At 45.1% G+C, this 72,089-nt stretch overlaps 1 long non-coding RNA gene across 1 annotated transcript; it reads right to left on the reverse strand.

Moving 5' to 3' along the window:
- Window positions 1–7,034: 7,034 nt before the first annotated feature.
- LOC137154059 (uncharacterized) lies at window positions 7,035–46,823 on the reverse strand. The gene is made up of 4 exons (XR_010920053.1): window positions 46,358–46,823; window positions 14,809–14,883; window positions 13,508–13,829; window positions 7,035–7,346 (listed from the first exon to the last, which is right to left on the reverse strand). It is a non-coding gene; the product is annotated as an uncharacterized lncRNA (long non-coding RNA).
- Between the last annotated feature and the right edge of the window lie 25,266 nt (window positions 46,824–72,089).

Raw genomic sequence — 72,089 nt, forward strand, 5'->3', positions numbered from 1 at the left:
ATTGGGTTGTTCCTATTGGTTTTTGTAATCCAGAGGAGATCAAACTCGACAGTTTTGCGTGGCCATGTCAGAATTTCAGCTTCGGCTTTCCTGTTTGGACAAACCCAAAGCTGAAGGTGAAATTCAGAAAGCTCAAAGCTACAGACCAGATCCATACAAAAATGTACCAAAACGCATTTGAAGTTAAATAAATGATTTCCTGTTGCCAGCTTGCTCCAGACTCATTGTAGGATCCTCATCAAGGATCTCATCTCTGCACCTCAATCTCTTGTCATAGGGGGAGAACTCTTACCTACTGCACCTAGTAAACTGTTGTGAGGTGTAACTAGTCATGGTGTCATGTGCTATGGAGATCATGGCATAAAAATGTGCTGTGTGCTCTACCTAAAAGTCAAATGCAAATCAGAATGGAAATTCTCTTTTGAGACTTCCTAGATCTAAGCCTCTTCTAGAGCAGCCAGTGGGCAGAGAGGGATCAGTCTTGCACACCAGATTTCCCCTCAAACAAATTATAGTCATTGTTTAAGACAGACTAGGAACACATAGCCCCATTGGCAGCTATGTTACTTATGTTACCCGTCACCCGGGCCTGGAGCAGAGAATTTCCCCTTTCAAGTGCTTTATTTGGCAACCAGGAGACTTTGTAATACTAGAGATAGGCAGTCTGGGGTTAAATGTATTTTTAATTATGTCCCACTTTCTCTGGGATGCCCAGCCTGGGAGAATGTGCCATCACCAATAAGAAGGGGCAAATGTATCAGAGATTTAGCAGCTAAAAGAGACAGAGATAAAGACACAGCCTGCCACTGGCCAGTGTAAAATGCCACTTAAGGCTGCTGCTGTTGGTTCTGCTAGATTTAAAGAGCTAATGTCAACCTTCTCAAACGTCATGAGATATTTGTCACGAGATATTTGTAACAGTTTAACGTATCATATACACGCATCTATGTTAAAAAACATATTATTCAGGTTGTAAAGTCAAGTAGTCAAAAGTTAGGAAATGCCAGAAGTTATAGTTGCTAGTGCCGCCATAATTCAGCCCCCTGGTGCATGTGCACTATGACAGTCTTTCACTACATGGTCACATACAATTTTTCCACAGGAGCCTTTGCCCAGCTAGTCCTCGTTCTGACCCTCAGTTTCTAGCCCCAGTTGCAGCCTCTTTGTCCAGCCAGTCCTGGTCTCCACTGTGCCCCAACTCCCAGTATCCCCTCAACAGCCTTTAGGCCCACTTTCCTCCCCTCCCAGGCGCCCTGTCCCAATCTATTCCCCCATCCACCTTCACCAGCAGATCTGACACTTGCCCTCTGTGCTTTTGAATCAAGCAGTCCAGGAGGAGTTTCACAGACCACAGGAGAGACAGGTTCCCTGCTCTCCGTTCAGATCCAACATGGTCTATAGCAGCCCAGAGCTGCAGTTGCAAGGAAAGTCATGCTCAGCCTCAGGCGGAAGCATGTTCAGGGCAGATAGAATTGTTGTGGAATTTAGCTGCTAAAATCTAAGAAGTTTCTACTGAGAATGTGCAAACTGTTATTTTTCTGAGGCTTATCGCTTGGCCAAATTTGGTCAGTTTTCCACATAGACTGAAGTGGCTGAGCTGTTCTGGCAGAAATAAACAAATATATCACTCTGAGGCAGATGCCCGGCATGGAAAATTTTAGCCCAAACAGTTAAAGTTTGGCTCAGTTATAAGCAACTGAAAACAGGTCTGATAATGAAAAAGTCAAGCGACCTCTATAATAGGTGGTGCTACCAGCCCCACCCATAATAATCAGCAATCCTGTGTTTCTCTAGTTAGTACCAAGCATTTGTTGAAAAACTCTTGTTATTAATGAAATGGCAGAAGACTCTTGTTAGTCAAGTGCCACATAAATACTTATTTCTCTTATTTTGACCAGTCTGAAAACACTCTTTGCATTATCTTTGGGGTTCTCTGCTGAGAATTATTGATTAATTATTGCTCTTAGTACTCATGTACATCTTTCAGGCAGATTGCAATATGGGAAGAGCATCAATGAAGAGAGCAGAATTAAGACTGCAGATCAGCAGGGCTAAGGGTAGAACAAAAGCGGGTTGAGTTAATTCCTCTGAGTCTCCTAATAAAATCTCCTCCTCCACCTTCCCCCTTTCTGGAGGCCCTTTTTTCTCTCTTTCTCTGCTTTGCTGAGGATGAACTATAATCCATTTGGACCAAACAAGAATCTAACTTGGTATTATTTGATTTGTTGTAGGACATGAGTCATAGTCCAGTGAGAGGCAGGTAAAGGACTCTGCTTGTTCCTTGGGAGTAAATCTTTACTAAACACCTTATTGAGTCTAAATAGGCTGTAGTTGCTCCCATGGAGACAGATTTTCAAGAGAACCCAGCAATTAACAACTCCCACATAGGCACCTCGATAAAGTGTTCAGATTTTTCTAAGAACTGAGCTCCCAGCCGCTCCCATTGAGCTGGTTCTTATTTCAGTGCCTAACTCAGAGCGAAGCTCCTGAAAAGCTGGTCTGAGCCAGGATCATCTCTCCAGTCCGCGTAAGCCTCGGCCTCTTCACGCTAACAGTCCTGTCAAATCACCATACAGGTAGGTGAAATAATGTGCAGCAGCTCGTTACTTGTAACCTGGCAAAAACTGCCCTCCAACTTTATCCCACGTTACACATGCCGAGAGAACGCTGGCAGTATTCCTGGCTCAGCAGCAGTGGACTGTATATTGCTCCTTTTGGAGCATGCATGGTCTTCTTGGACGCCCTTCTCCAGTGCTCTCATCAAAGCCTGTGGAGTCACGGCACGTGTTTTCCTTAATGTAAGACAGAGAACAATGGTGGAGGCTGCTCCCAGGTGGCACCGGAGGAGGCTGCTGCTGCTGGGAAGAGATGCCCCAAGTTCCCTAGCAGTTATGGGGACAAGAGACGATCCCAGTGCAGTGAGAGGCTGACAAACGGACCAACACGACTCACACAGGGTGCCTAAGCAAGAGCCTTTAGGCCAGCAGCCGGGCCCAGAGAAAGCACCTGCAGTTCAGAGGCACCACACTAGAATGATGGGCAGATTTGCTCTTAAAAAGCATGAGCGCAGCCCTTGGAGACTGAATTCTTCTGTCCATGGCCCGCATGGCAGCACTGCTGAGGCTCCTGTTATGCTCTCTGCCGCTGAGCCTCACATCTGACTGGAGGGGTTCACGCCTAGGAGGGAGACTCTGGCTGGTGCCTCTTCATATGTTCAAAGGGGCGGGAGGAGTCCAAGGAGTTATGGCCTTGTGTGCTGCTGAGCTGATGGACTGCCCCAGTCTGCTGCTGGCAATTGTCCTAGCTACTGCAAAAGAGGCAGGGAAGAGAAGGGTCTATGCTCCGCTCACGATAGGCAGATGCAGCTGGGAGTGCACATGGCACTCCATGGAGAAGAGGAGAAGTGGGCACACCACTTCCCATGGGGACAGAGGCTCCTCACCGCACCCAGGGCAGGCCAGGGCTCAGAAAGCACCATGCAGCTCAGATTTATTCCTCCAGATTCATGGTATATGTTCTCGGTGCAGCAAAATTTGAATGAAGTTCCCTGCATTTCTCAACTGTCACCCGCTGCAGCCGGCCAAGGCTATGGCCTCTCATGAACTTTCAGTCCCAGGGAAAGGCTGTTTCTGTACTTTCTGAGTTTGAAAATATTTAAATAATGATAACTCTTTCTCACATTGCACTTTTCTCAATAGAGCTCAAAGCACATCCCTGTCCTCACACCCTCATGTGGGAGGGCTGTTATCCCCAGGTGGCAGGTGGGCAACCCAGGCAGACAGAGAGACTAAGTGATTCACTGAAGGCCTCATGAGAAGTCTGTGTCAGATCAGGGAATTGAAGCCAGGTCTCCCACCTAGACTGGTACCTGAGCCACTGGACCATCCTTCCTCTCCTAGTTCTGCTATCAGTGCAGAGAAAGGATGGCAAGGACTCCCCCTAGCTTGTCTGGTTCATAGATCCCTGAACTATTTGGCAGACTTACTGGACATTCCAAAGGGTCCTTCTAGATTCTATGATGTCCCCCGATGACAACGGAATTCAACTCCCAGCAGTCACAGGCTTTGCCCACAGAGTTTCAATTAATTTGTTTAAACACTCATCATAGAAATGTAGGATTGGAAGACTCCTACATAGGTCATCTAGTCCAGTGCTCTTCATTGAGAGGCTAAGTATTATCTAGCCTGTCCCTGACAGGAATTTGTCTAGCTTGTTCTTAAAAACCTCCAGCAATGGAGATTCCACAACTGCCCTAGGTAATTTGTTCCAGAGTTTAAATTACCCTTTTGGTTAAGAATTTCTCTCAGTGTCTAACCTAAATCTCCTTGGCTGCAATTTAAGCCCATTACTTCTTGTTCTGTCCTTGGTGGTTAGGGAGAACAATTTCTCACCCCACCTCTTTACAACAACCTTTTATGCACTTAAAGACCAGTATCATGCCCGCGCCCCCCCGCCAGCTCAGCCTTCTCTTCTCCCTACTAAACACTCCCATTTCTTTCAATCTTTCCTCATACAGCATGGTTTTCTAGACCTCCCACTTTGGGCACAAGCACCTCCTGCTTACTGCTCTAGCGTAACTGCAACTGGAATACTATGCTCAGTTCCAGGCACTGCGTCACTGGGGAGATATTGACAGCTGTAGGGACAGAGAGAGGAGCGCACAACTGCTGAAGGAAGTGGCTGTGTAGGGAGCAATCTGAGGTGTCAGGTAGATCCTGGGGTGGAAGAGTGTTATTCTGCACCCTTGTTATTCCTGGTGTTGCAAGGTCTACGTGGAGCCTCAGGCTACTGAGTACAAATTAGAGCAGTCCTCAGGGACTGAACTGGCCTCCAATGACCCCAGGAACATTGTGTGAAGCCTCCACATCTGCACCAGCAGGGCTGAGTTTAGCACTGGGAGAGCCTGTTCTCAGAGCTGCAGAGGACAAGGGCAGGTGGGAGGACAAACCCATTCAAGACAGGGAAGTTTCATACACTAGGGGAGGTACCCTGCATGGAGAAGGAAGGTGGGATGACATGGACCCTATGCATGCACTAAAAGGTTGTCAGAGGCAGCCTAAGCATGCTGGTGTCTGTGCAGAGTCAGCTACTCACCAGCTAAGAGCACCCCTTGATAGGGGGGAAGCATTTTATCATTCACAATTAGCTTCACTGCTGCTTGTGAAACTTCATTGGCTTTGACAGCTTCCATGCTGAAAACTCCAAAGTATCAATATTTGATAAGGTGGATGATGTTTTGCAGCAAAAGTATGTCACTTTCTGGCAGTTCGTCACACAAATTGCTACACAAAGTTGGGAAAAATGCTGAACACTCAGCACTGCCTAAGGGGAGGGAAATGGCATGATGCAGGGAATACAATAAACCCATTAATCAATGGGGGAAGGCGCGGAGCCCAAACATTGAAAGGGCCAGTTCATACAAAAGGAAATGGACGGATAAGCAGTGGTACAAGATTTTAATACACACACATTCCTGTTGAAACCCATAATTCTGGATAAATAAGATTCTTAGCACGTGGGATCAGCAAAGGGCTTTCTGGAGTCTGGCACAAGACGGTGCAGGGAATACATACTGAAGAAACTTGCAAAAGTCACATGTTTTGCTTGACATATTAAAGCCTGAAAAGGAAGCAGAGCTGTACCGTAAAAAGCCTAACAGTATTTGCCATTCCAAAGCGGATCCGGGTCCATTTAGTCGGATGTCCTGCATTTAGTAGTGGTTGACACAGGATACATCTGAGGAAGGCAGAACATGCTATCTAATGCTCCTGAGGGACTGTGCACAGGCACAGAGTACTGCAGTTATTTACTACCATACAGCAGGATTTGCACCCCACCCTTGAGCCCTGCTAAAAGTCACACTGCAGAAGCATGTTCCTTAAGAGACATCGTGCACCAGGAGATTTCCAGCTAACCGTCTGAGACAGTCTGCATTCAAAGAGGCCTGCAGGTGGAGCGAGCACTCCAGTAGGGCAGCAGTGGTACCCCTTCCTGTTATAGCATGTTCCTTTCACACACCTCCCTGATTCCTTTGGAGAGAGATTAGTCCAGGTCTGGAATTGACTGTCGGTGGCAGTAGCCTTGGTTTCCCAGACTCACGTGCAGGCTTCAAACCAGGAACGCAGTGCCCCTCGCTGCACTGGACAAGAGCTAGAGCTACAAGCCATAAATTGATTTTCTCAGAGGAAAGTAGGGAAGCGGGGGAGGAGAGGGAGAAATTGGGAGGGCTTCTGCTCAAACCCCCAGGTAAGTGTGGGGAGTGGCTACTCATAGCACTCTTCCTCTCCCCCGCTGCACAGCGGCTGCAGGAAACAAACCAGCACGGCTAATTGCCCAGAATGACACAGCATTGCTGAGAGAATTGATCCACAGGGGGTGCCTCATGCTGACCAAATGGACTTGATGGATGCTTGTGGCTCCTCTGTTCATACCGTCTGTCAGAAGATACCAGGGGGCTCACGAAAGTTGCTTTGGACGACATGTATTTGGATGGGATCTGTAAAGATGACTGGTTTGTTACCAGCACAAATGCGAGTGATCGCACCTTTTCCTCTTTGTTGTTTTATAGATTCTTTTTAACACACCTTTTTTAGTTGCAAGTTTGGGAGTGATCCAGCCTCGATCTTAGCCCTTCCCTCCCCCGACAGGGAGCAGACAGGAGCGCGGTGCAAGTGAGGTTCTCAGACACAGGTGGGGACAGACGTGTGACTTACTAACAAGGGCTGCTACTAGCCCAGCTGAGTGGGAAATGTACAGTGTGTGCATGCACAGGGAGGCACGCAAACACGCACATCGAGGCATGCACACAATGCAGCCCTTTAGTGGAAGGATCTATAAAGATGATCTGTATAAAGCTCACATTACTAAGAATTGAGAGCCCTGTTTTCTCCAGATCAGAGGAACCCTGCAGTTTACCCCCTAAGCTGCACGTGTGAGATTTTGATGAGAAATTTGAAATCTCTCACCTTCAATTTGATACACACGGCGCTTTCTCAGGGGGAGACCCCCCATGTTTTTGCCCTTGACTAGCAGGAGGGATGAGGCCAGCTCTGAAGAAGGGCCAGGAATGAGCAGGTCACACGAGAGCGTGGGAGGGTTCAACAAGAGATAATGGCTACCTGCAATGAAGCCGGATGGTTATAGCGCCTTCCCCCTCCATCCGTTATGGATTCTTAAAGTCCCACTGCATGGTGGGATGGGGAACATCAGAAGAGGGCCAGACCCTGAGCTGGAGCAAAGGACTTCAGTGGAGTTATGGCTTCGTACAGCAGCTGCAGATCCAGCCCCAGGTGTCCACTGTGTAGGTTGGGGAAGGGCTCACAGTATAGGAGGGGTAATTCCCTTCCCTGCCAAAAGAATGTAGCACTCAATGTGAGTATTTAATGTTTGTTCTTTCCAAAGCACCAATGTCCAATGCAATAGATCTCACAGGGAGAGGAAAAGAATCCAGCAGACATTTTCTTCCTGGTCACAATGACCTCTATGGATAGTTTAAATCATAGTGTTTAACGTCTTTATTTTTTAAAAAAGCTTTCAGTGGCTTTCAAAGCCCTGCTCTGGAGTTTGATCATGTTTCTTTTTCATGTAACTTGATAAAAGTCAGCTAATTATAAAAAACCCATCATCTTGTAAGTGTTACGTTGGTCTCTGCATTCTAAGTTGCTTCCCTCCATAAAGGGCTGTTGCTTTAGCCACTTGGGTGAAATACAAAAAGGACAGCAAGTTGAGATGCAAAGTCAGAACATGAGGCACTCAAACAAGCCTTAAAACAGAGCAGTTCAGCTGGTCGAAAGCTAGGATTTCTGTTGCACTGGAAATTCCAACATTTCAAAATTTCCTTTTGTCCTGAACTGGAACGAAAAAGCAGAAATTCTGAAATTTCCTATGAAATGAAAGTTCTGAAAAATTTAATGTAGGAAATCTTGAAATGATTTTATGGAAACGTTTCATTTCAATGAGGCAAAAGCGCTTCATTTGGTCTTTATTGTTTTGACTATATTGTGTTATTTATGTCAAAAAGAAGTGCTACAACCTTATAGAAATGAAGCATTTTGATCATTTTCCATCAAAAAATTTCAACTAAACTGATCTGTTCCCACAAAACATTTTGATTGTGTGGAATCAACAAAAGGGGCCAACCAGCTCTACCAGACACATGCTAAGGGCCTGATTTTACCATCCTTTGTCACTCTGTTAATAATTCTGCAAATACCCCATGGAAGCAGGCCCTGGGCTAAGAACCGTGTCTCTTGTCACCTGCTGAAGTCAATGGGATCACTTGCTGTGATACTAGGTGGCAGGATCAGACCCTAATTCATGAAACTGAGTCCCCCCTTCAGATCTGTATTTCTCTTTAAATCGGTACACGTGATAAACCTCTCTCCACTCCAAAGCTGGCTGCCGACATCTCTCTGCATGCGGTAGGCCTACTGGAGTTTTGCCTTTGCAGTACTGTCAACCCCCAAGGCTCAAAAATAATGAATCAAGCCCCTCCCTCCCCAAAGCATGAGAGTTTGACAACTAATGAATGGTGGGTTCTTTTTATTCACCATCCAGCTTCAGGGGTCACGTTTTCTCCACACCACTGGAGACTATTCAGATCTCTTGTAAATCGCTGGATTCCAGGAGCTGTGGCTTTAAGCAAAACACCTACTATTGCAAGACTTGCAATAAAATCTTGCAGACTGTGCCCTCAACTCCCACTGGCTGCAGTGAGCACTGAGGGGCAGAAGGCTGCAAGGAACTGACCCTGCACCATTGCATCAGTGGGTATGCCTGCATTGCGATACAAGACCTGCAGCATGGCCACGGCTGACCCAGGTCAGCTGACTTGGGCTGCAGGGCTATAAAATTGCAGTGTAGATGTTCAAGCTCAGAAGGTGGGTCTGAGATCCCAGGCTCCAGCCTGAGTCTGAATGCCTACACTGCAATTTTATATCCCCACGGCTGGAGCCCCATGAATCTGAGTCAGCTGACATGGGCTCTGAGACTTCGTGCTGTGGGTTTTTTAATCGCAGTGTAGACGTACCTAGTGAGTCTTGCTATTGACTTAACTGGGTACATGATCAAGCCCACACATGGTCAGACATGGACATGATCTCATGGGTTGGCTGAAGGAATAGCTCCTTGTTAACCACCTCAGTTTCTATTGCAGAAAGATTTGCTGTTTCACAGTCAATGTCCCCATTTTCATCTTGAAACTCCTCTTTATAATTGCAGATAGGAGGTTTTTGCTGGGCTGACACTTAATTATCTTTTTCCCATCTGCATTTAATACCCCAGGTTCTATCAGAGGCCAAAACATGCTCCTTGTATCCAGAAGGAGCAAAGTTCTCTTAAACAGCTGCTATATTTAACCAAAAAGTATGCTGAGTTGTCATGGCAACCTAGATTCTAAACATAGAAATGCCATATACAGCACAGTCAATATCACAGGAAGAACTGAGGGGAGCTGCTTTAATAAAGTATTGGGAAATGGAGCTAGACATTTTTTCAAGAAAGTCACACCAGAGACGCATGCAATCTTTTACTAATTTAGACCTTGATCCAGTACAGTACAGCCAGCCTCTGATTCCCATTGACTCAGCCTTCCTCTCTGTGATAGCTAGTGCCTTTGTATGAGGGGCCCTTTCCAACTGATCGTGGGTAGCAATGCACACCACACCAGCGCAGTGGCAGAGAACACACAGGGCTAGTCACACCCAAGGATCTGGCCAACTGTTTTGCTTGCTGTTATGGCTGAAGATACCAGACAGCCATAGGGCTGCTGAAGTCCCCAGGTTGAGTGGCTAAGCAGATACGCCTCCGTGCCCATTCATGGAGGACAGGTTGTGATCGCAGAAGAGGTTCCAGCTCCATGAGGAGCTGGAGAGGATGGGGAGACTGCTGAATTTCAGATTCTCTTCTCCTTTTCTCCCCAAATCTGAAAGCCCCAAAAGAGTGGAATGTAAGTTAGTCTGAACCTGGGAAGCCCTAGCACCCATCTCTCTAGGCTGAGGGCCAGAAGATCTTCAGGACCTGCCCTATTCCCCTAGCACCACATGCATAGTTGGAATCTGAATCATGTACAGGACCTGCGTGCTTCCAGAAATCTTATCTCCCCTTGTGCAATGGAGCCCAGGTCTCCTGAGTCCGCAGCCAGTGCATTAATCATGAGGCCATCCTCCCTCTCTGTAAAACATATCTTTAGGCACAAGCTTCATTATCAAAAACACCCAAAGGCCATCAGCTTGAACAATCCAGATGAGCATCTTTTGAAGCCTGATAAGCAAGGCTGAACCATCACAGGTTACTTAAGAGCAATAGTTGCTTCTACCATGAATCAGTCTCCAGGCATATCATTAATCTTCCTTGATACCCTGCTGCTAAAAGTAGAGATTGTGGTGCCAACTGCTTGTAGGCCTACTTCTTTTTTCCAACTCTGTGTTCATGTGGATGGGAGAATCAGCCTTCTCAGTACCAACGTGCACCTTTTTCTAGCTTTCACCATTTGCTGCGCTGCTTGGTAGGAAGCCTCAAGTACCTTTGTTGATTGTCTGTGCGCTTGTTGATAAACATACAGCTCTTCTTGACTTCTGTACCTTTCTTTAAAAGAACATGTTGGTTTATGTGAAGGCATCTTTGAGGATGAAAAGATTTTATACTGTTCATACATCATAGTATCACAAAGAGGAGGCGATTGTTCATTTCTTTTCTTCCTAGGAAGTTAGGAATTAGAGCTGGCTAGAAATGTTTGACGGAATTTCTTCTGTCTGAAAATGCTGATTCATTGAAGATGAAACGTTTACTAGAAACATGTCACCTTTGCTGAAAAATGTTTCAAAATGAAAAAATAAAATGGAAAAAAGCATTTTGTTTTGATTTTGGAAAATGAATTTTAGGCTTTTTTTTATTTATAAGAGCAAATGTAATATGAAGTGAAAAAAGTCAAAATCAGAACAAAACGTTTTAATTCATAGGGCGACTCAACTGCAGCCCCTCTTCCAGTGAGCTGTGATATGATACACACCTGCCACAGTTTCCTGCCTTCTGAGACCTCAGTAACTCCATGCAGGCTCTCTTGCCTAAATAATACCCTTCCTTGGGGCCAGTTTATTAAGAAAACGTAGTACAGCTATTCTGTAACAAGAGTCCCAAACATTTATCACTCCAGTGTAAGTAGTCCTTAAAATCCCAAGACATCTCATCTGTTGCCATAGCACATATCCCATTCCACCACACATAGGCTCTTCTTCGCTCCCCTTCTATCCTTCTGCCAGGATAACCAGCCCTGTCCTTCCAGCTGGAGAGCAACCTCACTCATTTTAGCAGAAATCCTATCTGCTGGGAGTCCTTCAGCCCTGGCCCCAGCTCTCCAGAGCAGAGACATCAGCAAGGTAAGTAAGAAAGAATAAGCAATAACAGTATAAAATCTTTTCATAAGTAAGCCCCTCTGCTGCTCTCCTGTCTTCATCCTGCTGGGTCTGGCTCTGGGGCTTGGGAGATATGGGGCTATCCTTGCCATCAGGAAACATCTTCTGGCTTTGGCAGCTCTCATTTCCTACCAATCTTCTACTCCCAAACAGCTCTCACCTGCCCATCTCCTGACTGACTCATCAGATCTCCCCCTCTAGGGCCCAAGTGCTCTCTTTTAAGCCCAGCTGGGGTCAGAGGACCCATCAGAGGCATACTGGCCTTGTTCATTCTTAAAGGGACAGTTTCACCCTGTGATGGACCTAAAACACTTTCCCTCCATCCCCAGAATTTCAATTTGCAGGAAATTTTAATTTTTTTCATTTTGTTCTGTTCCAGAACAGAAGAAATTTTGAAAGGACAAAGATTCCTCTAAACCAAAAAAAGTCTGGCTCCAGAACAGCTCCAGATAGAGGAACTGCCAGATCAGATCATCCATGTGGTCCAATATCTTGTCTCCGTCAATGACCATTACCAGCTGCTTCAGAGAAGTGCACAAACACTGCAGTCAGCAATTATGGACTAACTTGCAACAACTCCATTTGGCAAATACAATCTATAACATTGTCAGCACTTTCTGGTCACTTTGTCAGTGTGTTTCAATCCCAGTTTTCCACCTTTCTTTCCGTTTGTGTATTTTTGTTGGACTGTACTATTCAGCACTTTTCTAGCACCTTTCAAGGCACAAAAGACAAAATGTTACCATAGACACACAGATTTGAACTAGTTCTTATACCCATATTTAGCCACCTGAATGGAAATGACTTCTCTTACAAAGGCACTGAGTATCTGGGAGTTCCTACTGATTTCACTGGGAGCTGGCTCTGCTCAGCCTCTCTGAAAACTGCTTGAATTTAGGATCCTAACTTTAGGTACCCAGTTATGAAGTGTTGGCCAAAGATCTGCCCTCAACATGAAGTTACACCTGGTTAACACAAGACGTACATTTTTAATGACACAAGTAATTTACCATTGGAATGATTTACCAAGAGTTGGGATGGATTATCTCTGGTCATTTAAAAATCAAGATTATTTTTCTTAAGGGATGCTGTAGTTCAAAAGGATTTACTTTGGGGGTAGTTCTCTTGCCCGTGTGAAACAGAAGGTCTGGCTAAGGGATCACAGTGGCCCCTACTGGCCTTGGAATCTATGAATCTGTTAGAACAGTAACTGTGTGTAGACTGCCTTACATGGTTAAGCAAAAGCAATATGATCCAGGTTTAACTCCCGGAGTTTTCCTGACCCATCACTGGAAGATGTGAATTTTCCAACATGCCTTATTCCCCGTTAGAAAGTGTCTGTTTGCATCAGTACAGCTCCAATGGTGGCAGCACTAGGCTGTGCAGACTACAGAGCTCGGGAATGAGTCCATCTTATATCAGGAAAATCACAAAATTATAACCCCCAAGAATGTTGGCAGCCAACTTTGTGGGAAAACAGCTTGTACAACACATTTTGCCCTTCTCTGTTTTAACTCAAAAGGCTTTTTTAGTCCCATCTATATTTAACTCCCTTCCAACCCCCACCTCACGTGTCACACAATGAGCATGGAGTTCAGATACATCTTGTTCCCTTCACTAGGGAGCGGAGAGCTATTGGAGACAGTAAATCATTAACCCTGTCAGGTCATCCAGCATCTTTGCATGAATGTGGCAGTGCATCGCTTATATTGATAAGGGCAGGAAACATACCGGCTCTGTAGGGTGCACATGTAAATCCATGGTTGTATGATGCTTAAAAGTTATTTGTTCTGGCTAAAAATTGTTAGAAGGTAGAGGAATGGGGGGGGGGGGGGGAGGGGGGGGGTGGGGAGGATTTAAAGTTAGTTTTTAAAACAATAAAAGATGCCTTAGTTCCTTAGGCCACACATAACTGTTACAGAATGAATCAGAGCAAGTGAATAAGCTTTAGAGTACTTGACTCTGGGGGCTGAGGCTTTCAGTGTAGTGCAAGGAGTTAAGTGCACAAATCCTGTTATTGCTAATGGTATTTGTGTTCAGAACTCCCTATGCGTTGCTTTAGAGACATCCACGCCCAGACAGTTAACCCATCTCACCTGCTGTTTAGCTTTTGATGCTCAGATGCAAAATTGCATTGTACTACGTTTCATGGGACACATAGTGAAGTGCCTGGTAGAAGAGCAACAATTTGTCTTCTGCAGTCAGACCGTCCAGGTCTGAGCAAGGACAGTGAGACTGATCTATATTTTCTCAAGCAGAGTAGGTCTAGGTGTGCCATGGTTCCCTCATCCGACCCACTGGAGGTGAATGGGTGACACGCCCACCGCTCGCCAAATGAAGTTGATAAGTGGATTTCTGCAGACCTGACACTTGTGGAAGGCAGGTGTATCACTCTGAAAACTGTTAAAGTCCTTTTTCCTAGAAACAGAGAGAGGGTGACTGCAGGTTAATTAGGGACACCTGAATGTAAAGGCCACAAGCTACTCTTAAAAAAACCTCTTCCAGTGAGACAGAGAGAGGGATGAAAAGCGAACAGCAGAGGGATTGTGTGTAGTGAGGGAGGAGGAAAGCGGGGGGAGAGGGGAAGTTGATTTCTGGAGATTTTTTCCAAAGGATTTCTTTAATTTCATCTGCCCTATAGGAGTATGTCCATTTGCACAAGCAGATCATTAGTTGCTCACCTAACTGTCATGCACACAATTGTGAAAGAGGCACTTGAATATGGATGGCATATTTGAAAAGATGCTTTGAAAAGTAGGCTTCTGACATCACAAGCTGCTCCCAGAGACATTCAAAAGTGCATGTCTGTCAGAGTGGAGCATCTAATAATAGTCAATCTTGGGCCCAAAAGAAGTTTAGTCTATACACGCTCATGAAGCATCTGATCAGCATGTGGTCGGCACTGCTAGCATATTTTGAGTGCTGAGTGCCAGACTCTGAAGAGGAAACCAATTATTAGTGCTCATGAAGTCATGAGATGAAGATGATTTCCAGGTTTCTGATGTACTATATGTCATAAGTACAGATCCAGTTAAGTTCTGCTGGGTTTTTTAAAGTAAGCATGCTTTGAGTTTTCAAGGTCCAGCCAGGACTAGAAGCACAAGTCATCTTGCAAGAAAGTCTGTTTGCAATGTATTTCTAGCTCAGATGAAAACTGGGAGGAGTACAAATATCATAAGAGCCAGTAATTGCAGGAATTCCAGCTGAGACTTGGCTGCTGCTTATCCAAGCAAAGCAAAACCGAGAGCTGTGCTGTTCACCTATCACACTTTTTTCCCCTTCTCCATTACTAACTCTTTGCCCTTCTCCTGGAACCTCAACATCTCCTATTGACATCACTCACATTGAGTAGGGCCACAGGGAATTCCCACAGCGGCCCCCCCATCAAGGCACATACCTTATGAGGTTGTGGGTATTTCCTTTCTTCCCCCATGGTGAAATGCACTGCTTCTGTTCTCAGTGTTTCCAGTACCTGTCCAACCAGGGAGTGAAAGACCAGGACAATGAATTAACCTTGGATTTCCTGCATGAGAATTCACATCACTACCAAATGCTCAGCCACCACACTTTTGAAGAGTCCCAGAGGCATATGTAGGAGGCGCCTCCTGATTGGTAAATTGTCCTTAAGTACCAACAGTGCTTCCTACAGACAGAAGGAAATCCTTTGTCCCTAAGCCTTTTTGATCCTGCTAATATTTCCCTCTCCTCTCAAAATTGTCAGTAGACTCCTCACTGAGAGCCTGCAAGGTGGAATCAAACACAATTTAAAGATTAAGCACATCACAAATCACTGTGTGCTGGAGTTGGCTTTTAGCAAATGTCAGCATGAGTCTCTAGAGCAGGACTCAGCTCTGTGCCAGTTCGTGCTGTACCTGGGAATCTGGGATGCTGGACTGCAAACCCCAGGGTGAGGCTGACAGGCTTGCAAGTGGCACAACAGAGCCAGTTAGCAGAGGAGAAAGAAAAAGTACCTTCGAGGGAAAAAGAAGGGAGAAAACATCCAAAGTAATTCAGTGGGGAGGAAAAAAAAGACATAAGAAAATAGTGGGGGATTCTTTAAAAAACTGACCAAGGCTTAGGAAAGTTCAGAAATATTATGCCACTGCAAAGCCAAGTGGGAAACCAACAGAAAAATGCTACCCGGTGTCAGGAAGGGGAAGCAAAGGGGTAAAGTGATGAGGGATCTTGGCAATGCAAATAGGAGGTGGGAAGATCGCAGCCAGTCACAAAGCAAAGGTCATTCCATTAATTTAACTGCATCTCGGGCTCTTACCCCACCTGACCCCCTACGCCTGGCAGCCAAAGCCACAACATCCACATGGTTATTTGTCGTGTGCTAGCTGGAGTCTGTCCACTGGGCTGGGAGGGTTGCTGCCAGTGATAGTGTAGACATAGCCATTAATAGGGCACCGCTCCTTCACACTAGCTGACAAACCAGCCCGATGCTCAACACCACGAATTGCCTGAGTGTTTTTCCTCTGCTAGACTGAGATATCGGTGCTGTAGCTCATTAAGGAGAGGGTTGTGGTCAGTCTCCTTCTGCACTCAGTGTGCATCCAACATGTGGTATATAATCCCAGAGTGTCCAGAGGCAACGAAGTAGTGACCCCGCTGTCTTGGAACGGTACCCATCGGTTCCCTTCCAGAGTGTGCAGTGTTGTCACCGCCCTCCGTACCTGCTCCCTAGCACCATCTCCTGGAGATCCCCTCCAATCAGTTCTGGTCTGTCCAGCTACACTATAAACACAGGGTCTGATCTGCCCCCATGTATCCTGGGGCACTGCAAATTGCATGTCTCGGCACCAGCAAAGCTCCCTGTCCCACAGACTGAAGACCCAGGCCTTCCTCCAGTGTTATGCTGGGAAGGGCAGAGTCAGCTTCCACTGGGGACACAATAGCAGCCCAGCTAGTGGAGGCTGCAACAGGGATATGTTGAATCAGAGCATCCTCTGTTGTTTTGACCGCTCCAACCACTACGCCCATTGTTCAGGCTGCCTGGCTGTCTACATTTGAGCAGAGATGGTAGCTGTTTGCTGCCACTACAGCCTCCCCCAGCTCACTCTCTGCTACTGGGGGTCCTGCACCATGGCTTGTGCTGGCAGAAGAGAAGATAAACCAGGGGTGAATGTAACCCACTATATTACAGCCCTGACAAGCTGGTCAGCATCTCATGCTCGTTACCAGTGGTATGCACATGGCAGGATGTTGGGGTAGGCCAATATACAGTCATGCTGTGCACACAACCCTGCCCAAGCACACACAAGCTGAGCTCCTGGCTGCAAATACCTTACAGTCTAATAACCGGCCTTATCAATTGAACCATGAATCTACTTTGCCGCTGGTTCCAAATGGACACAGCCCTCTATTAAATGTCCCCCAGGAATCTTTAACTTGCAGCAGCTTGCATTTCCCTCTAGCAACTGTACTCTGCTCCAGGCTTTACCAGCTCAGCCATGGACCCCTCGATGTTCCATCCCACCTCGAGAATCTTGGCACACACTCTCCACTCCCGATTCTGCACAGGATCCCAGAAGCAACACAGATCTCACCTTTTTTTTGTTCCAAGAGAAAGGTGCACTCCTCTGTTAACACATGGCACAGCATGCATGCACTCAGGTGTGCACGTGCACAAACACACACAATTTCTCCCTGGGCAAAGTGAGACGGTGTAATCCCCAGTCACGTTACCTAATGCACTTTTGGAAGGTTTGGATCAGAGCCAGAGCAGAACAGAATCTGCAAAGGGTGAAGAGAGAGACAATACTCAATAAGAAAGAGAGCAGGTCTCAAAAACCGAACCAACAGACACTATAGGACTGCCAGAGCTGAGTTGAGCACATTTAAAGAGACAGAGGGGTAGAAATACAGATCCCTTGTGGCACTTTATACAGCTTTGTGTCAAACACACTTTAATAAGGCAGCCCATTTATAGTGAACACCATTTGTCATTAATTCTGCATCCTACGGGTTCCTGACTTCCACGTGCTGTAGAAAAATATGGAGGCTTTATTCTTTCCGTACTGAATCTCTGGAGTTTAGGGATCTTTTAATTAACAAGCAGGCTCAGTTAGTTAATAATGGACATTTCACTCTGGTTACCCCAAGCTGCATTTAGCCAACAGCATGTTTATATTTCTAGTCTGAATCTGATTACTTAGGGCAGTGGTTCTCAACCTGTGGTCAAATCAACAACAGCTGCAGCCCATGTGACATCCTCAGGGCCATACAGGTAGTATTTATATTGTGTGGATGAAGCCCACATAACACAGGGAGCTGCATATGCGGCCCATAATGATAAATAGGTTGAGAACCACTGACTTAGGGCATGAACAAGGTGCTGGTATCCCTGTCTATCCTCAGCCACTCTGTGCATGTTCTCTGTGCTGTTAAGTCTCATACATGTTCCCGCTGAGTCCTTTTTGACAGAGGGATTCCTTCATTCAGCCCCCTTTGTGTTCCTCCTGTTGTCCAATGGCCCGCCTACCACGGCAGATGTTTTTGCTTCATTCTTAACACACATCTCGGATATTTCCATTTCCTTTTCTGGATAACTTTAATGAGAATTCAACAACCCAATCTCAACATTTGTTCTAATCCATTCCATTTAACACTGCGAATTTCTAAGGCATTTGATTTCAAAGGCCTGACTTCCAGCTTTCACATCCCTATATTAAGGTGGAAGTAACACTGGAGTTGAAGATTGGTTTTTAAGTTGTAAATTTTTGATGACCAAATCTAAGCTGCTGAATGCAGCTACTGCCTTGCCAATTCATCTTGCCAAAACACTCAGCATGCATGTCACAAATGTACTAAAAATACCATACCTGAACTAGCATGTTAACCTGTCGCCATTCATTTGCTCTGTTTAGTGCTTGTTGGACATGTTTATAAGACTTTCCAATGCAGAAGTAATGCAAGAAGATTTTATGGTTTGGAGCTCAGTGGTCTTGATGAACAAATATATACAATTATACATAGTCTCTACAGTAATGGACATGCTCAGACCCCATCTCAGCCTGCAGAAGTTCCTCAAAACTGCACCGTAGATGTGAGTAGTGATGGCATCAGTACTCAGCCACTGAACCATTAAAGCCAAAACTCAGAATTTAAAGTAGGATGGGTCAAAATTTTTCAATAGCAAATGTTTTTCGCTGCAAAATTTCAACTTTTCAACTAACAATTTTGTGAAAAGTGTGTTTTTCCATGGAAAAAAAAATAGTTTTTTTCTGCAAAACCCTGATCAGTGATTCTGCAGCAGAGGGCACATGGGAGTTATTCCTTGGTTTCCCCATGTCCCCACTTTCCTCTGTGGGCCAGTCTATCCAGCCAGACTTGATCGCCCTTGATGCACTGCAGCCATGAAACTATCATGACGCATTACCTCCCCTCACCAAGAAGGGAGATCATGGAGCATCATGGGAGATGTAGTTTGACAAGGGAATCTATAATGGAGATGGGGAACATGAGGCACTTGAACTTTTCAGTTGATTTCAGAATCAATAAATTCTGGTTTTTCAACCAAAACATTTCAGTTTTTTATTTTTCTCCAAAACCTCCCAATTTTCACCAAAATTTAAGTGGAATCTCCCCCTCCCTGACATTTTCTGACCAGGTCTACTGAAAAGAACTGTCTGATACCTGGACAAGAGTCAAGTATAATACAGACAGGTATTGTTCATCTGAATTATTACCTGAAATAACCTGTTACAGTTTCTGCTCAAAAAGAACAAAGGTTGGAGTAAGTCACAATAAGTTTTATAGTGGGTTTATCATCGACTCCTGCCTTCATTATTTTACACCAAGCTTATTAGGTTTTGTCTATATGGGGAAATGGACTGTTTTTGCTATTCTGGAATTGTTATTGTTATTCCAGAATAGCTCCTGGTGTGGACGCTATACTGGAATACAAATGATTTTATTCTGGAATAAATTATTCCACTCAAAACATGGAATAATTATTCCTGAATAAAATCACTTGCATTCCAGAATAGAGTGTTCCCACAAGGAAGTTATTCCAGAACAGCTAAATTATACTGGAGTAGCTGTTCCATATCCCCTGTGTAGACAAAGCTTTAGCATTTGTGACCACGCCTTAGCAGGTGAAAGACTCCTGAACTAACTCATTGCACTACTCTGTCCCTAACACAAAACTTCTTAACAAGCCAAGAGCTCGACACAGGATATTGGGATTGTGTTTCACTAAACACACACATTTTTGAGTTTGGGGGTAGGGTAGGGAGGGGAATACACTCACAGAACTTCAGCTGAAAGGGCAGAGGAAATGCTGAGCTGCTCCAGTTAGAACGAAAGGTCTATAATTAATGTAGTAGGAAAATTACAGGTTTATATAGCCCCCAAAACACAATAGCAGACATCCATTTCCTGCAGTGCAGTGGAGGCTTGCCAGCTAGCAAATAAATCACTAAGCCACAAAGCCAACAAGGAGGAAAAGAGAGGGGAATTATCACAGAGGATGCAGCAGCCTTTGTAGCAGGAAAATAATCAGTGTCTCCACCAGACATCTATTGTCTATCAATAATAGTCTCTAGTGCTCCAGCAACTTGAATAGCAACATGGATTTAGGACTGATTAATGTCAGACTCTTTGGATCATGCAAGATCCAAACTCTCAACAGAACAATAACCTTATAGACATGCTGACCTGCCCAAAAGTCATTTGAGTGACTTGGAAAAAACAGACCTAACCTGCTAATAGATAGGCTTCACAGGTAACTTGGCATATGAAGTACTGTAATACCAATATGGTTCTTTGCTTGGCTCAAAGAGGGGCTGTTCCAGTGTAGTAATATCTTTGCTTACAGTGGTTTGGCAGAGCCTCATAACTGCATCTTAAAGTGTGAGACTATGCTGAATATTGAAAATAAATGAATGAAATATTAGTAAGGGATTAAGGTTTTTCTATTCCCCTGGCTTGGCCCCTGATCTCATATTACATTGCATGGGTTTCATGAGATAGGGACCTGATCCAAAGGCCATTCAATTTATGAGAGTATTTCCACTGACTTTGAATCAAGCCATAGGTGCATTACATGGTTTTATTACTTCCTCTGAAATGTAAGTCATTGGTCTTCATTGGAGACAGGAGGCTGGACTAGAAGGACAATTGGTCTGCTCCAATAGGGCACTTCCTGTCTTCCTATCAGGTTGAGACTGTGTTAAAGGATGTGTAGGAGTGTACCATCGTTTTTGGCTATAGCAGTTCTGACAAGTAAGCGAGCATCCCTAAGTGGGTTCCACCCCACCCCGCTTCTTCATGCTCCATGTAGCTTGGCTGGATGGTCAGACGTGCTTTTATACAGCCCTAGAAAATTCCAGGAGAAGGCAGTGGTGTTGATGCTATTATGAAAGTTTAGGTCAATGCTCTTTGGGTGAAACACTAACTCCTATCCCACAATTCATTGGGACAACTCTCCTGTGTTTCACTACAGCCTACAAGAGGCATAAATTCCCCCATTCTCAGGGGTCAGATTTGGACATTAACCTCTCCAATGTCTCACCATCTGAAATAGAGTAAGTTACCAGGGTGGAACGTTTTTCCCCACCACTAGCAGGTTTTCACGTTATCACAAGTAGGACCAACAGCAGGAGTGCAGGACTGCAGAGGTGACGTTTCTGCTACAGCACGGGCTACCAGTACTGCTAATTAACCTGGAGCCCTCAAACTCACTCGCTTGCTTCTTCCATTCTGTGTGCTTCAAGTAATGTGTTCAGTTGTATGGATGCACTGGTTAGTTTTTAAACATATCAGCAGATCAAGAAACGTTTCAAAACACCCACCAAAGGTACTTAAGCTTTTCCTTCTTCTCTTGGACTGCTGAAAAAAAAAGAAAGCTTCAGCAGAAATTATAATTCTCTCTCTGATGATTGGCTGCTATTCAGGAAATGGCACACATATGGCCATTATCAGCTGCCTATTCTTCAGTGATTTGTAGAGCAAATGCTTTTGAGTTTTCAATGGCACATATAATTCTGATAAAAGTATTAGTGTATTGTTTGGACTGAATAATAAGTTATTAAATGCAAACCCCTCTATTAGTGCAGCATTAAAACTGAGAATTTAAACATACTACAGTAAACACATACACAAGCTTTAGTTTTCCACAGCAACTTTACAGTCTCTCAAATATATGCCATATACACAGGATTAGAGCTGGAGAACTGTCTGTAACTGGATAAGCGTGGCTCCTTTTGACACCATGCCTTGTCCAGAGATCAGGCAAACTGTCCGGGAGCTACTGATCATGTAAGAATTATCTGTAACCTACTCATCCACTAAGGGTAGCCCTCAGTCCGCAGCTAATGGTGGCTGGGATGCAGGTAGAAATTGATGAGTCTGCTCTGGCTCGGTTAGTAGTGTTGGGTCTTTTTTGCTCCGGCAGTAGAAGCCCACGCATGTAGACACAGGTCCAAGGTTCAATCCCCATTGCCAGAAACCCATGGGGAGGCCCAGTGTTATATATACACACATGTCTATGGCCTCTGAAGCAGGGAAAGTTTTGAAAACTGGACCAGTGGGGAGAATCTGTTGCTATTGGTGTTTCCAGAACCAGAAGCTGGTTAGCAATTCAGACAACAACCCAGTTCTAAATGAGCATGGGACTCGAGGAAAAAAGAGACTATTCTGCAGTGAGGATTGGATCCAGTGAAGTAGGCCAGGATCACGGGTTGTGCAAACCAAGCCTGAGAAGAACACACTAGTTGAATTGCCTTCCTTTGGACAGCTGGGTGCAGCTTGTACTCAAAAAATGAGAGTGCTATGGGAAATCTGTGCTACTCCTGTTTTGAGCTTTATGCAGAGCTGTATGGAAGATGCCATTTGCAGTGCACAAAAGGCAAGTTGTATTGGGCCTACAAAACCCAGGAATGATGCTCTGTGTTCTCAAGCACCACCTACTGGTACCATATCAATTAACTATTTGCAGACAGAGGGTGCATTCCTGTAACTGCAGGCATGTTTTGGCGGGGCATGACATTTTGCTTGGGAATAGCAGAGATGGCAGTGAATCCTTTCTCACCCTGAGAGAGGCAGGATGTAGTACCAAGGCTAACCCCTGACAGTGGGGTAAAATCCCAGTCAAATGCATCGGTTATTTCACACCATAGAGAACTATTGTCTCAAGCTGCCTGCAGACTCAGGCAGACCTCACTTCAAGTTAAGGGTTCAAGCTTTCCCTCACAAACTTGAGAGACAGAGGCTTTTATTTTTAGATATAAGCTTTGATTCTATTGTAATCCCTTGACTCCAGGAGCTGGGGCACCAGGAACAGGCCTAGAGTGTTTATGTCATATCTGGTTTTGCAGTTACCTTGGGTCTCATTTTCTTCTAGATAGAAGGAGCTGGTAAGCCTAATGAAGCAGCACCATCCAGGCTCCAGAAATGGACAGAGTGGGAGATGGAGGTGGTTGGGCTGAAAGACAACCTCAGAGTTATTCCACCGTCCCCCTCCTGCCTCAACATCGGCTGCAATTCTGCTTCCACCCTTTCCGCTCCATGGTAACTCGCACTCAAGGCCAATAAAGAATACCTCCTGCCCACATCCCAGTGCCTCCTGCCCTCCATGGGCTATCTGCTGCCCTAGACACAGCTGATCACTTCCTCTTCTTTGGATTTATTCCTGCCCTAGGCTTTCATGGCTCTGGCCTAGATTGGGATGCTGCTAAGGGTGAAGGAAAGGCAGGATGACAACCATTCTTCCCTTCCCTACTGTCCATCAAAGCCCTACTTTTGGTCCATCTTTTTCTCCATTTTCACCCTCTCCTCAATGAGACTACAAGGATCAAATAATCCCAGATGAATTTGAAACGATTGAGCATATTGGAATCATTGTAAAGCTTCCTCACGTCAAAGGGTGTTCTGTTTTGTTTTAAAACAGAGACATTTGGTCTCACCAGTCAATAGGTACATGGTAAACTCAGGGTACACTCATTAAGGGGCTGTGCCTTTGCATATTGAAATGACACATTAGAGGACAAATTTTAATGAAGTAAAACTCCAGAGAAGGGCAGAACAAAAATATTTGCTGAAGATATTTTGGTCCTATAAAAGGGAGCGAAAATAGCACAAATGCATGTGACTTCGAGTCATGGTAGCAAACACATGGTGACCAAAGAGAATGATCACGATCAAGCCAAATAGGGCAGTGCTTCTCAACCTTTTAAGAAGCAAGTACCCCCTAACTTCTGAAAATTTTAATAAGTACCTCAACACCCAATTTTCCATGGGACTTTATATTTACAGACTAATGTGAGCCATATGTTGGAAGAAAGGCTTAGTATAAGAGGCCATGATATGACAGATGTCAGATCTAGTGTGGGTAGGGTTACCACCTTTACACCTGGGGTGCACAACTCAAGTATGTATCTGGGCTAGAGGTGATGTTGGCCAAAGCTGCAAGGCTTTGAGCGGCATGCCAATGCTGGGGAATATAAAGCGCCGTGCCAAATGTTTTGCCATAGATTTGAGAGGAGAGAGACAGGGAAGGAGGGCAAGAGAAAGACAGGAAAAGAGGCAACTGGTAAAATCTGGGGCTGCCATAGAGCAGTGAAATTGACAAGTTTTCTGGGCACTGGGCTTTGAGCCAGGGAGGGGGGCTGCCACCTGGGCAAATGGCAGGCGGCTGCTGCCTGGCTGCCAGCCTGGCAGGTAGGCAACTGCCACCCAATCCAAGCTGGGACAGAGGAGGCTTCTGCGCTGGCTGGGACCCAGGGATGTGGGCAGGTGGCTGCTGCCCATCTTCAAGCTGGGGTGCTGGAGGCTGTCCCTCAGCTTGGAGCTGGGGTGCGGGTGGCTGCCACCCAGCTGTGAGCCCAACTCACGAGATGCAGGAGGCTGCCTTCGGGCTCCCACCTGGGACCTGGGACCCAGTAGGAGGCCGGGGGCTGCTGCCCGCCTCCCCCAGAAGCTGGGGGCTGCCGCCCACTTCCCAACTGGGAGCTCTGACCTGGTGGGAAGCGGGGGGCTCCCACCCGCCTTTCCCAGAAGTCGGTAGCTGCTGCCCGCCTCCCCTCCTCTCTTTTTAACCACCGAGTACCCTCTGCCTGTGTGGGGGTACACGTACCACAGGTTGAGAAACTATGAAATAGGGGATATAGCCTATTTGCCAGTTCAGTGCCATTCCAATGGCACTTTCTCATGGTTTCATTAATCATTTTCACCTCAGTGGCAAAGACAATGAAACCAGGTTGTTTTTACACAACAAGAGGTGGAACTCAGACATCAGAAAGACAAGAGGACTAAGAAGCAAGTGGGAAAATCCTACAGCCAGTCTTGGCAGAAGCCTACCCAAAACAAAAAAAAAAGCCTCATGCAATAAATAGCAGAGACAGTGAACAGTATGCTGAATTGTTTTGGGCAACGCTGTAGAGGCCATAGGAATGAAGGCAGATGGAGGAACACTCCTCACAATGCTAATAGAGAGAAGCAAAAATACCCATGAAATTCCCAGTCCACACTGGAGCATAGGTCAGTTGCACACCACATTCAGCATATGGCAACCACTCGATCCAAAGAGCTGTCAACATTAAAGCCAAAGTGTCAGGAAGATGCACAGTGACACTGGCACACTGGAAAATGGGCCGAGTCTGACTTTGCCATGGTTTCCCTGCAAAGCTTGTCCTGCGGCTGCAAACCTCCCGACAACTCCAGCTGGTAAAAATTATAACGTGAGAAGCAGCAAATCCAGACCTCACCAGAGTGACAGTTAAGGGAACATTCCCCCTCATATTCAGAAGAGTTGGCCTCATGCCAAAAATATTGTAAAATTCAGTGAGGGCTGGAGTGATTAGTGATCCAGCAAGCCAACTGCTGGAGGGAAATGGAGCAAATTGAAACCTATGGAGTCATTGGAAGCGGAGAAAAGATAGGCCAATTCTGTGGGTCCCTCTAACTGCTGTATGTAAAGGAAACAATGAAATCTGGATAAGCATTTTAAAGACAGTGAATGCAGACCCCCTGATGAGTCTATTGACCCAAGTCACATCCAGTTTCTTACCAGCTCTCCTGTGTATCAGACTCTTGTTGCAGGCATGGAGCTGAGGAATCAGAACAAATCCGGGACTGCATGCTGGTCCATGCACTGCAGATCAGAGCCACCACAAGAAGTTTTCCAACACACCAGCTGCACAAAGTGGCAACCTAGTGACAAAGGATGTGGAAAAAGCTGAAGTACTCAATGCTTTTTTTGCCCCTGTCTTCACAGACAAGGTCAGCTCCCAGACTACTACTGCACTGGGCAGCACAGAATGGGGAGGTGGTGAGCAGCCCTCAGTGATGAAAAAGCAGGTTCAGGACTATTTAGATAAGTTGAACATGCACAAGTCCATGAGGCCAGAGGCAATGCATCCAAGGGTTCAAGTTCCTCTGATATAGCAATTCCTGGGCCCTACTGGAAAGCTAATGAACTATTGCAACATGAAGTATTTTTCCTACTGTAAAGTGTTCAATGGGAAAAGACCTAACTTCCCAACTAGGCCATTTCTTACAATCAAATTTCTGTTAAATTAAATTTCTATCTTGCATACTCCAACGGGTTACTGAGCTTTAAGACCAACAGCCATTTTCCTGCAAATGCCTTTGAGTTTAAAAAGAATGGTTGTTAAATCTCCCTTAAGGATAATAGTGGCCTAATGTTGTTTGCCTTTGCTGTCCTGGTTTTATCTGCTTGGGAATCAAATTACTGCCTGAAAGAGTGCCAGGTTAGGGTTAGCCTTTAATTGATACTTTCTATAACTTTTTTTTAATGTAACTACTGTGCATGGGTAGGAGGTACTTTATAAAGTTAAATAACTATGTTACCTTGGACATTTTTTTTTAGAAATATACAAAGGCAAGGTCAACAGAAAAGAGTATGTCAGAAAAAAAAAAATCAGGCTTGGAACATTAGAAATGCCTTAACTAAAGCCCTGGAGGAAAAAAACTAAACTGTTTTTCCTTGTTTTGTATTCAGCTGTGTAACTTCCTCATTGATTTAAGAAGTTGGGTCTTGTTTTGAACTGCCAGCACAACTGACAGGTACCAGCCTGGTGCAATTTAAAAGAGCAGCATTAAACTCGTAAAGATAGGGTTTGTAATTGAAACATCAACAGATCATGAAATGAAGCAAAAGCACTGGCTCTGATACCAGTCAAACTGATGTGAGTGTTGTTTTCGAGGCTGCTGGATGTTGGTGGATATTCCAAAAGGGATCTGTATTGTAATTCACTGAGGACAGGGTATTGTTTCCAATTGACTGTGTAGAAATGGCCCCTTCTTACTCAACGTATCTATCTTCTCCTTTTGTGTCGTCAAAGTCAGATCTGCTTCCCCTCTGCCAGAACACCATCTTTGCCACAATGGTTGTCACCTCCCTCTACATCAACATCCCTCACCATGGCGGCGCTGCTGCCTGCCTCAGATTGGACAGGAAAATGTACAACACTTGTAAACCCACTGCAGACACATCAGCAAGCTCATCCACTATCATGCTATATTTAACAACAAACACTTTGTACAAACACTGTGAACAGCCAGGAGTACTATGTACCCCATCCTAGCACTGGAATGGGTTACCTAGGGAAGTAGTGGAGTCTTCATCTTTAGAGGTTTTTAAGGTTTGGCTTGACAAAGCCCTGGTTGGGATGATTTACTTGGAGTTGGGTCCTGCTTTGAGCAGGGGGCTGGACTAGATGACCTCCTGTGGTCCCTTTCAACTCTAATCTTCTATGATTCTAGGATTGCCCCCCAATATGACAACCTCTTCAAGGGTCACTTCAAGGAATAATTTTTAGAAAAATGCACCATGAAACCAATGATACCGAAGATAGATCAAGGATATTACAGTCCTCTTGACAGATTACCTATAAACTTCCTCAGATTTCCACCACAATTTCAACCACATCCATCCATCAAACTTTCTAGAACAGTCTCCCTGCAACATCAGCTTCCTAGAGACCATCATCAACTTCATCGATAGAACCCTACAGATGGCTATATACCAGTAACCCACGGACCACCACTTACCTCCACAGATCCAGCAGCCACCCCAAACACACCAAGAAATTGGTTACTGATAGCCAGTCACTCAGATACTGCACAATATGCTCTGAGGAGAAAGTCCAGGATACTCAGGCTCAGACTTTAAGACCAGAAGGGGCCATTGAAATAATCTACTCTGATCTCCTGCACATTGCAGGCCACAGCATCTCACCCACCCATTCCTGTAATAGACCCATAACCTCTGGCTCAGCTGCTGACTGATTTAGAGACTTCAGGTTACAGAGAATCCACCATTTACTCAAACCAGCAAAGGACCCATGCCCCATGCCGCAGAGGAAGGCAAAAAATGCCGTGGTCTCTGCCAGTCTGACCAGGGAGAAAATTCCTTCCTGACCCCAAATATAGCCATCAGTTAGACCGTGAGCATATCAGAAAGACCCACCAGCCAGACACCTGGGAAAGAATCACCACAGTAACTGAGAGCCCTCCCCATCTAATGTCCCATCTCCAGCCATAAACTTTTCAAGCTCAGTTTTGAAACCAGTTAGGTTCCCCCCAACACACACACACACACACACACACACACACACACACACCCACCCACACCCCCCAGGAGTCTGTTCCAGAACTTCACTTCTCTGATGGTTAGAAAACTTCCTCTAATTTCAAGCCTAAACTTGTTGATGGCCAGTTTATATCCATTTCTTTTTGTGCCAACATTGGCCCTTAAATTAAAATAGCCCCTCTTCCTTCCTGAGATTTAGCCCTTTGACATATTTATAGAGAAAAATCATCTCTCTCCTCAGCCTTCATTTGGTTAGGCTAAACAAGCCCCAGGTCCTTCGGTCTCCTCTGATCATCCTAGTAGCCCTTCTCTGCACCTATTCTAGTTTGAATTCATCTTTCTTAAACGTGGGAGACCAAAACTGCACACAGTATTCCAGATGGGATCTCACCAGTGCCTTGTGTAATGGCAATAATACTTCCCTATCTCTACTGGAAACACCTTGCCTGATGAATCTAGGATTGCAGTAGCTTTTTTCACAGTTGCATCACATTGGCAGGTCATAGTCATCCTGTGATCAACCAACATACCCAAGTCTTTGTCCTCCCTGGTTACTTCTAACCGATACTCTCTAAGTTATAGCAAAAATTCTTGTTGTAGTCCCTAAGTACATGATCTTGCACATTGCACTATTTCATATTTCTATATTCTATATTCCATCCTATTATTCCAGTTTTCAGGGTCCTCCAGATCTTCTTATACATAATTCTGGTCCTCCTCCATATTGGCAATACCACCCAACTTTGTTCCATCTTTAAATTTTATTAGCACACTCCCACGTTTTGTGCCAAGGTCAAGAATAAAAATGTTAAATAAGATTGGTCCCAAGACTGATACCTGAGGAACTCCATTCATTACCTCCCTCCAGCCTGACAGTTCACTTTTCAGGATGACCCATTGTAGCTTCCCCTTTTAAACAGTTCCTTACCCACTTTTCAATTCTTCTGTTAATCCTCATCTTTTCCAGTTAAATTCATAATTTCCCATGTGGAGCTACAACAAATGCCTTATGGTAGATTAGATCTACTGCATTTCCATTGTAAATACATTTATCATCAGTTAACTTCTCAAAAAAAGATTGGGTAGGTCTGGCATGATCTACCTTTTGTAAAACTATATCGTATTTTATCCCAGTTACTGTTTACCTCTATGTCCTTAGCTACTTTCTCTTTCAAAATTTTTTCCAAGGCCTTGTATAGAATTGAGGTTAAACTAACAGGCCTGTAGTTTCCTGGAGCACTACTCCTCTTACCCTCTTCCTAAAAATAGGTACTAGCAATTCTCCAGTCATAGGATATAACACCTGAGTTTATGGATTCATTAAAAATCCTTGCTATTGGGCTTGCAGTTTCATGTGCCAGTTCTTTAGTAGTCTTGGATGGAGATTGTCCAGGCCCCTGATTAGGTCTCATTAAGCTGTTTGAGTTGATTTCCACCTCAGATGTGGTAATTTCTACTTTCATATCCTCATTTTCTTTAGTCACCATGCAACTATGCCAAGCATCTTATTACCCTTGTTAAAAACTGAGGCAAAACATTCTTTTTGATGTTAGTCCATGCCTGGATTATCTTTGGTCTCCACCCCATCCTCAGTGTTTAGCAGTCCCCCTTCTTTCCTTGTTTTCTTTTTATTTATATGGCTATCGAACCTTTTACTATTGGTTTTAATTTCCTTTGCAAGGTCCCACTTCTGCAACTTTGACTTAAAGTAATTCTAAGCCTTCTCCACATTCAGATCCTTGAGTTCTTCAGACCTGTCCACTTCTATAACTAAATCCCTTCATTTTTTAAAGTTTGCCCTTTTTGCAGACTTATTTTGTTTCTCCTTCCATTTAGTGTAAACTGAATTACTCATGATCACTCAAGCCAAGGTTGTCTCCTAAAACTGGTTCTTCTATGAGCTCCTCCCTACTTACCAATAATAAATCTAAAATGGCATCATCTCTTGTTGTTCAGTGACTATTCGGGGGAGAAAACTGTCAGCTATCACATCCAGGAATATCTCAGTCCTACCACAATTAGTAGCACTGGTATTGGCACTGTTCTCCTATCACCTGTTGTTCCTTTTTCCATTGTTGTATCCTCTCTTACTCTTATTTTTCTCCTGATCAATATTAGAATCAGGCATGGAGATTACGTGAGGATATTCCAGCCATCTCCCCTCAGTCCTCGTTTAAAGCTCCTTTAATCAGTTGTGCCAACCTTCATCCCGGAAGTCTATTTCTCTCCCTATTCAGGTAGAGTCCATCCCATGAGAACAGTCATATATCCATGAAAGCCTCCCAGTGGCTGAACATTGCACAGACACCTTTATACCACCATTGTCTCTTGAGCATCATAATCTTGTTTTGCCTTCGCTGTTCTTCCGTAGGGACAGGTAGAATTCCACTGAAGATCACCTGAGCCTTCATTTCTCCCTTTATTTGTTCCAGAGAGAATCTAGCAGTATCATTAGATACACGTCCAAACATATTGAAAACCACCTTTATCAAACAAGGACACTTCATCAGAGAAGTAGATCACATCATGGAATGGGCCACACGAATACCCCCGGAGATCCTGCCTCAATATAGAAAAAAACCCTGCTGCCCACACACCCTTTGTTGTCACCTACCACCACACACTAGAACCAATATGGGGTATCAAACAAATGTAACCCATACTTTCTAAGGATCACACCGTGAAAAATATTTCCCTGACCCGCTCCCCACTTCTGTTTTTTAAACAATCCCCAACTTCTCCAATCTCATCATCAGAAGCAAGCTCCCCACAGACCAGGACCCACCAGCTCAAAGCAGCACCAGCCTCAAAATCTGCTGACATATATTCACTGCTAGAATGATCAATACCCCTCACAACTTGTTGCAGGGTCGATTGAAGAAAGATTGAGCCAGGTGGCGTGATAAGGAGCATTCATTCGGTTACAGCCTCTAGTCCGCTCATTGCCCTTCGCCTTGCGACCAACGAAGTGAGCCCCAAGTTAATTACTTTACAACTTTTTAATCTAAAATAATATGTAAATACACACTTCTACAACAGCCCATAAAAACCTTATTTGGTAATATAAATTATAAAATGAATATTAATGGCTATGGGAGGCATATAATTATACCCACCCCATTTGTTATTTACAGAATTACTTCAGAGCACAGGCACATTACCTTGAAACTAACATTCTTTAAAATATGCAAGGGAGGGAAAGAAGATAATGCCTTCTTCCCACTGTGTTAGCCTCATTCCCTGCACAGATGGCCAGGAAGGGAGGGAAAGAAGAGCGATAACACAATTCTAACAAGACGTTATACCAACCCTGTTCCCATGGTACCCCTTTCTAACTCCAAGGCCAGGAAGCTGCTGTGTAATCAGTGCATGACTATTGCTTGTGTAGTACATGGCCTTTTTAGCTCAAGCCAGAGGTCTCGTGGAGGACAATTCGTGCCCAAAGCCTGGGCCCAATTCCCAGCCCCCCAGGAATGTGGCCCAGCGCTCACCTAGTTTGTTCCCAAACCCGCACAACTCATCTTTCCAGAGCCATGTGTCCTACACATGCCTAGCACAACATGTGGGGTGCCGCATCCAGTGCGCGAAATGCCCCAACAATTATAGGGTGAAACCAGACACTCACACAGAAAAGTGATATGACAAGAACTCCCTATCCCCCTATGGCAAAACACTTTTCACAAAGCCATACTCCACATCTGACCTTTCAGATCTAGTCCTCAAAGGAAACCCGCACAACACCTTCAAAAAGACAAGTCTGGGAAGTTACAGTTATAACTCTGCTGGACACTAAAACCCTGAGCTCAACACAGACACTGGATTTGTGTCTCATTACAACAATTTTCACACACTCTACACTGCCTGCTAACCCTTAATTGCCCATTTAATTTTAAGTGATCTCCCACAGCTTGTTTGAACCCCTTATGTTTAACATTCTTTCCCACCTTGTATTTAGCTGGGACACGCTGGTTACTTTCTCCAGATCTGAGGAAGGGTTCTGTGTAGCTTGAAAGCTTGTTCCTTCCACCAAGAGAAGTTGGTCCAATAGAAAATATTACCTCACTATCCTGTCTCTCACACCCTAACAAGAAACAGTTTGGCTTTTTATTAGTGTTTGAAGAAACAGCATTGCCTAGAGAATGAGCAGAATAATACAGAAGAGGATTCCTCATCAGAACTTTTTACTAAATCCCACTGTTACACCTATGTAGTTCCCATGTCTATCAATGCAACTGAAACCATTCAATTGATGAGACACAATTTTCAATCACTTACACTGGTTCAAGCCCACTGAAGGCCATAGGACTGAATAGGAGTTACTAATGTCTATACGTACAGTTCTGCAGCACATCTGGTGAAGACGCTCTATGCTGACAGGAGAGAGCTCTCCCGTTGGCATTTAAAAAAAAAAAAACCAAACTACCTCTGCAAACGGCAGAAGCTGTGTCGTCAGGAGAAGCCATCCTGATGACATAGCACTGTACACTTGAACGCTTGTCGGTGTAAATTATGTCGCTCAGCGGATTGTTTATTCACACCCCTGAGCGACATAAATTATGCCGACACAGCTAATTTAGCCTGTATATCCTTTATTCCTGGTGCTCATATAGGGGTGTGGAAAGAACTCCGCTTATCTAGCTGAAACCAGGTTGAATTTGCAGGGCTGGAAGCTAGAAACCAAAATTATTTTGACTTGTCAATTCAGCTCATTAGATATGAAATAATTTAGAGGCAATAGCTGTGGAATCTTGCCATACCATTGTCAGTCAATTTTCAACATAAAGCTGTGCTCTAGTAAATCATCAATCAATGTGGCTGAATTCAGTCTTTTGTAATAGTTTTGATGGATAGAGATATTTAAGCCTGTTTTATATATTTAAATTTTCACAGTTGTGCAAAATTAGGGGGGGATCTGACAATGTGGGGGGGATGTCAGAATTTCATGACAGTAGACACAGAAATAAAGTTAAAATTTTATAACTGTTAAAAAACAAACACCATATGTCAAAATATACAAAGTGAATATCCTTAAATTAAACACTAATAAGTTCTCAAGAATCATTTTTCTTACTTTGCCTATCTGTAAATTTTGATCATCATCCATGGAGGTATTTTTTCATCAGGTTGTGTTTGGTGAAATTGATGTTTAGTTTACCAACATTTACCAATAAAAACTGAATCCTGCCAAGCCTAGTTATAAAATAGCATTTAGTGTGGGGGCGGGGGGTAGTTGCAGAAGTGATTATATTCACTGCATGGAGACTAGATGATCATTTATTAAAGCATTTGCGTGACCCATTTGAAGACAGATGACGGTAGTAAATATTGAGAAGACAATGGAGGTCTGTGCTCAGAGCATGTTTTTCATTTTCCATTCAGGTCAGATATTTTGTCAAGAAGGACACATTAGTGCATCTTTCATGAGGATGCCCCAAGGCGTACAGTCATTGGAGGTTGATATTCAGATAAACCTAATTTTTTTGAAGTAATTTTGAGGCAGTCATTCTTATTGACATGCAAGGCCAGAGATTTAAAGATAGTTAGGCATCTACAATACAGAAGGCACCCAGTGGGATTCTCAAAAGCACTTAGACACCTAATTCCCAGGGCAATCTGTAGGAGTCTAGGTGATTCTGAAAATCCCACTAGGTGCCTATCTGCATCTGAGGTGCCTAAATACCTTTAAAAGGTCTGGCCCTGTCTGAATTCCAAGGAATAATTGTTGCACAGGGCTACTCTTTCTGCTAAATCACCGAGTGCAAAGCAGACTAGAAACATACAGAACATGACAGAGTGGAGCAACATCCCTTTAGATGAAGGGATGCACAAGAGTCTTATTCAAGTGAACAAGTTACATTTATATGAGCTGATTTAGCAACTGTATGGATGAGGTACCTTATTACTATTTGTATTACAGTAGCACCACAGAGATCAGAGCCCATGTTGCTGCACAGACACACAGTAAGAGATAATCCTTGCCCCTAAACCAAACCATGAACCAAAGAGACAACAGGAGAAGCGATTTACCCAAGTTCACAGTGAGTCAATGGTACACCTGTGACTAGAACCCAGGTCTCCTTAGCACCAGCACATGTATGTGTCCACTAGAGTACATAGCCCCTCAAGATCATACTGAGTCTGATCTTAGGTCTCTTTTTACAGAGGTCAATGGCTGGAAGTTGAAGCTAGACAAAGTCAGACTGGAAATATGATGTGATTTTTACCAGTCAGTATAATTAACCATTGGAACAACTTCCCAAGGTCATGGTGGACTCTTCATCACTGATTTTATAAATCAAGCTTGAATGTTTATCTAAAAGATATGCCCTAGGAATTATTTTAGGAAAGTTCTATGACCTGTGCTATACAGGAGGGCAGACTAGATGATCACAGAGGTCCCTCTGGCTTTGGAATCTATGACTTCTCTGTAAAGTACATCTCTGATCCAATTTCCTTGAATTAACTATACCAGGCTTTAAAAATGACAAGGATCTATATGATTGTTTCCTCTCACCTTGTCATATCTATGATGCTCTTGGTAGATCCAGGATGAACTTACCCTTCTCATGACAAAATGTATTTATCCTTTTGTGTAGGTCTGTTCTGGTGTGGTTAGAGTTATAGCAATGTGTATTAACCATTGCTTCTTGTCAGTTGTGGTGATACACCCAGTAGTACATAAATACTACAATGATGGTGTGATGGTTCTCTCTAGATACCTTGTTATCTAGAGGTCGTCTTGCTGGTGGTGGCTGAGCGTCAAGCTCTTTAGCACCACAGCCTTTCAGCCACCCAAGCAGTCTCCTCTGGGCTAAACTAGCCCTAACTTGGCCTTGCAGGTTGTTAGGTGCACCCCAATCCCTGAGTCTCTTTGATTCATTGCGTTCTAATATGCAGTCCCTGACACTGGCTACTCATAGAAATTCCAGATCCTCTGCTCCTCAATGAGTAGCATGTCTCAATTTACCAGTTTTACCTTAAGCCACCACTCCTGTGTACCACCCAGCACATGTGAGCCCTTATAACAAACTAAAAATAGGTTTAAGAAAGAATAAAGATTTAACTACATGTGAATGTGATGGAAACTAAATAATAAACCAGGATCTACACAGTCGTTACCTTTCCTTTCTAATAAAGCAGGCTTTCCCCCAAAGATCAGTCTGTTTCAGAGCCAGCTGATATCACAAGAACCAGGATCCAAATATTGATGAAAACCCCTCACTCCTTAAGAGGTTCTCTTAGAGAGTGGAGGCAGGGTGCCTTTCCCTACATTCTGTTACACTGAAGCAGTCTTTTGCTTTAATTCATAGCAAGGGTGGTCTCACATCTACCGGCTGCAGTGTTCCTTTTCACTGCCAAGTGGTTTCAGTTGTTTGCAATTGTTGTTGATGGCTTTCCACTGACTGTTGTGCAATGTGGCAAGAGACCCTTGCATTACCTCACCAGCTGACTAAGGAGAGGCGACAACTCCCTCTTGCTTGAATGGATCACCACCAAGACACTTTATCCCGGTGACCAGTTTTTTACTCCAAGTCTATAAGACATACTTTCAATATTATTCCTTAGATATTACCCCGATATACATCTCACAGGAATTTGGAGTCTTGACAAGTTTGAGCTTCCTGCAGATACTTACATGCTACTCTTTATGGATAAATACCCTGTAAGATGTGTTTGGTGTATTGAGTTTGCCAGTTCTACAGTGAGAGTTATTTGTGAAGAACAGGGGTCCTTTACCAAGGAGCCTCTGTATCACAGATGGGTACTATAGAAAGCCCGAAAATAGATAGCAAAGCCTATTATAGAATTTTTGTTCCAAGTCAGAAGGCCAAAATCTGCTTCATTATCAGCATAAATCTGGAATAAGTTCACAGCGCAACTCCATGGAGCCACTCTGGATTTACAATAGTGGGTCTGAGCTCAGAACCTAGCCCAGTATTAGCATGGCTAAATCTCTGTATTATTATTTCCTTCAGCAAGTCTTTCATTCACTGTTCAGTACCAGAAAGGTAACACTCCATCCCTGCTGTTTATATTAGGTTGTAGTGTACTCCAGGAAAGCTGTGCTAGACAAATAACTTTCCTGACCTGAAAGGGTTAGAGACTCTCAGAAAATAGGATCTTACTCACACCAAGTGGTCCCCACTTACTTTGTTGGGCTACTCACAGAATAAGGTACTAATCAAAGCGAGTAAGGAAGGCAGAATCCAGCCCTGTATCTTTAAGCACTGCAGCTAAGGCAGGAGAAACTGCACTAGATGGGGATTTAAAAAATGAAGCAGTGAGGTGGGGGAAGGTCTCTGTACTTAGAGCATATCATGGAGTCAGTGGGCATTCAGATATTTCGTGAAGGAGGAGCCTGATGGAGTTTGTTATTTGGGCAGTTATTCTAGGCACGTGGGGCAGGAGGGAAGAAGAAAGTGCGAGAAGGACACAAAGGCTGAATTCAGATCTCATTACTCTGGCAATCAATCAGGAGTAATGCCACGGAAGTAAAGGGTCAGAGTTTGATCTCTGATGCAACGGTGTAAGTCTGGGATGACTCCAGTCAAAGCTCCAATTTGCCCCATCCCTATTGCTACACAATAGGAAAAATGCCAGTTTGTATTAGTTGACCCAGTGACTGAGGAAAGCTGTATGGATCTTAGTCTCTGAAGCTCATCAGCATGGGTGTTGGGCAGACCTCTGGGGCGCTGCATAGTTATGTGATGCTCTCCACTCCCCTAAGGTAGCCCTCAGGTTAACTGATCCTCATTTAGTTCTCATTTCCACTGGGGTGACTACTGGGCCAAATCCTGCCCTTAGCTGTATTGGCATCAGTGGCTATTGCAGATTTTCAGGAGATAGCAAGCACTGGAGACACTGGCAAAATTTGGCCCCTTGACTTCAATGGATTTACACCACTGTGCGAATACAATCAGCTGGTCAAATTCTGTTCAGCTCCACACCAGCATAAATTGGGAGACCCTCCACTGACACTCAGTGCCCCATGTTGGGACACCAGCCCTTTCCAGTCTAGCTAGCTAGTGACTTCTCAAGCTTGGGTCTCCCAGTAAACAGCACTGGAATAATCAGTAATCCATTCTTACGGATGCAAAGATTAGACCAGGATTTATAAGTATTTCACATGACAACATAGGAGACCTCATGTTGGAACCAATGTGAACCAAAGTGTCACCCTATTTTCTCTCCTATCCTGCATTTTTCTTTCAGCTATTTCTAGCACATCACAAGCACATTGCAATTTAATTATAAGACCACTAGGGGCTGGACTGATGGGTAAATACTTATACAATGGTAGCTCTTAAAGACCCAGCTGGGATTTGTGCTAGGTGCTGTACAAACATAGAAAAGTGTCTTGAAGAGCTCACATGCTAACAATCTGGTTTCTTTCAATGCATTTGAAGAAATCTACCACGGGAGCTCCTAGTGCTATGACAACAAAAATAAATAAATGGTTGTAAATTGAAATTTTCCTTGATTCAGTGGAGGGCTTTTTCACATTCTATATATGTGTCTCTTTAAAACTTGATCTTACCCATTTACCAGGTTGTCCATATATTTTGAAAATCTCCCTATTGTTGCCTATGCTTAATTAATAAGACAACTAAGAACACATTTTTGGAGATGACAATAGCATGCCTTGAGTTGTGTATTTTAAGCATGAAGCTGGAGGCACAGTTAATGGAGGGGGGTGGAAGAATTTCATTCCTTGTATCTGTGACCATTGCCCTAAATACTTCCTACTTTCCTCAATAGATTTCCCAGATGTTATACAATCCCAGAGAGTATTCCACATTCCCTCCAAGTCAATTTCAGTAGAATCCAGAACTCGTGTTGCTTCTTCCAATACTTAAAACCTCATGGGAATGTCAAATTTATTGTAGTTTCTTACTAGATCCTAGAAGACACTCATGAATTTCAGCTTGATTTAACATATTTGGCTGCTCTAGTAAGATTTTCATCCAGGAAATCTTCTAATCATGTTCTGCCCATCCCTTTGGGGAATTTTATTTCCTGGTATATTGCATTTCTAGTTATTTTTAGGAATAAGCACACAGATTCAAATAATATAAGAAACAAGTTAAATCTGGTCAAAAGATTAATCAAGTCAGAGAGCCTTACCCTAGAATAGCCAATAGCATGCAGGTGATGGCATTCACCTGGATTGTCACAGAAACAGGTTCATCTCCCACCCCTCAATCAGACAAAGATGGGAATGGAACCTGGGCCTCTCATATCAGCAAGAAAGGCCCCGAAACATGAGGACATAGCACCACTCTCTAGCTTCACTGGACCACTGAATACTTAATTGTTAATACAAAGTAGAACAGCTTCAAGAGAAGGGGCTGACTCTAGAGTCTGGTTAGGGCCTGTGCCCAGGATGTGATAGGCTAGGTTCAAATCCCTGCTCTCAATCTAGTACTTGGCTATTCTGGGGTCTAGGGCCGGATTTAGGGGCAGGCGATCCAGGTGACTGTCTGGGGTGCTGACAGTGGCGTACCAAGGAGGGTGGAGAGGGCCAGGCCCCTGGGTGCCGGCCTGCAGGGGGGCACCAGAACAGCCCTTCACAATGGGGAGAAGAATGGGGGGCGCAGGAGGCTCTGAGGGGCACCCCTCAGCACCTCCCCGTGCGTTGTGAAGGGCCGGCCCAGCCCCCCTCCCCAGGCCAGAGGGTGAGGCCACCCCCGTCTGAGCTGGCACAGGGCTGCAGGGGTGCAGTGGGGGAGGTGGGCACTGCATGGGGTAAGTGCGGGGAGGGGGGGGGGGGCAGCGGAGCTAAGCCTGCATTTGCACTCCCCAAGCCTCACACCCCTCCTTCCCCACAGGTACAGACCCCCCCCTCCCTGGGGCAGCTCGGGAACAGTGCCAGAAACCCTCCTGCCCTGTGCAGGGAGGGCGCGTAAGACCTGGGGGGGGTGCAAATGTAGGCTTGGCCCCCTGGTGCTGGAGACACTTGGTACGCCACCGGGTGCTGGGCTGGGGGTGCAGTTTTTGTTGTTAGCGACAAAAGGGAGAACAGAATGTTTGAAGTAAAATGTTTCAAGTATTCCACATGTGGATTCCTTTTTCATCAACCTCCTAGAACGTTTTGGACCTTTGTAGAATCTTGTGGAACCTTCCAGACTTTCTAGGAGATTTGAGGAAAATGTAGTTCAGAATGTTGTCAGTTTGGGGTGCAGAGTCCATCCCCTTCTCTATTAACATTACTCTTTAGGTGCTACCACAATGTGTAATAAATAAATAATGAGCGGAGTTCCTACTGGCCCCACCTGAGATCAGGCACCAGTGCACAAATACAGAGTCTGAGGAAGTCCTTGTCTGTAACAGCCTGTAAGTAGGGCTGGCTGGAAAACAAGAATTCTGTTTCATGAAAAATTTCAGCATGGTTTTATTCTGCAATCAGGATAAAATGAGACCTTTCAAAAAACAATTTTTTTTAAAAAAGAAACCTAGGTTCAAGTCATATTCTGCCTGATTCAGAGAAGGGTCTTGAACCTGGGTTTGCCACATCCCAGGTGACTAAAGGTATGTCTGAACTGCTAAAAAAAACCCACCAAACACACACACAAACCTTGCAGCAGGAAGGCTTAAGCTCAGGTCTACAGATTCAGGCTCAGGGGGATCATGCTACAGGGCTAAACATAGCCATATAGACATTCCCACTAAGGCTGGAGCTTGAGTTCTGAAATCCAACAAGAAAGATGGTCTCAGAGCCCCAGTTCTAACCTGAGCAAGAATGTCTATATGGCTATGTTTAGCCCTGTAGCATGAACCCCACAAGCTTGAGTCTATAGTCCTGGACTTGAGACTCAGTGCCGCAGGGTTCCACCCCCTCTTCTGCGATGGACATACCCTGACGTCCTAACCACCCAACTATTGCATATTCTGGGGCAGTTCATTCTCTCTCCTCCCTATCCTCCCAGAAATTCTGGATCTGAGAAAACTTCCCATTTAAAGTTTTGGTTTCAACAAATGGGCATTTTCTGACATTTTTAGTCAAAAGATTCCTGACCATCTCCACTTACAAGACAGACAAAGAGAGGGGAAAGAAGCATCAGAAAGGTAAGTAACTTGCTCAAGATCAATAAATCAGCGGCAGAGCCAAGATTACAGCTTAGGTGTCCTGACTTCTTTTCACTGGACTATGCCGCCTTTTATCTCTTCTATTAAGGTTGAGATTTACCCTTGTGTAGAGAACCCACAAAAGGCCTCTGAACCATTTAAGTTCTATTTTAAACAGTGAAGAGCGAATACCTTGAGAGCTCAAATTTACAGCCTGTACCCAGGCAGATTTCACTGGGGATTGTCCTTGTCTTAAAGTGGCAGGCTTGGCCCCCTCCATGTCTCTCACCCTGAGCCTTCAACTGAGACACCAAGAGTAAAAAGGACCCAGTGAATAATGTCATCAGGCGGCACCTAATATAACCCTGAGTTTATTAACAGTCACTTCCTCACCTGCTCTTTGGTCTTTAATATCTTGCCTGCTTCCTGGGTGTCTGTTTATTGTTAAAGGCTAAGCTGATTGCTTGATTAAGCTCCTGGTATAGGTGCTTCTCTGTTCTGGCACTTTTTCACAAAGAGACATTTGCAGCCATCTATTAATTATTATTATATGTATGACGGTTGCAGTTAGATGTCCCCCTCATGAACCACCGACCCCATTGTGCTAGGTGCTGTACAAACACAGAACAAAGATAGTCACTGCCCCAAAGAGCTTGCTTTTGTAATCTACATGAGATCAAATGAGTGATCGAAGGTATATAAATACTTAGTAATTCTGCAGTGCCTTCTGCCATGTGACAGTGGTAGAAGATCACAGGAAGTGTCAGTTTCTTCTAACACTGAACAAGAAACCTCATTAAAATATGTGTATCCCTTCCACCGGGTGTTGTCAGCAGCAAAAAGGGGCTGGGTTCAATTTTCTAGGGGTTACTTCTAAAGACAAACACCGGTGCAAGCCCCTACCCAGAAACCTGGGAAATGTTATACCATGCTGGGCCCCTTGGATAGGCAATTTCCCCCCACTCTTGCTAAAACAAGAAATGTATTGGCAGGAGAAGGGGGAATAACAGAACAAAGTTGGGAAAGCCAGCAAACATCCCAGATAAGACTCCAACATGCTCAAGGTGTCTTAGCAATAGTCCCACTCTCACCCCTCCTCTGGCAGTTATGAACGTGTTCTAGCTACTTTCTTCCTCCCCACTCAGTTTTGTTGCCCTAAGTAGGTGGAGTCCAAGAATTCTGGCAGGTCAGGACTGCCCAGGCTATTCCAGGTGCTCAGCCGTTACCACCTGACCCAGAAGAAGTAATTTCAGCTTTAATTGCTGGGGAGGAAGGGTCACATAAGTGACTACTGCTCTCTCTGCAGCTTCAGCTTAAGTCAACCCAGCTCTGTGCCATCCACTGATTTGGAGTGGTCTCAGCTCAGCTCTTTAGACAGGGATTTGTGGACCTTTAACAGAGCTCTTAGACCCAGAGAGGCACTCTCAACTTCTGCCTAGAATCTCCCTATCTGATTTCCCATTACAGTTTAAAAGAAATGGGACATGTTTTGATCTGAGAGCACTTCCCAAATGTTAAGGGAGTTTTTGTCCTCAGTTATTCATGCAAAAAACTTTCACTGAAACCAGAACTCATTGAATGAGCCCAACTATTTGCAGTAACCAAGTATTACTATCCTGAAGTTTCCAGTCTGAGGCCTTTAACCTTTAACCATGCTTCCTTTCTTGAAGAGCTGATTGATGCCCACTAGGTCCAATAACACTAAAGGAACACAACAGGCCATATGGATTTATTTTGCAAATCGCATCAGACTCTGCAAACACCAGAGTTCAAAATTCTGAGTATTTAGGCTTCTTCCTGCTCTCACTGAAATCAGATCCCAACTCAATTAAAGTTTTAAGAATCTTTGCTTCTGACTTAAGTGGGACCAGGATCTAGTCCTATATGCTGAATTTTCAGTGAGAAGTTAAAACGTTAAGGCCTTGATAACGATCTCACTATGGAGGAAAAGATGTGAGACTAGTTCTTCACAAAGTACTCTGTGTAAAGACATTGACCTACAAATGATTGTTATGTTCTTGGCCTCGTTGAAAGCTGTTTGTGCAAGGGGCTGGTATGATTTCAACGTCTCACCATCCCCCCCATCACAGAGCCAAGGTCTTTCAAGGGGTGCAGGCTGGTGATATTATTCAAGGGAAATCATTTTTGAACACTATTGCAGAACAATGTTTGCTCCTGACGACAACCCATTCTTTGCCAAAAGTAGATGATGAATCCTTCTAGATACTTATATGGACCTCCTCACTTGAGCAGCTCCTGTTAGCTGCACAGCGCCCCTGGAAAGGAGGGACTATCCCATTGTACAGATGGGGAACCAAGGCACACCAGCCACACAGGCTTTTCCAGACCAACACCAGCACCAGAAGCGCACCCGGATGTGACAGGAAATCCACGCAGGCAGTAGTGTGATGGGCTCTGCTAGCAACATGCAGTCCTGCCCCAGCCATAGCTTCGTGATGGATTTCAGTGTAGAGCCCAAGGCACTCTGGAGGCAACAGAGGCCTGGATGGCTGTGGCAAGGTTCATAGCTTTGGGGGCACAGGCATGGAATCATAGAAGGTTAGAAAGGACCGCAAGGGTCATCTAGTCTAACCCCCTGCAAAAATGCAGGATTTGTTGTGTCTAAACCATCCAAGGCAGCTGGCTATCCAGCCTCCTTTTGAAAACCTCCAGTGAAGGAGCTTCCACTACCTATGGTACTCTGCAATTCTTCCTAGTTCAACTCTAGCCTGCACAGGAGATGTACACATGCAAAGCAAGCTATTCTCCAAAGTTCAAATCAGAAAACTGGACACAGAACCGGATACATTTTTAATCCTGTTACCGCCTTTTGAGCTGAGCAAGTAGCAAAATTCAGGGTCTAGTAGGGTCTTTCTGACAGGAGGAGAATTGTTGGAGTCTGGTATATTCGTTGATGCAATCCTGTTTATTTTTACCAAGAGTGTACATAAACTGTTTCCCCAGACAAAGGAAGAATCACACAACAGGAGATAATACTCTCTGAAAGAGGCTTGGAACTGCGAAACACAGACACTTTGTCTAAAAAGCCCTTTGCCGCTAGATTTTTTTCTGACTGCCACCTTCCCAGTGCATGTTCTGCTGCCTCCTTGGCTTTCTCATACACAAAATCAAATCAATGCCCCACCCCTTAGCTCAATATCAGATCACAGTGGAACTCCTTGGCCTGCATGGCTCACATCCTACCCCATTCTTGCATGGGGCTGTGTTTTGGGTGGTAGCACTTATTGCCCCAGCTAACCAGTTTTAAGGAACTCAGCTGCTCTTTACATTGAATGAAAGGCAGCTGTTGCACCCACCAGCTTCAGGGAGGTTCCGCTCAACCGCCCAGCATAACAATTCTAAAAAAAAAAAAAGATTGAAATCCTATTCTTCTCTCTCTCTTCCCATCAGCCTGCTTTCTGCAGGCCTGTGCCATACATCTCACCATACATATTGCTTGCTCATACTAATTTCCCTGCTCTCTTTTTGTTACACCTGGGACTGTTTTCGGGTATTCTGGCTCATATCTTCCAGCCTCACCCTCCTGCTCTGAGAGTCATGCTTTCTTGTTCTGCTAATACGGAGACAATGTGGACGTTTCATGGCCCATAAACTACAAATCCACAAACCAGCCTTCAAAATAACCTTGTGTGATTCCACTACAGACATCTCTCTCCTCATTGACGGTTCTTGAATCTATTTTGGTAGCTCTGTATGGCCATTTTCTTAAATACTTTCCCCTAGTCCCTTCTTGCTGTCAGCATATTAAAACTGCCAAGGCTGTTATTCTAAACTAATTCCACTTGATGGTTATACGTAAAAGCAGAAGGAGTAGCTACAGAAACAGAACACTTGGCAACTCTGTAAACTTCTCAAAAACAAGCCTATTAGTTCATGTAACCATCTCTATGGCAACCAAACAGCACAAAAACAAGCCTTTAACACCTACATTTATTAGTGCGCAAGGGCCTAGCTAACATCATTCCAGAGGTATATTTTCCCCCCTTGGAAGACCTGGTTCAAAAGCCAACACAAACACACACTGCTCGTGCACAAATACACAATTTACAGGCCGTAAAATCAGCTGGGTGCTTTCAAATTTTTTAAAGTCACAATAAAGAAAGGAAAATAGCATCACTTTTCATTTTCTATTGCGCTAGAATTAAAATTTCCAAGCCATGGGGACCAGACTGGGCTGGGGAAGCCATTGTTCTACCTAGAAAAAGGGCCACAAAGGTTTTTTTATTAAACTGAATCTCTTGTTCCCCATCCCTGCCATTTTTAGACCGTTTAGTCGCTTACATTAAGTGCTGCATAATTCTTTTCAGACTAAAAGATCACAAAGCACCTTATACACAGAGATCACTTGCTCAACACTGAAACGCACCTACCTCTGGCATGGAAAGTGCATTCCTGCAACAGCAAAACTTCCTCTCCTAATAGCATATTTACAGTCTATTCTCAGACTTGAGGAAGAGCTTTGTGTAGCTCAAAAGCTTGTAACTTCCACCAACCAAAGTTGGTCCAATAAAAGACAGGCCCTCACCTAGTTTGTCTCTTAGTACATTTTGTATCACTGATGAGGTTTAGAAACATAGGGAGAAAGGAAGAGGCTAACTCAGATGCCGGGAAGAAGGAGGTGAAAGCTACACAGCAGCAGTGCCAATCTCAGTCATTGCCGGCCCAGCTGACAAACCCAGACATTTTACAAGACCCATTTACAGTTGTGTGCCTACCTTAGACCATATATTTTAATGGTGCCAGGCCTCTCATTCAGTTTAAGGCCCAAAGGGAACATGACATCATATAGTCTGACCTCCTGTCTCTCACAGGCCATCAACCCCACCCAGCACCTGCACACTAAACCCAACAACCGAAATGAGACCAAAGCATGACAGCCCACAGGAGACTAGACTATTATGTGCCACCATGAATAGGAGGGACTGAGATGCACCTGCATCAGAGGCCACTGTGGTGGCAGGGAAATTATTTAGTGAGATATACCCAGATAATCCTGGCAAATCACCCGCACTCTGCATTGCAGAGGAAAGCAAACCGTCCCCCTCCCCTGCAAAGTCCTTGCCAATTTGACCTGGGGAAAAATTCCTCCCCAACTGATGATCAGTTAGATCTTGAGCATTGAGCAAGAACCAGCCAGCCAAGCATGTGAGGGAGAGAATGCTTGGTGCCAACTTGGAGCCCTGGCCCTTCCTGTCCAGTGTCTCATCTCCAACTGAGACCATCCCTGATGCTTCAGAGGAAGGAGACAAAAATAACCCGGAAGGCAAGGGTGAGGAATCCCTTCCTGACCCTGCAGGTGGCCAGCTGAAGCCTTGAAGCATGAACATCCCAACATCCTGTTGATACAGGAGAAAAAAGATGCCATTGGATGTCACAGAGGGCAAGAATTCAGCAAGATTCAATGAGGGATTGTACAATTATCGGGATAACAAGTATATCCAGAGTTATAATTTACGCTAAAAACAGTTCAGTGAACAATCTCCTGTTTAAACTAATCTCTAACTACTAGGGATTAGGATGAGCCCTTCATGGGGTGAGGTGAAAATTTCCTTGCCCTTCCCTCTGAAACAGCTGGTGCTGGCCAAGTTCATAGAAAGAACACCAGACAAGGAGGACCTTGGGCATGATCCAACCTGGCTATTCTGGTGTTCCACCACCAGATGTGTGATAACTGATTGGACAAAGGCATAGTTCCCCATGCTAGTGGCAGAAAGAAGTGAACTATGGGGGAATCCTTTCAATGGGACAAAAGGACTGAAAACCTTATACCAGGATCAAGCCAGTTTTATAAATGGATGGCTGCCACTTTTGGTATTTGAACCAGTTACAACAACAACACTAAGAGCTTGACCAAACACAAATGGGTCTTTTAAAAAAGGTAATAAATACAGGTTCTGAATAAGATTTGCTATTACATTATATTACATATATGTTAATAGTGATAAAAAAGTTTAAAAAAAAAAAAACTTCATTTCTCAGAAGAGAAGACAAAGAACCAGCCTCATCATTCTGACAGTAGCATAGCCAGCAAATGCACCTTGGATCTATACAGGGTTGAAATGAATTCCACTGGCCTCATTAAAGCAACTTGGAAGTGTATTTTGAGATCTATGGAAATATTGTTGTTTCTCTTTGAAACATTGTCTCAGGGTTAAAGGTTCTGTCTTGAAGGAATTCAAATGGCTGACTAGAAGAATCGGCTATGCCAGTGAGAAAATATAATGTGAGGATGGGAATAACTGTGTCACGGCTGCTGTTAAAGATTCAGCGCATACCCAGTGTCATGAGGTTCCTCACTCACCGCTTTTCCGCCACTTCCTCCTGGTCACTCTAGGGATTGGTTCTCAAGGGCAACACCCCATCGCAGTTTGCACACCTTCATTCTGTGTCTAGTAGAGGTCTGCAGTTCCTCTCTCATCCCAGGAACTATAGTGTCCTCTTCATAACTTAGTCACTCAGACCTCCCCCTTCTGGGGTACAGTCGATCATCAGTCCTAGTCAGTCTGCCCATTCACTGCTTCAGGTCTGTGCCACACCATCAGGGGCTGGTACGGGAACCCAGGCCTGCCCTTTTCTCCCGGTTCCAGTCCAGGGTCACTCAGCTCAGTAGTTCTGGGCTTCTTCTCTCTGTCCTGACTGACCCATCCCTGGACTGCTTTTTATTTGCTTGTTCCTCTTCTCCCTCAGGGTGTACCAGCTTCAAGAACTCTTTTCTCAGAATCTGTCTGTCTGACTGCAGCCTTTTCTAGCAGCCAGCAAACCCTGCTCCCAGGGAGTAACTGCCCTCTCTCAGCAGCCACCCCGTCTGCTATCTGACTTTATAGGCCCTACCGCTTCCTGCACAGGCGAGCCTCTCTCCAACCAACTGCCTCAAGCCTAAAGCACCCCTGTTTGCAGCCTAATTAGCTGATTGGCCCACCTGGGCCAATTCCGCTCTTGCAGGGCTAGCGTGAGGATCTCAGCCCAGCACATCCAGAGTCAGCTAGACATTGTGAAGGCTGAGCTAGGTAACCCAGGTGTTGTGCCTTCTCTTCAGCCTGACGGCCTCCTGTGTGGAGTGCAGGCCAATTAGCAGTCATGATAGGTGAACCCCAAAATGTTCAGGCCCATATCAGATAAGCACCCCAAGTTTTGAAATCTTGGCCATACAGTTCAAACCCCTTGAAGCTCCAAAACTGGACTCGAACTCTCACGAGGATAGACAATATGGGCCTGATTCCCCCATTACCCTGCATCTTGTGCAGCCCCGCCCCCAGTTCAATTAAGATGTGAAAAGCTATCAAAGAAAAAAAAATAGAATCTGGCCCAAGACTTCCAATACTTCCTGCTCCCAATCAGGCAGAAGCTAGTATGAGAACAATAACTTAATGCTCAGAGTGCTATATGTGGGCTCTGTAATATATGACATGGTCAGTCGTCAGGGAATGGATGACCAGAAAATAAGAACCAACCCAACCATCTGCCCAAACGTCAATCAGCTGAAGTCAATAGAGTTATTGTGAACTTACATCAGAAAAAACAAGGGCCTTTCTTTGAGCCTATTGACAGGCCCCATTGAACCTATTTACATAATTGTATGAAAGGTCTCTAAGGGTAAATTGTTTGTCATACAGTTGTAGACATGTGAGCAGAAAATATTTAACATTAGGCTTGCAGTATATTAACTCCATTTCCATTAGCAGTAAAATAATCCATTACTATCCTCCCATCCTCAGGCAACACCTCCTTTTGAAAGGATGCTCTAGGCATAGAGAAGCTACAAGAAAGCAAGTTAGTAGGTTGAAACCCACAGGGCTCCCACATGACCCTAACAGCTGGCTTGGTGGCAGCAAAAATAGAAATATCAAGACTGTTAATGTCACCTTCCCAAAAAATCTGGGTTTGTCCTTGTGATAAAACAACAGCAGGAAAAGAGGACAAGTTTCAGTTATTAATCACAGAGAATGGTCTGAGTGGCTGGAATTTCACTTACAGAAATGTATCTATGAATTGTAAAGAGAAATTGCTCTTCCAAGATTCTCTACCAATTCTCCTGGGAAAGGCACTCTACACATGACAAAGCAGAACAAAGATCAGTGTAGACAGTGTTCCCCAGCGTCACAAATCGAACTTTTAGAGAGTGCCAAGGTGAGTATCAGGAGGATGAGGGGTTAGCAGTATAGTCAAGTCAATTCCATTCCCATCGGGCAAAGGGAACAGAGAGCCAACCATCCACTCTGCAAGGTATTTTCCAGCAGGTTTCCTGTTCTCCTTGGGGAGAGCCAAATGCAATGGGAATAAGAGTAATTGTGTATTTCAGGTCTGAAATAAATAGATATATTTTAATTTCTCTTCTGATGTTGTAACTGCTTGGTTTACCAACACCTCCATTTGTTACTTGGGGTGCTCCATCATATAATTAAGACCTATTTCCAGCTGACCTCTGTGCAGGCACACAGTACGATAGCTGGTCAGAAAAACTTTGATGGAACCATTTTTTCTGTTAGAAAAAACAGTTCTGTCAGAACAAAAATGCTTTGTGAAATCATGTCAATAGTAGGAAAAAGTTCCAACAGAGTTGAAACATCCACTTTTGACATCTTCAGAAAAAAATATTATGATGTTTTCTTTTAAAATTTTTCCATTTTTTATTATTATAAATAATAATAGCTATAAAAAATCAAAACCAAAATGAATAGTTTTGATGGACCCAAAATGATTTTTTTGGTGGGGGCAGGGGGGATTCTCTTTCACAGAGAATTTCTAAATTTTCAGATTTCATTCCTGATCAGAACAAAACCAAGGTGTGAAGTTTTGGAATCCCCCATGAAACGGAATTTCCATTTTCCACACAGCTCTATGCAGCTTTCAATGGTGGCAGACTCAAACCTCCCCGCATGAATACATGCTCCATTACTGATGCCTACAACGGCAAAGCAGTTACTTGCCTGCTTCCTCAAAGGAAACAGCATTATATGTCGATTGAAACTAGATTTCTGAGCCCTAAAATTCTGTTACAAACAAAATTCCATTCTTAGGTAATGAAAGGCCCAGCTTTCCTCTAAGGCCATTTTAAGCCCCGAAAGAGAATCGTATCACTTGAAACTCAGTGCTAAGAAAAAAAGACTCCCATAGATATTAGTAAATATCTTCCAATTTTAAATGCAGCGAACCCCTCCCTTCTGTTCCTCCCAATCACACTCATAAATTTTGTCATGGCTCTGAAAAGACATTTGGTCCCCTCTGAAGCTAGTGCCGTCTTGAAGCTATTAAACCTGTTATGAACAAATGAGTGAGCAAAAGCCAAATTTTTCCTTCCCGATTTTATGCTGGGAAGGCAGAGGAAAGAGAGATTTGGGAATGATGGGGGCGGGGAGGGAGGCGTGAAGTGTAACTCCACGAATGACTTTTGATTCCCATTCAGGGGTGACAGGTGAGCACCCCTTCACACCTGGTGATCGTGCCGAGGTGTATCCACACCACACCTGTTCACAGAAGTCCATGTTTGAACCCTGACGCTATTGTTTCCACTGTGTTTCCCTTGTTCTGTACGTGTATGTTCCCAGCAAGAGGAGATGGGAATAGGACAAGCTATTTCCCCCTCCACCTCTCAGTCCCCTGGGGCTGTGCCAAAGTTGCTCGGCTCACACTAATGCAAGGTCCTTCCCCCAAGCTGTTGGTTAAATATGAAAACAACAGCCTGACACCTGCTATGTGCAAGCTCCTTTTTCTCCCGGTGCCTGCCAAAAATTAACAACAGCCCCAAAATATAACTGGAAGCAGCATCATTGCTCTGCAGGGGGGCATATATAAAGCACTATAGCTGCTTTAAAAAGCCAATTGAATTCCTAGATTTCCTGGATAGCATGTAGCAAGAAGGGGCGGGGGGGGGAGCACATTTTATCAGGCCAATTCCCTATTAGTAGATTCAGCTTATTTTAAAAATCATTCTTGTAGGAAGCAGTGAATTGTCATGAATAGCTTCAGGGATCACTTGCTTGGAACTAAAGCTGTGTGGGAGGACAAGACTCGCTGGCCAAGATTCTCAAACTTCAGAGCCTAATGGTGAGGCTTCAAAGTCCATACTTAGCCGTCTAAATAAATGGCCTGATTTTCAAAAGTGCTGAGCAGACACAGTGCAATTTTTGCCCTGAATCAGTAATTGACAGATATGTCATGCACAACTTTTTGTAGGGCCATGTGACCTTGTGGCAGAGTTGACACATGAGCCCTCTCATGGCTGGGTGTGGCATAACAGCTCTTTCCTCTCTTGCGCCCCCTGCGGAGAGTTGTTCCAATGCCTTGGTACTCTGTCTCTTCTCGCGACTTGGCCCTCAGGCCAGGTCACCTTTTAGCTCCATCCCTTTCAAGGTAATGAAGTTCCAATAAAACAAGAGTCCAATGTTGTTACATCAGGACTTCTGCTCCAACTCTGGGCCCTGTGAGCCTTACATCCTTACCGCCGCTCTTTCAACTGTCCTTATCCCCTTATGCAAAGGAATCCAGGCCCTCCTACTACACTGGGTTCCAGTCCACAGACCCTGTAATGAGAAGCTATGGTCTGCACCACCACACTCCGTGCTGCTGCCTCCCTGGACATCATCTTGCTAATGGCAACTCTCCGCACAGGGCTTCAGTGAGCGGGTCCACTGAAGGGTTCCACTCCCAAGGCTCCTGCCTGAGTCCTGCCCCTGCTCAGTACCTCCAGGATCTGCCCTTGCTTTCGGGCTCAGCCTCTCCCTGCTTCTTTTAGACCCTACTCAGGCCTCCCATTGGAACCAACCCTGCCACAACTTCGCCACAAACTTCAGTCTAAACATCCCTTAGGTGCAGGCTTCTTTCTGCTGTTAGCCCAAAAGAGGAAATTCCCAGCTACCTATCCTCCCTGGCTTCTCCACCCGCTGCCCTGTGTCCTTTTCTTTATGGAGACCCAGCTTCCCTCCAGCTTTGCTTTAATCATCAGTTATCACTACCACCGCTCTAGGTGCCATGCAGAAGCCTAACAGGGCTTATATACTCATGGTTCCTATCAGCCCATGGTTAACCAGCATGGGATTTATACACCCCATTACAGACCTAAAAACAGGAACACAACACCAAGCAACCTTCAGCCAAGTTGCAAATTAACGGATGATTGGTCTCTTGGGGAATTACGGACAGTTAAAACAAATCATCAGTGCTTTCCAGCAATAATAGCCATCCCCTGTCCATCCCCCACATGTAGAAACTTTCATTGTCTAGTCTAAACTCAAGCAAGACCTTGGTTGAAATTTTGAGCCATGTACTATTTCCCATGAGCCAACAAAACTGCACCAGAAGGAGTGAGTTCCACAGTCTCCCGTTTAAGAGTTCAAATGTAGGGACAAGTTAACACATTGGTCATAGAGCGAGACTGTCCCAGTAGCCAGCCAGCTCTTAAACCATATAGGGATTCGTTGATTCAATGTCAACTCCTTGATTTAAACCTGGAAGTGGAATAGAAGTCAATGCAGTGCAGTGCACAGAACGCAGGGGTAAAATAATATATCATTTCTTCAAAGACTAAAAACTTGCTCACACACTAAGAAAAGAACTTGTGAGATGACTTGTGACAGTGCCATTGGATGACTCCTGCCATAAAGAGCTCAACATAAATCTTAAAGCCTCTTTCATTGTCTTCTTTGAAAACAAAGAGCATCAAGAAATAGCCAAACTACTTCCCCCACAACTGGGTATTACTCCAGGAAGCACTGATCCATTTCTCATGGAGTTATCTGTTGAATAGACATGATTCATATTCAGCCTATGCATAGCCGGGTTTAAACAAAAAACAAAACAAAACAAAACCCCAAGGAATTGCTGAGTGGAAATAAACTGACTCCTTTGTATTTCTTAACATAACAAATATGTTCTTTAAAAAATACATGTAAAATTGCAGCAAGATATCCTAAAGATTCAGCAAAATATAATATGGGTATCCTCAGCTGCTGTGCATTTGCAATATGATTGCAAAAACAAAATAAACTGGCATATTTGCTCTGAGAAATATGCATTCAGCTCTTTAATCCTCCATCCCTGAATGTTCAAACTAAGAGAGGAGGGAGAACGCCTTGGAGTAATAAACACATGAAAAAGCCCCGAGAACAATAGCTAGTCTCCAGTTGACTCCAAAGCTGTTATTAAACTAGGGGTTCTACTGCTACAAGAATACAGTGTGAGCAGTGTATACTGTGTTTGACAACAACAGAATCCAATAATGCAAGGGGGTTGGGCTTCCACCTACAAATCTCTGGAAGTTCATAGTCTAAGGATTATTGCTCCAATATCACAGTATCATAGGGCACAGCTGGCTAATGTTAAAGATGGCACCTCATTGGGACAAAATATTGGTGAGATAATCCTTAGTTCAAAATGGGCAGATGCTTGCAGAACTTCAGTGTTTCCTTTTTTATCTTCAGTTCCTCCTGCCTGATCTACTACTCCCACTGAAGTCTATGGAAACAATCCCCATGGGATAACAACATCAGGCCAATAAGCAGCAGATATTTTATTACCTACAAAAGTCTTCATTAAAAGAATGTCAAGGTGGCAAAGTCCAGCACTCACAAGTCAGGAAATGCCAGAATGAAGGTTGCCTGTGCAACTTTAATTCACCCTCTTATGCATATGCATCATGGTACAACCTGTAATTACATGAACACCTACTTTTTTTTTCATAGGATCCCTGCCTGCCTTATTCAGTGCACAGGATGGATCTGTTCTGGGGATGAATCAAGGTTGTGCTGAACTGTGTGTGCTTAACTTTAAACATGAGAGTGGTCCCATTGATGTCAAAGTACAACTAGGGGCAAATCTATGCTTCAAAATTAAATCAACCTAAGTTATGTCCACATACAGCTACCATGGTAATTAAATCGTTTTCGCAAGTCCACGCTACACTCCTTGTGTCAGTGGGGCATGTCCTCACTACCAGAGCTTGCATCAATGCACAAAGTAGTGCACCATGGGTAGCTATCCCACTGTGCAACTTGCCACCTTCTAGCACAAGGTGTTTTGGGAAGGGTTTGCAATACCTCCTGGGAGCAAAAGAGTCATGCAGGGGTGACTGGCAACATGGTTTCAATGTCCCCTGATGCAGTTTTCTCCATCCATAATTTTATCTGCATCCCATAATGTTTCGCACCCCTTTGCAAAAGCCCTGCTAATCTATGCATCCACCACCTGTGTGAGAAGCATGGATCCTGCATAGCTCTGCACTATTGTGATGAGAGTTGCGAGCACGGGGCATTTGATCCTGCAGTATTTTCAGAGCTGCCAGAGAAGCCATGGGGAACATGACAATTCTGTGGAAGCTAGCTTGCTGTGGAACATAGACAGAAACAATTCAAGCTTGTTGGCATTCACGGAGCAGTTGCAAACAGTGGAGTGCTGGTTCTGGGCCCCAGCAACAAGCACTGATTGGTGGGATCGCATCGTTATGCAGATATGGGTTGACAAGCTGTGGCTGCAGAACTTTCAGATGCACAAGGCCACATTCCTGGAACTGTGTGTGGAGCTCACCCCAGCCCTCCGGCACAGCAATACCAAAATGAGAGCTGCACTGGCAGTGGAGAAGCAAGAGGCGATTGCTGTGTGGAAGCTTGTAATGCCGGATTGCTACCAATCAGTCGGGAATCAATTTGGAGTTGGGAAATCCACCAATGATCATTGTGGTGCAAGTGCGCAGGTCCATTAATTGACTCCTGCTATGAAGGACTGTGACTCTGACCAATGTGCAGGACATAGTGGATGGTTTTGCAGCAATGGGGTTCCCAAACTGCGGTGGGGGGATAGCTAGCATGCATATCCCCATTTTGGCACCAGACCACCTTTCCGCAGAGTACATCAACAGAAAAGGCCATTTCTCTATGGTATTGCAAGTGCTGGTGGATCACCGGGGACCTTTTACCGACATCAACACAAGCTGGTCAGGGAAGGTGCATGATGCACACATCCTTAAGAACACAGGCCTGTTCAGAAAGCTGCAAGCAAGGACTTTCTTTCCAGACTAGGGGATTACCATTGGGAATGTTGAAATGCCAATAGTGATCCTGGGAGACCCAGTCTACCCCTTATTCCTATGGCTCATGAAGCTGTATATCAGCCACCTCAAGACCAGCATGGAGTGCTTCAACTACAGGGTCAACAGATGCAGAATGACAACTGAATGTGCCTTTGGGCCATTTGAAAGGCTGCTGGTGCCGTCTACTCTCAAGATTAAACCCCAGTAAAAAAAAATATCCCAAGTGTTATAGATGCCTGCTATGTGCTTCATCATATCTGTGAAGAAAAGGGGGAAAAGTTTCTAAAGGGGTGGAGGTGGAATGGCTGCCTGCTGATTTTGAGCAGCCAGCTACCAGGGCTATAAGAAGAGCTCAATGGGGAGCTATACGGCTCAGGGAGGCTTTGAAAGACCATTTTAATTGTGAGCCACAATAAAGTGTGTTGCTCTCATGCCCTCTGCCTGGCATTGTTTTTTTGCAGCTCAGTATGAACCTTGTAATGAGTGCTGTGTGTGTAGTCATAAAACCATTGCAAATGCACCTGTTGCTATTATCTGTGAATGTCAGCCCCAGCCAGCATATGTTGTGAATTAATTAAGATGAATTAAGTTTCCAAAAATAGACTTTTATTCCAAACCCATCCGAACAGACATATTTATAACTGAATGACACTTTATAACTACAGGGAAAAGAACCTTTGAAGGGGAAAGAACCATCATTTCCATTTCATAAACACATACACCAACTGTCATGGGGGCTCGGCGTGTGCAATGGGGGTCACCCCCGTTTGCTCAGTGTGGAGTTAATACATCCTGTCACACAGTTGTCGAGATTCCCTACTCAGTCAAGCTATCACAATCAGGAACTCTGGACCCCAAGGCAAGGCAGAGCAAATAGCTCCTTGGCCTCCTGGCTGCTGCAAACAATAGTTGTCTGGGGGCTCTGAACACACCCTCCACCTCAAGTCAGGACCCAATGGCAGTCCTCTCCCATCTTCCTCCCCTTCTACTTGGGAGAAGAAGTCAGCATTTGCGTGAGCTCGACCCAAGTGGTGAAGTCCCTCGCACTCGTAGGGCTGGAGGGAGAGGCACCATCTCATAATCTGGGCGTTAGTGTCCTTCATGATGTGGATCCATCGAAGGGGCATGTGATCCGTGATGAGTTGGAAAGGATCCCCCAGTCGATAAGAACATAGAGCTTCAACGGCCCATTTTATGGACAGGACCTTTTTTCTATCTGTGAATATCTCGTTTCACAGGGGTATAACTTCCTAATTAAGTAAAATATAGGGAGTTCCTCCCTATCTAGCTCCTGGGATAGCACTGCTCTGAGGCCCATTTCTGAGGTGTTAGTCTGGAGTATAAATCACTTTGAGAAGGCCAGATGGGACAGGACTGGTTCTCGACTTAGCTGATCCATCAGGTCTGAAAAATGTGTTCACAATCTTTGGAGCACTGCACCCTCCAGGGCTGGGAGTTTCTTGTAAAATCCATAAGGGGCACTGCTAAGGGGGCAAATTTGGGCATAAAGTGCCTATAGTAATCGGCGACCCTGAGGAACTGCCTCACCTGCCTCTTATTTGTGGGGGTTGGGCAGTCTCTCAGGGCTTGGGTCTTATCCATAAGTGGGTGCAACTGACCCTGCCACACAGTGTATCCCAGATACATTATCTCCTTTTGTCCTAGTTGACATATGGATGTCAGGCAGTTAGCCTGGGTTTCCCAAGGGCTTGCAACACTGCGGTGAGGTATTGTAGATGATCTAGATGATCTAGATGGTCATGGGGCTGCAACAGCTGATCCACAAGCCGTTGGAAGGTTGCAGCAGCCCCATTTAGTCTGAATGGCATAGCCGTAAACTGGAAAGGGCCTAATGGTGTGGTGAAGGCTGTCTTCTCCTAGGAGGTCAGGGTCAGGAGAATTTGCCAGTACCCTTTTGTCCAATCCAGCTCAGAGATAAACTCAGCATTCTCTAGTCACTTGAGCAGCTCATCCACCCAAGGCACTGGGTAGGCTTTGAAGTGCGAAATCTCATTAACTTTCTGGAAATCTACGCAGATCCTCATGGATCTATCAGGTTTTGGAATGAAGACAATAGGCTCTTCCACTCACTCTGAGATTCCTCCATGACCTCCAGGGTCAGCATTGTCTTGAGCTCTTCCCGGACAACTCTCCACATCTTCCTGGGCAGCAGCCAATGATAATCTTGCACCTTTTGCTCTAAGATGGTGGCTATGTGATGGTGAGTCATACTCATCCATTCAGGATCAGACAATAGCAGGGCTGGGAAAGACTAGACTAGTTGTCACAGCTGCTGCTGTTGCTCCTCACTGAGATCTTGTCTGATGGATACTGACTGTCATTGCCTTGGAGGGGATTGATGCTATTAACCCCAATTCCAGTTCAGAGTGGTAGGGGATGATCAACAAGTCCGCTTAGGCCTTTCAGGCTTTCAAGAAGTTGATAAGGTATACTGGGTGTTTCGTAGTTGCCTGAATAACCAAACTTCATAGTCTACTGGCCCAACTCTTTGGATCATTTCAAAAGGAATGGTAAAGTGTCCTACTGTGGCAGAAGAAATAAGGTAGCCCTCCCAGAAAACTTCAGCAGAGGATTACAGACTGTCTTCAGGAAAATTTCCTCGAGATCTCTATGGAGGATTCATGGGACATACCAGTGTACATAATAAATGGTTGCACAGCGCCTTCTCTGCCTAACTGTACAGGGGAATGAGAAGCAAAGAGCACCTCTACCTCTACTGGTACTCTATTCACTACCTCTTCTAGCATGAGTAAAGAAGAGCAAATGAACAGATGTGCCTCTGGAATATCAAAACAAAATTCCCCTACATCAGGCTCGCCAGTGCTGGATTGTAGGCATAGCTGATGTGTAGGGAGGGTATTTGGGGTCAAGTACCCTCTAGATTTCTGCTCGACCTGCCAGGAGGGAGTGGGAAGAGCTCTGTCCTCCTGCTGCACCTGCCCCCCCCTCCCCAGTAAGTTCAGCCCCTGTTCCTGGCAATCAGGCCCAGGTGTTACGTGGCAGCTCTGTGTTCTTGGGGAACCAGGGCGCAAAACCCTGACTCTCTCTCTGGCTCACCTGAATACGCCCCTCCCCTCCCAGGCTGCTTGAACCAAAAACTAAAGGCATTTCAATATGAAAAGGCAGTGGAAAACCCTCCCATCAAGGGTGACACAACTCCCCATGCCTCATCTACATCAAAAATGTAAAAAGGGGGCATATAGAAGCCTCATCTACATCAAAGATGGAACACATAATAAACTCTGGGATTGGTAAAGCAGGGACCGCACTGAACTCTGGGATTGCCAAAGCAGGGACGCACTGCATGTTGGGAGATCTATGCTCTTGATGTAAATGAACTAACTCCTGTGCACACCCAGCTCCGCAATTATCAGACCATTCTATTTATTGATATGCAAAACACTGAATCCTGGTTGGATTGTGAGCTCTCTCTCAAGGAAAAATGCCCTTCCAGGAAGGATCAGCTCCTTTTGTCCAGACATTGTTTATCTATAAACAAATCTGGTGTCTACAAAACCCCCTATCAAAGTCAAACCTCTGTTCTGATGTTTGGATCCAAATTCTGCATCAGTTCCACTGGAACCTCCCCTCTTCCTGACTGATCATGCTGGGGACTCTGCCTGACTCAAAGCGCTCCAGACCCTAAGATGACCAGCCTGTTTCCTGGGAACCTCTGAACTGCATGGAGCGGTGAGACCGCCCCCGCCTTCCCTCAACACACTTTTGTCCCTCTCCCTCTCTCTCTCAGTCCAGGTATAACTTTCTACTTTTGTAATCAAACCTGGGATAGCTTTCTCCAATACCACAACTGTAATTGTGTAGTATTGTAAGCATTTGATTGTTTTTCTCTCCTTGTATGGTATTACTATTAGTATCATAAGTTTTATATACCTAGCAATAAAATAACTGTTATAATCAAGCTGGTTGCCACTTTCTCTCTCTCTCTCTCTCCAAACTGCATGTACTCCTTTGTGTTCTTGGTCCCTATCTTGCCCTGCAGCAATGCTTCTCTTACCTAAGCCAAAGATCTCTGGAGTGCCCAAAAATCCTATGGGGTTTGTTCATCAAGGGGGTTACTGCTAGAACAATTGTGGTGTAAAGGGGCATATGAAAGGGACAGCCGGGAAGTGCTACTCTGCCTAGCCTACGGAGTCCAGGGGCAAATAAGGGTGCGGCTCAAAGTGCTGTTTGACCCAGCCTGATTGAATCCAAGTGGCAATTAAGGGGAGTAGCTGGAAAGTGCTGTTTGGACCCAGCCTGCTCAAGAAGTGTGCTCTATTCTGGTGCATTGCAAAGGGACATATAAGGGTGACCACTGAAAGTGTGGTGTCACCCAGCCTGCTGAGGTCAGGGACAGATAAGGGGTCAGCTGAGAGTGCTGATAGTTCGGTCCGCTCAGATGCACTCGGTTAATCTGGAATGTGTGTGTGTATCTGTGGGGGGTTTATTTGAATCTGGTGCTGGAGGAACCCAGCCCTGCAACCTTAGATCTTGCAGGATATCTCCACTGGGAGGGGGCTTATAGCCATATGAACACACAAGTAACACAAGCAGTATATTAGTAGAATCACACCCACTTCCAGGAAGGTAACACCAATAAATGAGTATACCTCAAGGTGACGGGCAAATCTGGTAACAATTGTGTATGTGGTGACCCATCTCACCCCACACAGGCCTTGATCTGGAGACTTCCCAAGGATTGGCTTCCTCCACCCCATGCTAATAAATGAGCATACCCCAAGGCGAAGGGAAAATCTAGTAACACAGGTGGGGAGCAGGAGTGGGAGGGAGCCACTTATCATGCTAGCTGAGGGTGGCTGCTCTGGTTTGCTGCTCTGTGCAGTGTGGTGGCTGCCTGAGAGAGCCCAGCTGGGGAGGTGGCCCCCGCGGACCACCCCCTCCATTCCCTGTCTGGTCCCAGCTGCTGAGGTCAGGGGCCGAGCAAGCTGAACCCCCCCCGCACCCTCCCAGCGCTTTTCAGGCTAATTCAGTCCCAGTCCCTGGCAGACAGGCTGTGTCTCAGGCAGCTGCCACACTGCACAGAGAAGCGACCCAGAGCAACCACCTTCAGCCGGTGTGAGAAGCAGCTCTGTCACGCTCCCTGCCGGGGCCTGGCTGCCAGGGAGAGCAGCTGAGTGACCCGCAAACATGCTGGGGGAGGCACAGCAGGAGAAGGACATATCTCCCTTCGTGCAGGTATCTCTGGTGGAACGGGGGGCGTGCAGTGGCCCCGGGCCGGGCACAGGGCAGCAGGGTTGCTGGAAAAGGTGCTAGGAGCAGGTTCCCTGGCCTCTGCTCAGCCAGGGATGGGGCATGGCCCATGCCCTTCCCCCTGATGAGGTGTCTATGAGGGAGTGGGAGCTCCCGGGAGACATTGGGGCTGTGAGACTCTCAGGCCAGGGCTGACCCCAGATGGTCCAGAGGCACGTTCTCCCCAATCCTGTGGCCCCAGCCCCCCAGAAGCTGGTGGGATTGGCTGTCCTGGCCCAGGGAGGTGGGGCTGGAAGTTCCTCCCAGAGTTGACACGGGGGAGTCACGTATTCCCCCCTTTACATTGTGTCCCCGCAGTACCAGGAAGCACAAGTAGGGACTGGCTTGACTGCTCTGGAGTCAAAAATAGGTCCTGGCTCCCTGCGCCACAGGCTCCCCGGTCACCTGTCTCCCATATTCCTCCTCCTCTTCCCCGTCCAACACCTCCTCCTCACTGCTCACCCAGGGGCCTCGAGGATGGCATGCAGCTCTTTGTAAAAGTGACATGTCTGCAGCTCCACATCAGAGCAACTGTTCGCCTCCCTTGCCTCCTGGTACACCTGCCGCAGCTCCTTGGCTTTCATGTGGCACTGCTGTGGGTCCCTCTTGCAGCCCTTCCCCCCGTGCCACAAGTGATCTGCTTGCAGATAACATTTCCACAGCTGGATCGGAACTGTGCCTGCACAGCCTGTTCTCCCTACCGACCCAGGAGATCCAACATCTCCTGTGTAATCCAGACAGGAGCGCGTCTGCAGCGTGGAGCCGGCCTGGTCACCTGAGCAGCTCTTCATGCCGAGCAAACAGTAAATTTTAAAAATTCACGGGGCTTCAGCAGGAAGGGGAATGTACCTGTGTACCTGGCCACTGGGCAGCGAAAATCAAAACAGTGACCAGAGTGGTCATGGTGGGGCACTGTAGGACACTTACTGGAGGGCACCAAAGTCAACATAAATAACGCAGTGTCTATGCTGACACTGCGTCGATCTAACTACATCAACCTAAGCTCATGGAGGTGGAGTTATTAAGTCAGCATAGCAGGGTGTTACATCAGCGGGAGCAACATTTTAGTGTAGATGCTTATGGAGTTAGGTCAATGTAAACTGCCTTGCATTGACCTAACTCTGCAGTGTGGATCAGGCCTAGCACATGAAATAATGGAACTACTCCCATGCTTAAAGTTAAGCACATGCCTAAATGCTTTGTTGGACCAGGGCCTTACCCTGTTGCTAATTAGAACTGAATTTGTTCTGCCCTATGGAGCATTACATGATGAATGTGTGATCTACGGCTGTTTCAATGAACCTTCTACCAAGCAACAAGGGAAGACTTGTTCTGTGCACATTAGAAAAGGGAAATTAATGGGCGATGTGTTGTGAGTAGATCTCAGAAAATAATGGATTTTTCAATTAGCTGGTTGTACCAAAAAAACAAAAACAAAATAAAAACAAAACAAAACAAACAAAAAGAAACAAATGGAAAAATATTGTTTCAGGTTCACACAAATTTTTGAGAAAATTTTCAGTTAACCTAAAAGTCAGAAAATATTTCATTTCTGGTCAATCAATATGCTTCACTATGTTTTTATTTTTTAAGCATTTTAAATGTTTTAAAAAATAAAATTGGAGTAAATTTCACAACAAAAAGTTATTTTGAATTGAAAAATCAGACTGTTTCATTTAAAAAAATGTCAAAATGAAATATTTCCATTTTGTAGCAGGATTTTTTTTTTAATTTAAACCAAAACGCTTTGGCAAATTCATCACAAACTCATGAAATGTTCAGTCTACCCCAATCTGCAATTTTTTGGTAAAAAGACATTTCAGTGAAAAAATTCACCCAGCTCTGGTTGTGGGTACCTTATGGGAGGTGAGAAACTCCTTAGAGGGACCAAAGAAAGAAAAGGATGTGGCTGGGGATACTGAGAAATGCAGCCTACAGAATATACAATGGTGCAGAACGGATCATTAAAACAATTGACAGTCCTGCAGGATGACATGTTTGCAGGTGCTAAAGTATCTTGGGAGGAGGAACTGAGTGTCTATGAAGCCATGCTAGCTAAAAGAAACAAAACCTCCTAACAAGCAATCACTTGTCACTATAAATACAGCTGTATGTTGCATGTAATTTGTTTATTTCAAATAAACCAAACCACATAACACTTTAGGCAGGACTGTCAGGCCCATTTATCATTCAAGAAGTTTCTTTAACTCGCTAGAAGGGAAACAAACATATGTCTACAAATCACTGTCCCCAGAATTGAATCTGAGTGGCACTGGAAGTGTGGGAGAGAGCCTGGTTTCTCTCTCTTTTTATTTTGCATGGCTGGCAGAAAACTTGCCAGCTTCTTCTCTCCAGAGAGCTGTTTCCATTCTAATCAGAGATTAATGAACTGGAGAACTTTCCCTTAGGACAGAACACCAGGGTTACATAAGGGCTCAAAACAGAGCTGGTGGATTATGAATTAGCCAGGCACTTCACTTGCTGTCACAGGAACCCTAGCTTCAGTGAGACTCATACTTTACTTTTTATAAATCCCCTGATTTCTGACTTGTTTGTCTGGCAGTGATTAGAGGTGGGGGGATAAGTGAATGGGTGGATTTGATAATAAGCAATTGAACAAACTTCAGTGAGGGCTGCAGAGTTGGGTTGCATGAGAGGCGAATAGAGAGGGAGCAGAGACTCAATGCCATGGAGACGCATCGGACCAGCCTTATAAAGTTGCAGTGAGATCTTTAATTTGCTTGTTAGATTCCTTTGGATTTTATTTTTAAATTAAGCTGGGTGAGCCAAAATGGATGTAGTGAGGTAAGATTTAGTGTAGCTATTTTGATGCTTAACAGCTTGTGTGATCACCACCAACACACTGCTTTTGTTATTTACACTAAAGTGGACAAATAAAGAGCACGTTCAGCACAAAATGACTTTGGTGACATCTTCTTACCTGTTTCTTTAGGCCGGCTTTGGAAACAGATGAAAGCAGCGCTGCTGTCCATAACTAATAGCATTTGGGAGCTCCCTCTGCATGAATCATTAGGGTAATCAGATGACCTGCAAGAGACAAGGCAGCAGAGCAGAAAGCTGCAGTGTCAATGCTTGAAGAGTCCCTCCAAAGTCTCTCTTTTCTGGTTGCTATGATTCTATAATATGCTAAATTCCATCTTCTAAGACAAATCTTTATTAAAAAATTGTCTTGTCTTTGCTCTCAGCATCAAATGCTTCACAACACATTCAACCCTTAATTATTTTTCCTATCCAAAAAGCACACGGCAAAAAACCTGCTGTTGACCAGAAAAATAAAGAGAAAGGGCCAGATCCTCAGAGAGTATGAATTGTTGCTGAAATCAATGGAGTTACACTGATTTATGCCAGCCGATTACATGGTCCAAGTAGTTTGGCTGAGGCAGCTAAGGGAATATTTGGATAACTGGGTACCTGTACAAATTGGGCACAAGCCTGTGGGGAATTTGGAAGTGCAAGGAGTGCAACTTCAGGTCCATCAACTGGTTTGGGTAATGTGCATTTTAGAGAGACAGTACTGTCAAGGGGGAAGGCTCTGCTACTGAACAGCTGTGTGACCTTGGGCAACTTACTTCCTGCCTCTCTCACTTTTTGTCTGTCTTGTCTATTTAGGCTGCAAGGTCCTTGGAGCAGGGACTGTGTCTTGCTATGTGTATGTACAGCACCCAGCACAATGGGGTTTCAATCTCAGCTGAGAACCCCCAGTACTCTTGGGGTACAAATAATAAATAAGACCCATAAACCCACTGAGGGTATGTCTACACTGCAATGTAAGTCCAGAGCTCACACCTAATCCCCCTTCTGTCCACACACCAATTGTGTTAACCTGGAGCTTGAACTGAGGGTCCCAGGGCCCTGCAGGGCTGGCAGGCCCAAGCCTATGTTAAGCTGGGATCTAAGCCCAGTTGTTTTCCTGGGGGCATGACTCGGCTCCCTGTCATCCTCTGGATGTAACCCAGAGGCAACTTTCTTAGCCCTCTCTATGCCGACATTCTGTAGACAGTGCAGTCTATTGCATTCTGTTGCAAACAGAAGCCATGCCTCCCTTTCCAAATGGCAGCACTGCTGGAGCCATGATTTGCTGAACACAGGTCTGTAAGCCCATTCTCAGGGAGCCTGCAGGGTTTGCAATGGAGACCGATCAGAAGCTGCTTTTTGCAAAAAGAGCTGCTGCTTCCTGGTCACAAGAGCACACCCAGATTTTGAAGCACACAGCCCGGGTGCCCCTGCACGTGCAGCCGTGGAGGACGCGGCGGGGCCAGATAAAATGGCCAGAGAGCAAAGCAGAGACTAAGCAGCTGACCTGCAGAGAGGGGGAGCAGCAGAGCTCCTGGCTTAGCATGGCTGGTGGAGGGATGGACCCCAACAGCCTGGCTGCTCCCCCTCTCTGCAGGGCAACTGCTTGGTCCCCACTCTGCTCTCTGGCCCTTGCTCCTGGCCCACCCCGCCCTCCCTGGGGCTGCATGTGATGGGGCGCCCGGGCTGCGTGCACTGGGAGCCAACCCCAACACTTCCCCAGAGCCTCCCAGAGATCCCTTATCCCTGCCTCCTGCACTCCTGGGGCACTGCGGGGGCAGGGATAAGGTATCTCTGAAGATTCTGGAGCACCCTGCACCCCAAGTCCTGGGGATGCCCTTCACTGCTCCAAAACCTACGTTTTTAGGTCAAACTTCAAAGCAAACAGACAAAAATAAATAAAAAACCAGTTGAACAAACTCACCTTCACTGAACAGCCCAATCTAAAAATTAAGAATTGCAAAGTTTCATATTGATAGTTTAATTCAGTTTGATAGTTTTGATAGTTAAACCTGGAGACAGATGTCCTAATTATCCTCAGAACAGGTGCCCATGTGCATTTTCCTGCCAGTGTGACTCGGCCTGGAGGTGGAGAGCCAAATTCTCAGATTAGATGGTAGTTCAGTATAAAGCCTTCTCAAACTGCCATCATTCCACTGATATAGTGACCAAAAGAGCTAATTATGCAGTTTATGTACTTATGTGCTCCTGATGGGGCACCTGAGTCCCATCAATAGCACCATCACTGCTAGGGAATGGGGGCAGGGGAGCAGTAGAGTTTTCCCACAATGCAACCATTCATAGGGCTAGAGTGCCGACACCAGGGGCAGGAGGTTGGGAGGCGCTAGGCACTCTGGAATAGGGTTACTTTGACTCAGATCTGTGCACTGCAGTGTAGGCACTAGCGCCCTAAGTTCAAGCACAGGTCAGAACATCCTTAGTTCTACGGTTAAAATGCAGTGTAGACACGCAAGACCAGGATTCCCTGACAGACCAGCTGACTCAAGTCTCACTAGCCCTAGGCTTACATTGCTGTGTAAACATATCCTGAGTCATAAACAATTGTTTTTGAAAGTAATGGACAACCACAGAAGTATTGGGCTACAAAAGAAAACCAAATGATAAGGCCAAACTTCAGCAAAGGAAAAAACTAAATGATTCTGGAAATTACCATCTGATAGGTCCAATTTCTATCCCAGTAAAGTAACGTGCCAAATGTCAGCCTGCCAAAAAAAAAAAAAAAATCACTAAAGAGCAAGAAGAAAACTGAGCCATGTAGGAGTTTATGAAATTGAGTCAAACGAATGCATTTGTGATAGAATTAAATTTAATGGATGACAAAAACGAGGTAATGTTATAATAGCGGTATTGCCAGTTCTTGCAATCTTATCGCCAGTCTTGTAATAGATAATGCTTTACTTAAAATCCCTACTCCTGGAGATAAGTGATTATGAGAGAATCTTTGCTTTCATTTTCAAAAAAAACCCAAAATGGTCATCACTTGTGATTACAGCAAAAAGTCTGAAAATGTAATCTGAATGCATCCGAAAAGTTCAAAATCCAAAAGGCAAACCTTGCCCCCCCCAACACAAAAAAGTACCATTTTTTAAAAAATCTCATGACGGGGGGGGACCTGACTCAGGCTGATGTTTGGAGCTAGCCATGCTGTAATGAAAGAATTGCACTGTTGTGCCGAAAGCTCCCAATGCCTGCCATCAAGGGAGGGGATGGATGTCTTGGGTCCAGATATAATCACAGACCTTGTTAAAGCCTTTTTCAGGCTCTATGGAACGAGCAGTTAAGCTCCTTTATGTAGTGAAATAACTGCAGGCATGCTGGCACCTGAGGTGCTAAACTACGTGGGCCAGGCCTGAGCTAATGCAGACAGAGTTAGGCCATGTCTACACTATGCTTATGCCGGCAAAACTTATGTCGCTCACGGGTTTGAAAAAACACCCCCTGTGCGACATAAATTTCATATTTATGCGGCATAAGTGGCAGTGTGCACAGAGCTATGTTGGTGGAAGAGCTTCTCCCGCCGACATAGCTCCCGCGAACATAGCTACTGCCACTAGTTGAGGTGGTTTTATTATGTCGACAGGAGAGCTTTCTCCCGTTGGCATACAGCGGCTACATGAGTGATCTTACAGTGGTGCAGCTAGATCATTACAGCTGTGCCGCTGTAAGCTCACTAGTGTAGGCATGGTCTAAGGCAAACACACAGGAGTTAAGACATCCATTTACAGTCTGAGTGAGAGTTAGGGCTGGCTTACATTAGAAAATTAAATTGACCCAGTTACATTACTCAGGGGTGTGAAAAAACCCACACCTCTGAGAGGCTTAGTTAAGCCGACCTCAGTCTTCCCCGTAGACAGAATTCTTCTGTCAACCTACCTACTGCCTCTTGGGGAGGTGAATTAACTGCAGCAATGGGTGAACTCCTCCCATTGGCGTAGAGGGAGTGTCTACACACAAGTGCTACGGTGGTACAGCTGTGCCTCTGTAATATTTTAGGTGTAGACATAGACTCGGGAAAGGCAGTGAAGCAGGTGTGAACGTGTGTGACCCTGAGAGGAATCAAAGCGAGAGGGGAGTCTTGGGAACAGAGATCACTGAAAAGCCTGACTTGGGGATTTCTGAGCAAGGAAATTGCCTGCTGTTCTTTTTTCTACTGCATTCAGGGAAACAGGACTTTGTGCGCATTTTTTGCAAATAAACAAGATATCCCAAAAACGGCACCTTACTTGTAGCATCCATTTCCCATCTTAATGGAAACAACCCTTCGAGGCCCTGAATATTGGCGAACCACTTGAGCCAAAGAGGCAACAATTCTTACATAGTAAAATGGGAACATCTACAAATATGTATGAGATGGAAATACCTGTAAAAGAGGGGACAGGTTTTAAGGTGCTAGTGCAGCAAATAACTATGAGCAGTATAATTAAGGAAGGAGGTATTTAAGGGGAAATTTCCTCAGAGTGGGCTCTGTCACATGGAATAGATTCCAAAAGGAAGTGATGGAAACTCTATTTATGGCACATTTTAAAATATACTGAACATTACACCCATAAATGTTTGGAGTGTGGGGGAGGGGTTTGGATAGGGTGATGAGATGACATAATAGACCTTGTCAATCCCTAGTTTCTATGAAAAATATTTAAACAACTTTGGGTTTGTCTTCACATATGGTGCTGCAGCTGCGCTGCTGTAGCACTTTAGTGAAGACACTACAATGCCGATGGGAGAGCTTCTCTCTTTGGCATAGTTAATCCCTGAGAGGTGGTAGCTATGTCGACGGGAGAAGCTCTATAATGTAGGTTGGCTGCACTGCTGAAGCACTTTAAGTGTAGACATACCCTCTGAGTATCTTGAAGAAGATGAAGAGTTCTGGGTAGATCAAGCATGGATCTTTCACTAACAGAAGTTGGTCTAACAAAAGATATTACCTCACTTACCTTATCTCAACATCTCCCAGCATCCATGGAAACAAACTTTTGCTTTCCAGAGGGTTCTCTCACAGCTATAGAGATGTTCCCAGCTGTTTGGAAACAGTCTGTTGAAAATATTGCAGCGTAAGACACGGGGTATTATGAGTCAATTAAAAATTTATAGAGAGAAAATGAGACATGAGATGCTTCCTCTTTGGATCCAGCTGTTCTCCTTCCCCTGGTTTGCAAAAGTAAACTGAAAGACTCAGAGCCCCAGCAGGGGGTACAGAAACAAACAAATGAAATGTTTAGAAAAATGTGCTTTTTCTAAACACACTGCAGCATTCTGCTTATGCCATGACTTCAGTATTCTCAGCCTGATCACATTTTTATATCGAAGGTAGATGTATCAATAGTTTATAAAAGGTTAATAAATGATCGACAGATGTTTTAAGCATTTTTAAGCACATCATAGTATGTGCTATGCATGGTTATCAGCAAATTGCTGTATAGATAAGTAGAGCTCGGAGAATTTTGGAGGACAAATAGCCAATTCACTGAAAATGTATTTTTCAGGGCACCAAAACTATTCATAAATTTGGGTCAAATTTGACTAATAGTTTCAGCTGAAAAAAAAGGGGGAATTTTAAAGAAAACAATCAGACCAGTTCATTTCAGCCACTTCAAAATTACACACCAAGGATTTGTCTTCTCCTACAGCACTGCAGCTGTGCCACTGTCGAATTCTAGTGAAGATGCTACTATGCTTCCTGTCAACACAGCACTGTCTTCATGGGGGCTTAGGTCAGTATAACTACATCACTCAGGGGTGTAGTTTTTCATATCCTGTGTGACATAGTTATACCAATATAGATTTGTAGTGTATTCCTGGCCTTTGAATTTTCATTTAGAAACATTTCATTTCACCCATTTCTTAACAAAATGTTTCGTTTTGACAATTCTGAAATATTTTATTGTTTTCTTTGGAAATGTAGCTAAATTGAAAAAAGAGAGAGAGAAAAACACCTGAAAATGACCTGAAATGAAATAAAAACTGAAAAAATTCTGTCACAATCCTTTAAACATTCATCATTTGTTCATCCTTTTTAAATTATTTATAAAAAGCACTCTTCATATAAAGTGGGACCAGAAGGGGTTCTCTGTTTTTCTCATTAAGACAAGATAACAAAGAGAGACCCTATTATAGAACCACTTTATATGAAGGATACATTTATAAACAGTTTAAAGAGGTAACCATGCCCTTAGGTGAGTTGTTAATGGGGATCAAACTGTGGGCATCTGGATCTAAAAAAAAACCTATATACTTCTACTGGCTTGCTACTTTTGCTTGCTTACTTGCCACTTTTGCTAGTCTAGCCAATAGTAGCTTCATGAACCTCTAGATGTGACCCAGCCACTCGTAGAAGGGGCCAGAATGCCACATAGACTGGATGTGGGCCACAGAGCCAGCTGGAAGGGAGCAGATACTATTTTTTTTTTAATTGTCAAATGATTCACAACTTAACTATGCACCTCGCAAGCCTACATGATCATATGATTACTGTCTCCTCTCCCCTCTCTCATCTTTTGTTAAACTCACTTCTTTCTTCGTGTTTCTACATAGAGTGTCAGATCCTCAGGCCAGGGGTCACTTTTTTCTGCGTGTTGTACAGTACCTAGCACAGTGGGGTGCTGACGCTGATTGGGACTTTCAGACAAGACAGGAAGGCAAAGAATAATTACTATTAGTAATTAAAAGAATCATCTTTGGGAGAATGCCATCGACTTGTGGGGGTAAACATTTTGACAAAACTTCAAATTAAAAAAGGCGGGGATATTAGGGAATTTCAATTAATTTTGGGGAAAATTTCCCCCACGTTTTGAATCAATCGTAGAGCGGGTATTGAAGGGTGCCTGTCATTCCTTCCTCTCTGAGTTGGAGGGAAGCCACACCGCCTCATTCAGTTGCTGTCTATTGGCAGGGGGAATTAGCCAATAAACCATTAATTGTTCCTCGCCTTCTGACGGGGCAGGGTAGGCACACTGTCCGTAGCCCCTGGCCCTCTGGCAGGGTGGGGTAGGTAAACAGTCTATAGCCGGGTCCTTGGGCAGGGTGGGGCGAGCAAGCAGTTCATAGCCTGAGCCCTCAGGGTGTGAGCGCCAGCAACATCAGGGCTCAGACTGGGGGTTGCTGCCACCCCAGGGGGCAGTGTGGGGGGTAGAGGGATGCAGGCCCACCCACCTCCACCGCATCCCAGCTCAGGGTCCTAACACTGCAGGAGTGGTCCACCACTAGGTCAGTGGGAAGGTCCCATCATAATGCGCTGACGGAGGCGCAGGTCCCAATGCAGCCAAATGGCAATCAGCCGCCCCTGGGCTACTTCCTTCCCCCTCCCTGGTGTGTACCTGGGTCCACGGGGTGTCTTCAGCGACCCCGGGGTAGATGGCCAGCAATGGCCTCCTCGGTGGGTAGGACGCCTCTGTGCACCTCAGCAAAGGCAGCAGCCTGGAGCGAGCCAGACACGTCAGACCCTACTGAGCTAGGGCTCTGCCTTTTATACTTCCTGTCCCACCCACCCACTTCCGGTGGGAGGGGCAAGATTGGTCTGTATCTGCCCACTTGGGCAGGGGCACCGCCTCACTACCGCAGGTCAACTTCTTTCAAAATTTCAAACTGAAAACAAACGAAGGGAAACATTTCAGAAGTATTGCATGACGTGTTCCCTCCTCTCCCTTCCTTGGGGGAGGGCAAAGAAAGATGCTGATATTTTGAGAGCTGCCTGACTGACTTCGCTGCTAGGCAACCAATGAGTCCAGCTGCGCTGCCTTGGAACTGACAGAGTGACCACAGCCCTGCTTGGCTACTGGTTAAGCAGCCCTGTGTATAAGCCTGCCTCAGATAAGCAGCTGCCCAACATGTACCATGCCTGCAGCTGTATTTTCCCTCGTTCTAGCCCTGCGCCTCTCCAGACCCTGTTTCCTTCTGGCTTTGACCCGCAGCTTCGCCTCTGTTTGACCCACTGGCATTTGGCTACTGACCCTCCACTCTGCCCACTCATGGATCTAGCTTTAACGGGTAGGCTGAACTCTTGTTTCAGCCACAAATCTGATCACCCATGGCCCAGTTGGCTACTGTCAGTCCTAGAAGCTCTCGCAAGATCTTCTTCCAAGCAATAGCATTACAGTGGAAGCCAGCATAAATGTTAGAGAGGATAGGTCCTTATAAAAAATAAATACAGGAATTCAGTGATTGGTGTAAGAATTCTTGTTATCATAGGAGTGCTCTTGTGTTCATTACCCTTATACAAACAGTGCTGGCCCAGCAGATGCCTAAATTGATTCCAATGTATTGCCCTTTAAGAAACCTGGACTAGAATCCCAGTTCTAGTCTCTTACTTTCCTGGTCGAGAGGTCCAGGAGAGAAGGGGCAAGCTCAGCGCCTGTGAGAGGAAGTATCGCCTTACATTGCTCAGTAGGGAACCCTTTGCCTGAATGAGCTGAGACATTGGCAAGTGCCAAAGGCATTTGTTTGGCTGTGGGAAAGGATGGCAGCTGCAGCATGGGACCTCAAGGTTTGGTATGATGATGCAGGGGAAACATTAGGAAGCAACTTGATGGAGGGGTGTGGTGGGGCAGGCTCAGAATAATGCAACACATTCCCTCCCTTCCCCTCCCCCCAGCTGATCAGGCGAGAACGACAAGTACGCTGCCTGCCAGCTCTCATGGCAGCACATAGAATCTGCCAAACTCATGTGCCGGTGAAGGGAGAACAGAGCTCCCTCACACTCAGGCAAGGAACAGACCGGGTCTTCCTTGGTTCCCAGGAAACCCCAGCCAGGCTTTCTGTAAGGTTTCTGCAGCCAATTTTTTCTCAACCAAAGAACATTTTGTCCAAATGACCCATTTACATTTTGCTACAAAAGGATCTGGGGCTCTTTCCCCCCACCCCTTGCTTTGCTGCCTTTGGTTTGCAAAGCTTGTCAGGGCTAATTGCATTTGCTTTTTCACAAAGGGAGTTTTCCTCAGCATGTGTTCTCTGTTCAGACTCCAGTGCAATTTCAGCAGGGTTATTTTGTTTTTATTGTTCTTCTTGACAAGTGCGGTTGTTATGAAACGCATCCTCGCAGCTCCGCCAAAGCCCCGGCCAACTGGGAACCTGCCCCGTTGGACATCAAACAATTTGGGACCATTTGGGACAGTTGACATCATCTTATTGAATCTGCAAAAGGACTGGGAAAGAGTCTTTTCTTCTGTTCCCTCATCCGTTCCTTCAGAAATATCTAATTTCTTTCACAGTCCTCCACTGCCCCTCAGGCAGCCGAGATGGACAGCGAAGTACCTGCCTGTCACGTCACAGAGCCGCCTGCTATGTCGTCAAAGGGGCCTTTGAAAACTGCTGTTGCTCCCACCCCTTTCTACCAGCAAGAGGGGCTCGGGCAGCAGTGAAACCAGAGGCGAGCAGGATTCTGGGATCTCATGCAGGGTTGTGGGTCTTTTGCATCTCATGGAACACAGCTCTGCTGGCAGCTCCCTATGCACATCAGGGATGTTGGGGGTGGAGTTGGTGGATCTGCCAGTAGCAGGTCATTCTCTGCTGCAGAGGCCAAGTGCTGCAGCCTTGGGGGCTACGACACACTTGCAGTTGGGGTATGCGGCTTTGGGGAATAATGCTTTCCTCGCTTCCCAGCAGAGCAGCCCAGTTACCGGTAGCAGGCGCCAGAGTACAGCTTTTTGTCCTCTGAGGAGAGGATGCTGATAGGACGATGAAGGTTCCAAGCCCTGGCTGGGCTGGTGTAGCATGTTTGCCAATGTTCACATCGCAGTGGTGTGTAGGAATTGGGTAGCATCCCTTTAAATAGCTTGGGAGCCTTCTTGTGTATCTTCCTGTCTCCTAATGCTGAAGCAACCAGGCCCCTGCCAGCGGAGCAGTAGCGAGGCCTTGTATGTTTGCATATAGTTACTAACATGGTTATTTGGAACCCCGCTGTGCCTTGTGCGGT

Source organism: Emydura macquarii, unplaced genomic scaffold (assembly GCF_026122565.2).
Source record: "Emydura macquarii macquarii isolate MOO-44397 ecotype Brisbane River unplaced genomic scaffold, CSIRO-AGI_Emac_v2 contig_1253, whole genome shotgun sequence".
NCBI lineage: Eukaryota > Metazoa > Chordata > Testudines > Chelidae > Emydura > Emydura macquarii.